The following is a 60,948-nucleotide window of genomic DNA, read 5'->3' as shown; positions in this document are numbered from 1 at the left end:
TCCTAAATTTCAAGATTGATTATGACTTCCTTTGTCTTGCTAATTTTGTTGGATCTTGTTAGGAAATGGATGTCAATCCTTCATGGAAGTTGAGTAAAACACAATGAAAACTCTTCTTTAAATGCTTATTCTTATTCTCACTGCCGGTCTTTAAAGTGCATACTCTCCAAGGGGATGTTTTCTATGGGAGGCAAATTGGAACAAGTCGCGGGGCAGGAAATCTACTAAACTGCTGAATTTGCATGTGAATCACATCAAAGAGTGAAATTTCTAACATGTATTTAGGATTTCAGTGATGTTCACTAACACAGTTAAAAAACAGTGGAGGAATGCTGTGCAAGAGAAACAGATTTTCAAGAATTTCTTCAATGGATTACTTTCCCAATTTGTCTATGTGGCTATGAGGTTTCTCCCTTTCTCACCACATTTTAATTGCTTAATATCCTCAACGAGGCTTGCTTTAGTTCGCTGTTCCCTAGAATTGGGGTAAATGAGTGACCCCAGGAAGGGATACACATGTTTGTCATTCAAAAAATGAATATGAGTTTGTTTTCTGGCACAGTAAAATATATTTTCTGGCACAGTAAAATATATTTCTATGGCATAGCCTATAAAATGCAAGGTAAAGAAAATAATGAAAAATACCAACACTTTCATTGCCTTCACATGAGCTTCAGGGTTGGTGTCTCTGAATCCTGTGGCATTGATTTGCATCTGTCTTTTATGTGTCCAAAGGGAGATGATTAACAAGAAACATGTAATTAAGGATAGTGTGAAGATGAAAAAGACGCCTCCTATATTTTGCAAAACCTGTTGAATAAAGTATTCATTTTTATGCATGTTGAATTGCCAGGTTGTGTTTCTATTCTTCATTTTATTATCATTAAAAAAGCCTTCTTGACTTGTGGAAGGGTAACTAACCATGAAATAAGCAAAGATCCCATCATAAGAGAAGGAATTCTACTGATTCTCATTTTCAACCAGAGGAATATGTAGTGGGAAAAGTTTGCTATCTCCAGGAAATAGAAGATGTTGAGGCTGGTGGCAAACCAGATAGTTGATTGATTGATAATTACCCACATGTAGCTAATATATTCAATTAGGTTATGAGAGTAACACCTATCTGGAGGGAATACCCATATAAAGCCATCTATTATTATTATCTATATCAGACAAATTCTAGAAATAGCTAAGCCTGTGAGAAGAAAGCCAAGCATAGAGAGTTTACTCAAGCATAGTTGATGCACTACACAAGTGCAATAAACCCATTCCCTAAAACTCCCAGGATTGACACAACAGCTGCAACAACAAAAAAGATGCCTTCCATTATGCTTAGCATATTGTTCAATCCTTAATTTAGATTCTGTTACATCTATTTTAGATTACCTGTTGCAGACTGGGCATATATTGGCTGCCTGATGGAAGAGTGCTTTCCTTCTCTTTCATTATATAAAACTTAAAAGTGCCCCAATAATGCCTGTGATAGAATTAGAAATATCTTCATGGACAACCCTCCAATTACATGTGTAAAACTTAGCTCATTTAGAAAACGTGTAGTCAGCCTCAAAGCTTACCTACAATTTGTTAAAATGCAAATGAAAGTTTCTGTTTCATATATTTTACATGTTCTCCTGAGACTATTTGCATTCATTATATCTAATTGTAGAGAATGAAAGTCAAACAAGTAACTTCAGGATACAAAACACAACAGGAATGAAAATTTGATGATCTTTTCAACATCAAATCATCCTCATATTGTTTGTAATCAAAGTTTAGATACATAAATACAAAGTGCTACATAGAAGAAATACATTAACTTAGCCATTATAGACTCTTTGATGCTTAATTTGATTTTTAATTATAATTTAAGTTCAACTCTGAGTATTTTAAGTTTCACAATTATCTCACAAAGTTAATGCTGGGGTTTTTATACTCAGAGTTATTGACCACCAGTGATATGAGGGGCTCTTAGACAATTTTACTTTGATGGCAAAACTTTATTCCTTATTCAGTATTTATTAAATGTCTAAATATACCAATTTCTCTTCAGCTCACTGAGAAAATATAGTAGTAGACAGGGTATTATATTTTTTGTTATTTATGGAGTTTGTGTTCTAATGAAGGAGGCAGAAAACCATCAGGTAAAGGCTAAAGCATTATATTAATTCCAAATAAAAAGTGAAATCCAATCTTTAGTGATTCCTTATTATGTACCCAACACTATGTTAAGTACTTTATGGTCATTTTCTCATTTTAGCTTCACAAAAACACTTCAGACCTTTAAGATAGGGACTATATTTATCTTTTGTAAAAAATTAATAAGCTTATAGAAAAGCTTTTTCCCAGTTATGCTAGCATGAGTTCATGAAAGAAATCACACAATGAGTTCACAATGAAATGTCATCGAGCATAAGAACAGCCTGTGAATTATATTTAGCAAAATAAAACAGACAAACCAATGAAAAGCAAGAGGCAAACAGAGAATTCACATGGACTGCACATATTGGAACGACCAATGAGACTATATATAGATGTATTTACTATGTACATGCTGTTTAGAAAACAGGATGCAATTCAGAAAAGAGCAGAAACAAAAGACTATCAGAAAAAATGGGACTATATGGGGACAATTTTTGAAGAAATGAAGAATAAAATCGCATTAAACATAAATGGACTAAATACTTAAATTAAAAAGCTAGTATCAAACACAAAGATTTTAAAACTCCAACAATATACTGCCTACAAGAAATACAATTTAAATATAAAACATCAGAAGGCTTCAAATTATAATGATAGACTAATAGACAATGCCAACATTACTCAAAATAAATCTTGTATAGTTCTATTGATTTCTAGAAAGGAGGACTTTTAGTTAAAAATCAACACTAGGGAACAAATGGGGAGTGTGTTTTATGATTGTAAAAATGCTCAATTTAGCAAGAAGTCGTAACAGTTCTAAATTTTATGCAATAAATAATCTATAAAACATTTTGAGCACTAAGAGAAAAAAATCAGACAGTGAATTACTACACCCACCCTACAGAAAATATTTTTTTTTGTATAACAAGCTCATATGCAGCTTATCACAGTCAGACTTTCTGCTGAAACTTGTGACCACTGGAGAGATTATAGAAGCATTTTATGGAGGGCTCTTTTACTGTGGGCATTGCCTTAAGACCTTGCTAGAAAATACCTTGGTATGCAGGTCAATGAACTAGGCAATATTGTTTCAAGGTGACATCATTCTTGTCATGCAGTTGCCTATTATCCTACCCTCCACAACTCTATAGTATAGATAGCTGTTTTGGAGTTTTTTTTTGTGTGTAGATACATGAAAGAGAGTCTACCACATGCCTTACCACATATTTATGCACCATACTAGTTAGTACATAATCATTCACTTTTCTTGTTCCCATTGAACTAGCCACATAATTAGTCTTTTGAATATAGCCCAATTATCACTGCAAATGCCAGGTGCCAGGGTTCATGTGTGATTACTAACCAAGCAGCTCACAATTCACCTCACTGACTACTCTGATGTACATCTGTCTGTACCAGTGGTCCAAGTAGAGGGGTTTCCCTGCTGGAGCCATCTGTACACCAACCTTCATCTTGGATGGGTAACATTCATTCTCTTACTGGGTCAGACACTGGAGCAAAATGGGGTAGAGAGGTGTTCTTTGCATTTAATAAGTCTAATACAGCATGTAATTCTAAGCTTAAGGGATTCATTGCCAGAGCACTTTAATGTTGTAATTAATAATTAATAATTATAATGTTGTAATTATAATGTTGTAAATAGGTATGCCATTTATTCACTGTAGGTGTCTGGGCAGCAGAAGTGGGTCATTTGTATTTTCCTTCTATCCATCCTTTGATTGATAGACCCAGTCTCACAGTCACTAGAATGGTCTTTGTGAACAATTCCACCTGCCATACAGCACAATATATAGTATATTATTGGCACTTTCTGATAAATGTAGAGTATCTAGCTTTGTCTCCTCCTCATAATTATGACCAAAATCCTAAAGAAGGTGATTCACCATACTCTGTTTGCCTTAAGTGACACTCATACCCTTAGGAGTGGCAGTAATGTCAAAAGCATAGCAATGCTCTCTAAAGGGGTTCCTAGGTCTGATGCACTAGCACTTTTGCTCACTCAGAAACTTATTGCTGCAATGTGTCCCAGTCCCAATGTGCCCCTTTTCTAATAAGTCTATAGCGTGGTCTTAATCACTGGGCTAAAGGTGAGAAAAATAACTCTCTAATAACTGAAAAGACTAACAATACTTTGGATTTCTTTTACTGTTTTCAGAGTTGGAGAATGTTGGACTTTGTCAATTACTGTACCTGGTATCATAGTCTTACCTGATGCTAAGAACTCCACTACAGGCCCTAGGTGTTAAATCTTCTGGGAGTTGATTACCCATCCCCATTCACACTGATGAGCACACAGTACTATAAGACCTTTCTGCAACACATTAAAATCTTCAAAGGTTAACATAAACTTGTCCATATAATAAAATCTAGGAAGAGAAGATGAGAATGAGAACAAAGACACTTCTTATCCACTATTCCATGGCAAATCCTGGGGCTGTGAAGATGTCCCTGGGGCAACACTCAAAATGTCATTGGCGACCTCACCAGGTGAAAGCAACCTGGTCTTGTCATTGTTTGAAGACAGGAATGATGAAAAAGGCATCAGCCAAATCTAAGACAGCATGATGTGTTCCAAACATAGACTTTATGTGGTCAACTACCTGAGTAATACTGGGTCTGACAATAGTCTGCCTGCTCATCCTGGAAAAAGTGCCACACACCTAATGACTGAATATCATTAGGGTCAGCAGAAGATCAAGGGGAATACTTTGATGGTAATGCTATTCATCAAGGTAGGTACCATCCTTTCTAGGATGAGTTTGTGAACTTCATTGTCAGACCTTAGGGTGCTTGTCTATATTTTTCTCAGACTGTCTCTGCTTCCAATAATTCATGCCACATTTGCTACAACATTAACTCTTATTGCTTCCTTTCCTCATTTCCCTTCCTCTGTGGGTTTTCTATTGGCCCTTTTTAGCTTTTATGAGGTTACGAGGGGACTGGTTGCTCCCAAGTCTGCTATGGCCTCTCCCCCATCATATACATTCTTTTTCACCATAGGACTCAACAAAGATAGCAAAGGGCTGTGCCATTCTCTCTTTACCTCCTGTAGCAATTTATTTTTCATCTTAACGGTAAAAAATGCCTTTATTAGGTCCTGCAGACAGTTTTTAACTGCTTCATTCATTTAACTGAATGAAGCGTAGACAGTTTGCTTCATTCCTAATTCTTGGAGAAGCTGCAGGCCCTCTCCAATTGACTGTCAGGAGGTCTACCTCCTGGTAAATCTCATTTATTACGCCAAGCCTCTCTTATTGTTAGAATAATCCTATTCCCCACAATCATTCCTTGTGTTTGCCTTGTGTTATGAAGGTGTTGCTGCAGATCTGTGTGAGTGGTGATGCCACTGATTTTTCTCCTTCATCTTGAGCTAAAAAATACCCCATCACCCTCTGTGTCCCCACAGAGAACTAACCAAGCTGTCAGGGGTCCTCCAAGTAGTCATTTAAAGGCTTCTGCAATCTCTGAGAGTCAGCACAGTGCTATTCCCTGATAGTGAGTCTCCTGACTTCTTTGAACTCCATTTGTAGTACTTGTTAAGCTTTCCCTTTCCTTTGCATGAAGGGTGAGCTTGTCAGTGATCTCATTTGCCCTCCTTCTCTATGCCTTTTAGGTTTAAGAGTTTTTCGTTCCATAACATCCCCAGGAATTCTGGGTTTTCATATCCCAATTGAGCTTAGTTTGACTGATATTATTTTGGTTGTTTCCATTTTTTCCCTTGGGCAGACAATTCTACATGTTAATGTTTCAATTTTTGTTTGTCTTCAGTTGTTTCCATGAAGTTAGATGCAAGGCGAAAAGTGAAAAGGCACAGGTGTTTTACTAGTTGAATTTCTTCCTCTGGCTGTTTAGTTTTTACTTCCGTTCCTAGTTGGGCCTTTGTTGCCAAAAACATGGCTCTCACAATTGGCCAACTCACTGCTGTGGTACGTGTGGCCCTCGGTCAGTTAAAAAACTGTCCTAGGCCAGCAGACATTTTCAGGGCACTTAACCACTCAACTCATGCAAAGGTTCAAAAGCATCTAACAAACATGCCACCCCACCCCATATGGACATTTCTGGTCATCCTGAGATTTCTTAAACTAGATGCTTCATTCCCTTTATGCACTTCTTGGTACTCCCTGCTTCCAGAGGGCTCATCAGATGTTCTACGGTGAGCAGGTGTATGCCCATCTATTGCAAAAGGCAGAGGGAGCTGAAGGACTGAACAAAGAGGCTGACAAACCCATTTTTTAGAAAGAAATATTTAATGGAGACTTATGAACAACAGCAATGTCTTGGGCTACTGGCCTTCAATATGGATCTTATGTATAGCAAGGTTTGAGGATAAAATTTGTGCAGCTGATCATGCCTCAGATTTTCTTGGTGAATCTATGACCACTGTTGAGTGTAGGTAAGTGTCTTTTCCAGGGGTTATCTAGGTTACAGGCAGCAAACATTGGTCATGGTGGTGATTTTGGGTCAAAATGGCATGACTCTTGCCAAGGAATGAGCTCTTTTCTCTCATTGACACATGCTAATTTATGTATTTATGTGATACTTGTCATGTTTCCATACATACAATGTTTAGTGATCAGACCAGAATAATTATCATATCCATCAGTCTAAACTTTTATCATTTCATTGTGTTGTGAACCTTCATATCCTATGTCTAGACATTGGAAGTGGTACATTCTTGTTAACTATAGTCATCCTACAATGGTAAGACATTAGAAATTATTCCTCCTATCTAGAACTCATTTTGTATCCTTTAACAAACTTCTCTCCATTCCTGCCTTTGTTCTACCCTTTCCAGTCTTTAGCATCCTCTGGTCTATTTATACTTTTATGAGATCAACTATTTTTAGCTTCTGTGTATGAGTGAGAGGATGTGGTGTTTTAACTGCACATTAGAAGCTCATTTCACTTAACATAATGCCCTGTAGTTCTGTACGTGTTTCTGTGAATGGCAAAATCTATTTTTTTTATTTTTATTTGTAGGTAGCAATAGTGTTTGTATATCCTACCCATTTTTAAACAAGTGATTTAGTTTTAAATGATCATGTATAGGTAGGAAAGATATCTGGCTTAGGCCTCTCCAAAGCTAGAAGTGACATTTGATACCATCAATAAACCCATACCCCTAAAAGGTAATCCATTAATGAGAAGACAAGAAAATAATATATATACAGCCAAAGGTTACAAGTAGAAGTACTTACTTCTCAACCACAACACTGAATGAAAGAGGAAATTAAAGACCTGTCATTCCGAGAATTTCTAATAATATCTTTTCAAACATATGTATTTGGGACCAGAACTTGTGCTCTGTGTAGCTTAAGAAATTAAGCTCTGTATTATAGCTCAAGAAATTACCAACTGAAAACTTTAGCTTAAAGGAGTTCAAGGCTGGTAGTGACCCCAGTCAGCCTTTGCAAGCAAAGTCAAATCGTTCTGGCTGAGTACACTGTAAACCTGACATCAAAGAACAATCACAGATAAACGTTTAATGAAACAGAGTCCAATATAGATTCACAAAATACAGGCAGATTGAGCCAGCACAATCAAAATCAGTACAAACACCAAAGTAAATAATCAGACCTGCAAAAACAGCAGACATCAGAGTTGGTACTTGCTTAGTTCACAGAAACACTAGGGAAGATTCTTTCTCTCATTTCTTAAGGAAAGTTAACCAAACAGATACTATTTTTTTTTTATCATTTCTTGTCTTTATTTAATTTTATATCTGTGATTACATAAGTTATTACATAGAAAATTACAGAAGACTAAAAGGAAATAAAAATTATCTTATTCCTGGCTTGGCACCTGTGGCTCAAGCAGGTAAGGCACCAGCCACATACACCTGAGCTGGCAGGTTCGAATCCAGCCCGAGCCCGCCAAACAACAATGACGGCTGCAACTAAAAAAAATAGCCGGGCATTGTGGTGGGCGCCTGTAGTCCCAGCTACTTGAGAGGCGGAGGCAGGAGAATCACTTGAGCCCAGGAGTTGGAGGTTGCTGTGAGCTGTGATGCCACAGCACTCTACCCAGGGCGACAGCTTGAGGCTCTGTCTCAAAAAAAAAAAAAAAAATTATCTTATTCCTACTGCCCACAGATATATCCATTCATCCAGTTTATAAATAAATCAAATTAAAACAGACTTCTAAGCAAAAAATGTAATATCCGTTTATCTATCTTAAAATCTTTCTTAAAATCTATATTGAGACATATTGACAATGATTAGTTGAGTACAGCAAAAGTGCATAATCAATATCTCTTTCATGTATTTTGCTGTTTTCTAATTTTAGTTTCAATAAAATTGTATTATTTATGAAATTCCATAATTTTAGAGTGAAAATTGGAGCAAGTTCTAAATGTTTCAGTATAACTACATGAATATTGGCAAAAACAGTGGTAGATGAAAACAAACATTAAAACACAAGTCTACTTAAGTTTATATAAATTAGAAACCTATTTCCTGAAACACCACTATGAAAGAGCAAATTAAGAAAAAATTATAATGCATAATATGTGGGGAAGTCTTAATATATAAAGTAATCTCTAAGTTTGTAAGAACAACCACCACACAATTAAAGATGAGAAGCATACAAATGAAAAATCCCCCCAACGCATATGGTATTGGATAACAACCCTCTAAAAATGTTTAACCTCCCTAGTAGTCAAACATATAAGAATTACAGAGATGTTTTTGAAATTAAACTATTATCATTGGAAATAACAGCTTGCTTCATTTTGTTGCTGGAATAAAATATTTTATTTTTATATTATTTTAAAATAAAAAATTATTAAATTTTCAGTTTTCTATTTCTAAAGGGAAATGTATCAGTTCTGCAAAAAAATTGATCAGATTCCTTCCCATTGGAATTTCCCTTAACAATGTGTCTTAATACTGCTCTCTCCATATACTAGTCACACCGGATCTTCAGCTCCTTTAATGCTCTAACCCCTTGTTGCCTGAAGACCTCTTTACACACACTTCTTTACTACCCTGAATCCCTCCTGCTCTGCCCACCTTATTCCTACTAATTATTCAGATTTTGAACTACAGCATCTTAACCCCTGTGACATCTTCTTTACTCTTAGGACCAAGTCAAAAGTCATTTGTTTAACATTCTGTAATTTTCCTCCCCTAATACTATAAAAAAATAGTTTAGGTGATTTTTTGCTACTTATTTGTTTTGCTAAAATATGTTATCAATTAAATTGGTGCCTTGTTCAGTACTATATTCTCACCATCTAGCAGAGTTAGCTTTGAAAAAAATGTATCTTAAATTAATGAATGGCATTTATGCTCTACATCCTTATTTGTATCAGTGCAAAACTGAAGACAACAGAAATACAAACAATATGACAAAGATTAAGGGTACTATTAATATTATAGATAAGAAAGATTATGCATCCTGAAAAATGGTGATTACAAATAAAGTTTTCAAATGTGGGAAATGAATAAATTCTAATTAAATCTACAGAGAGAACATAATAGTTTATACTATATAATTTCAAATAAACCAATTATGTAAATTTGGCTGAAATTGGGTAATTCCATTAGTTATTTTTTTTGATTATTTCTTAAATATCTGTTCATTCTAAACTTTTTAGTTTAAAAATATATAAATATTGATTTGGGAACCTCACATAGAGAATGGATTAAGCTTTTATATTCAGAAATATTACAGCCATCATCAGTAAGTATAGGATCAGGGCATTTTTCAAAGTTGCCAAAATGTCACTTAGTTCATATCCTGGGTTGGATATAAAAATTCACTTTAAAAATCTGTGTCGGAAATATGACTCTGAGTATAAGTTTGTGTATGTGAATGTCTGTGTGAGAGAGTGTGTGTGTTGTATGAAACTCTAGAAGAAATTTTATATTTCACACCATTTGTATCAGCCTTATGTCTCTTGTTCAAGCATTATGTTGAGTCCTTTGCATCAGTACTTCTAGTAGAATCTTTACTCAACTCTAATTGAGTAAAGAGTAAGACGCGTTCATAATTTTGCTTCCTCTCAAAGCATTGTATCTGAAGAGTATCAAGATTCATTGCATTAGTGCTCTGATCCTATCTTCCATGAATATTCTCTGTTTACCTAGATGTTAGATATTAAACAGGGCAAATAAAAGCAACTTTTTAAAAGAATAAAAATAGTGCACCCAGTGGAAGCACCCATCTGTCCTCTTCCATGTTCTAAATGTCAAGATTGCTCATAACTTTCTAACCTTAGTTTCTTTTTCATTGGAATTCTTGGGGAATGGATGTCAATCTTTAAGAGAAGTCAGAAAAAGCCAATGAAAAGTCTTATTTAAGATGCTTATTGTCACCATCATAATCTTTACAATGAATAGTCTCCAAGAGAATGTTCTTTCTCTGGGAGGTGCTTGGAAAGAAGTTGCAGAGAATAAAATATACTAAACCATGGAATTTGCTTGTGAGATTAAAATCTCATCAAAGAGTGAAATTTCTTAAAATGTACTCATATAATTATGGAGGATTTCAGTGACATTCAATAACACAGTTAAAAACCAGAGGAAGAATGCTGTGCAAGTGAAACAGATCGTCAAGGATTTTTTCACTGGATTATTCTGCCAATCTGTCTATGTAGCTCTGAGATTTTCTCCTTTTTCACAACACTTTAATTTCTGCAGTACCCTCAAAGAGGCCTGCTTTAGATTGCTGTTTCCTAGAATTAGGATAAATAAGTGACCCTAGGGATAGATGGCTGTGGTTGTCGTTCCAGAAACGAACAGCAGTTTGTTTTCTGGGACAGTATAATATGATATTTTTATAGCATAGCCTATAAAATGCAAGATAAAGAGAATGATGAAAGATAGCAGCACTTTCATTGCCTTCATGAGCTTCAGTGCTGGGGTCTCTGAATCCTGTGGCATTGAATTGCATCTTCCCGTTGTGTCTCCAAAGTGAAACGATTAACAAGAAACATGAAACTAATGTAGGACCTTCACATGAAAGCTATAACCCAGTTACAACCTAAGAATAGGGAGAAGGGGGAAAGGGAGGGGAGGGAGGGGGGAAGTTGGTGGAGGGAGGGGGATTAATGGGATTACACCTGTGGTGCATCTTACAAGGGTATATGTGAATCTTAGTAAATGTGGAATGTAAAGGTCTTAGCAAAATAACTAAGAAAATGCCAGGAAAGCTATGTTAACTAGTGTGATGAAAATGTGTCAAACGGTCTATGAACCAAGTGTATGGTGCCCCATGATTATACTAATGTACACAGCTATGATTTAATTAAAAAAAAAAAAGAAAGAAAGGACACTTACAAATAAGTACCCACAGGGCATCTGCAGAAACATATTTGTTATAAAAAAAAAAAAAAAAGGATGGTGTAAAGAAGAAAATGATTCCCAGATTTTTTGCAATGTGTTAAACAAAGAAGTCACTTTTTTGCATGTTGAGTTGCCAGGTTATGTTTCTAGTCTTCATTTTCTGATCATTAATATTCTCTGCAAGTTGTGGAATAGTAATTAACCATGAAATAAGCAAAGATCCCTTTAGAAGAGGAAGGATTCTACTGATTTTACTTTTCAACCAAAGAAATATGTAGTGAGAAAAATTTGCTATCTTCAGGAAATAGAAGATGTTGAGGCTGGTGGCAAAACAGATACTTGAATGATTCAAAATTACCCACATGTAACTTAAATATTCAATTAAGTTACTAAGGTAATACATATCTTGAGAGAATATATGTATCCATCCATCTACTATTATTACCCAAAACAGAGAAATTCTAGAAATTGCTAAGCCAGTGAGAATAAAGCCAAACATAGAGAGCTTCTTCTTGACACAGTCGACGCAGTACACAAGTGCAATAAACCCGTTCCCTAAAACTCCCAGGATGGATTCAATAATTGCAACAACAATAAAGATGCCTTGCACTATGCTTAGCATATCTGCTGATCCTTAGTTTAGATTCTGTTACATCTATTTTAGATTACCTGCTCCAGACTAGGCATATATTGGCTGCTTGATGGAACAATGATTTTCTTCTTTTTCATTATATAAAGACTTAAAAGAACCCAGGAATGCATTGTGATACGATCATAAATATCTTCTTGGACACCCCTCCACTTACATCTACAAAAATTAGCTGGTAAGAAAATGTGTGTTCAGACTGAACACCTGCTTATAATTTGTTAAGATGCAAATAAAAGTATCTCTTTCATGGATTTTACTTGTCTTCCTGAAACTATTTTGCATTCGTTAAATTGAATCATAGAGAATGAATATCAAACAGGTACTTACAGTATGCAAAACACAATGAATGTAAATATTTGACTTCATGTTTTTCAATATGAAATCATTCTCACTTGCTTTGTAATCAGAGTTTATATATACAAATGCTATATAGAAGTATTAAGCAAACTTAGCCATTGTAGCCACTTATTCTGAATGCTTAATTTTATTTTTCATGAGAATTTAAGCTTCAATTATGGGTCTGCTAAGTTTCACAAATATTATCTCACAAAATTGTTCCTGGAGTTTTGATACCCATAATTATTACACCATGAATAAAGAAGATTATATTGACCATTATAGACATGAAAGGCTCTTGGGAATAGTCTGTTCATTTAACATATTCTACTCTGATGGCACCCATCTATTCATTAATTTTCTAAATGTCTAAATACACCAAACTCTTCTAATCCTATTGATAAAATACATTAGTAGATAGGATCTTATGTCTTTTATAATTTATGGAGTTTACATTATAATGGAAGAGGCAGGAAACAATCAGGTAAAGGCAAAAGCATTATATTGATCTCAAAATTAAAAGTGAAATCTAACATATATTGATCCTTCATTATGTTCCCAGCACTATGTTAAGTACTTTATTGTCATTTTCTTACTTTAAAAATTATAAAAAGACTTTAAGCCTTTAAGTAGGGACTATATGTATCTTTATTTTAAAAATGAATAAGCTAATAGAAGAGCTATTTCTTATTTATGCTGCAGTGAGACTCATAAATAAAATTGCACAATGGGTTCACAATGAAATATCATCAAGCAGAGGAACAGACTATGAACTACAGGTAGCAAGACAAAATGAACAAACCAATAAAAAGCAAGCAGCAAACTGAGAATTCACATAGACCACATATATTTGAATGAATAGATAGGAGAATGTGTATGTATATATCAATGTAATTGCTATGTACATACAGTTTAAGAAATAGGATGCAATTTCAGAAAAGAGCAGCAATAAGAGACTATCAGGAAAAAAATGGAACATTTGGGGACATTTCTAGAAATGAAAAATAAAATTGTATTAAATGTAAATGGACCAAACACTTTAAGTAAAAAAACTATTAGTGACAGCAAAGATTTAAAAATCTGACAATATACTGCTTACAGAAATTAAATTTAGGGCGGCACCTGTGGCTCAGTCGGTAAGGCGCCGGCCCCATATACCGAGGGTGGCAGGTTCAAACCCGGCCCCAGCCAAACTGCAACCAAAAAATAGCCGGGCGTTGTGGCAGGCCCCTGTAGTCCCAGCTACTCGGGAGACTGAGGCAAGAGAATCGCTTAAGCCCAGGAGTTGGAGGTTGCTGTGAGCTGTGTGAGGCCACGGCACTCTACCGAGGGCCATAAAGTGAGACTCTGTCTCTACAAAAAAAAAAAGAAATTAAATTTAAATTTTAAAAAAGGAAAGCTTAAAATTAAAATGATGAAAAAATAGATAATATAAACATTACCTAATAGAAATCTGGCATAGTTATAATGATACCATGTAAAATAGACTTTTGGATAAAAATGAATATTATAGAACAAAGGAGAGTATATTTTATAATGATAAAAATGCTCAATATAGCAGGAAGACAGAAGAGTCCTAACATTTACAAATGAAATAAGCTAGAAAACTTTTATATTAGTAAAAGTAAAAAAAAAAACAACCAAAAAGTCAGTGGATCACCTCACCTACCCTAAAGAAACATTCTTTACATATAGTAAGCTTTTAGGGAAAACATGTACAGCTTGTCACAGACTATCTGATGAAACTCATGACTACTTAAATAAGCATTTTATGGTGGACTATTTATGCTATGAGCACTTTTTAATGGCCTTGCTAGAGAAGATCTTGGTATGCATAGTTTTGTTTCAAGATGGCATCACTTCTGTGATGGCTGTTATCCTACACTCCACAACTCATTAGGGTGGACAGACATTTTTTAGGGTTTGTGTGTGTGTGTGTGTGTGTGGTCACATAAAATAGGGTTAAATCACCTGCAGGGTGTTGCCTCTTCATCCATATGTCCTGCCACATATTTATGCCCCATACTAGTTTGTCCATAATCACTGACTATTCTTCCCACTGGGCTAGCCACATAATTAGGCCTTTGAATATAGCCCAGTTAGTGCAAAGTATCAGGGGCCAGGACTCACGTGTGATCACTAATTAAGCAGCTCACAACTCAGCCCACTGACCACTCTGCTGTATAGCTGCGTCAGTGGTCCCAGTGAAGGGGTGTCCCATGCTGGAACCATCTGTACACCAAGAATCATCAGGGATGAGCAAACCTGTTTTTCTTACTGCGTCAGGCACTGGAGGAAAAGGGAGTAGAGAGGCGTTCTTTGGTTCCTCAGAGGTAACAGGATCAAAAACAGCATGCAATTTGTGTTTCAAGGACTCACTGCCAGAACACTTCATTATTATAAATAGGCATACCATTTAATAAAGGTAGATGTGTGGGCTACAGCAGAGGTTTGTTATTTGAACAATCCTTCTATCCATTCCTTGATTGGTAGACCCATTCTCACAGAAACAAGAAAGTTCTTAGTGAACAATTCTATCTGCTGTAAGAATAAAGTACTGTTAGCAGTTGATCAATGGTAGAGTATCTGGCTTTGGCTCCTTTCCATAATTATGACCAAAATCCTAAAGGAGTTGATTGTACCATATTGTGGGTGCCCAAAGATGCAGTTAGTAACCTCACAGGCATGGCAATGCCCTCTAAATGTTATCTAAGACTGATGTCTGTTATACTAGCACTCTAGCCTGTTTAAAAGTTTCTTTCTGAGTTATGACTCAGTCCCAATGTGTCCTTTTTCCTCTAAGTTTATTGAGTGGTCTCAAAAATTGAGTCAAAGGGGGAATAAATGTTCCCTAATAATGAAAAAGGTAGAAGAATATTTGGATTCTTTTACGGTTTTCAGAGTTGGAGATTGTTCAACTTTGTCAATTACGGTACCTGGTAGCAAGGGAGTCTTATCTGACTCTATAAACGGTTCTAAAGGTCCTGGGCCTGAATTTGCTGAGAGTTGATTGCTCATCCCCATTCCTATAGGTCAGCACATAATGCTGTAAGAATTTTATGTAAAATTTACAGAGGTTAACATAACATTGTCCTTGTAATGAAATTTGGGTAGAGAAGATGAAAATGAAGACAAGGACACTAGTTACAAATCCATGAAATCCTAGGACTGGGAAAATGTCCATGGGGCAACACTTGAAAAGTCCACTGGTGACCTCACCAGGTGAAAGCAAACTGGTCTTGTGACTGTTTGGTGAGAGGAATGTTAAAAGAGGTTTCAGCCAAATCTCAAACAGCATGATATGACCCCCAATGCAGACACTTGTGGTCAACTACCTGAATAGTATCAGGAACTACAGCATGTATGACTAGGGTTTCCTTGTTCAAGCCCCAGTAAACCACAGTCAGCCACCAGGTGCTGCCTGGTTTGTGTACAGACAAGAGGGAGCAGTTAAAGGGACATTTTACTGGGTGGATAATGCCCACACCTTTGCCAGTTCCTCAATAGTTGCATTTTATTTCAGCATGCTGTCCCCCAGTCAATTGGTAGTATCTAATTTTAAAGCCCACTCAGGGGTAAGAATTTACAGGAGTCCCCATTTTGTATCTTACTTGAGAACAGTCTTCACCAAGTGCACCTTCAATCTGAATTCTCCCACTGAAGTTTGCAGAGTCTTTCCTAAAAGAATATCTGTGCCTAAAATATTTTCAGGAAAAGGTGAAATAAATAAGATATGTGGGGCAGGTGGAGCTTTTCTAGTACATAAATGCAGGAAGTCCTTTCATCTGGATCTTTGGTTCCCCATAACCATCAGTGGAAACCATTGACAAGACTGTCTTTTCATATTTCCACAGATTAATGAACATTGCACTCCAGAATCTACTAAGGCAATAGTCTTTTCATTTTGGGAGGAATAGTAAATGGTGAGCCCAATTTGGGGTTTCTGGTTGGCCTCTATTACTTGAACATGGAGTCAACCTGGGTGCCACTACTAATCTCAGGTTTGGGATGGGAACCAGTTCTGATTGACCAGGGCAGTAGAAAGATCAACAGGTGACTCATCTTCCTCGTCTACCAGAAGAAGGAAGTGAACGGACAAAACTTCTGCTCAGGCTGTGGTTCCCTCTGTAAGGCTGCTACTACAGTATTAGGTTGCTTGTCTACATTTTCTTTGGGTGTTGCTGCTCCCAATAATTCATGCCACATTTTCTTCAGCATGACTTTTGTGTTCCCTTTGCTTGTTTCTCCTTCTGTGTATTATCTTTTCCCCCTTCCTCAGCTTTTGTGAGGTCACAAGTGGACCCTGTTCCTGGCTTTCCGGGACATCATGTATTCCATTTTTCACTATGGGACATATGGAAGATAGCAAATGGCTGTACCTTTATTATGGCTAATTTATTTTCCATCCTGTAGAAATTTCTTCTCCATCCCTATAGTAAAAATTGCTTTATCAGGTCCCACAGAAACCTCAATGTAGATGGTTGGCCTTGTTCTAATTCTTGAAAGTCTCTGGAACTCTTCATTGACTTCCAGGACATTGTCCCTCCTGATAATTCTCCGTCCTTGGGCTGAGCCTCTCTCATTGCTAGAATAATCCTGTCAATAAGTGCTTTGTGTTTTGAGGGTTTTATACAGGGCTGCATGGATGATGGTGTTGCTCATTTTATCTGCTTATTTCAAGCAAAATAAAATATGTCAGCCTTTGTGTGCCCCAATAGGACCATCCAAGCAGTGGGGGGCAACCCAGGTAGTGGTTTAAAGGCCTCTGCAGTCTCTAAGAGTCAGCTGCAGTGCACTCCCTGACAGTGAGTCTCCTGAATCGCTGGACCCCATTTGCTGCAGATGTTAAGCTCTCTCTTTCCTTTGAAGAGGAGTGAGCTCACTGATGATCCCACTTGCCCTCCTCCTCTATGCCTTCTAGGTTGTCAAAGAGTCTTTCTCTCTTAACATCCCCTAAAGATGCCAGGTTTTCACATCTCAGTTGGGCTTACTAGTGATAGCTCTGAGTTTTGGTCATTTTCATGTCTTTCCCTTTGGGCAGATTATGCTCCATGATAACATTTTAATTTTTGTCTGGATCTTCAATTTTGTCCATGATGTTAGATATATGAAGAAGAAAGGAAAGACGCATATTCTTTTCTAGCTTCAGTTTCTCCTCTGACTGTTTAGTTTTGCTTCTGCTCCTGGTTGGGCCTTTGTTGGAAAAGGAACAGTTCACAGAAGAGGCCAATCACTGCTGTGGCCGTCTGTGGGCCTGCTTTACCACAGGGAACTCCGCAGCAGTCGGTTAATAATTTCTCAGAGCCAACTGACATTTTCAGGGCATCCCTGCACTCACAGCAAATCCACAAGCATATAACACTCGAGCTACACCACTGTACACAGGCGTGTCTGGCCATCCGTGATTTCCCCCAGACGCTTCATTCCCTGTACCCACTCTTGGTCTCTTGGCTTCTGGATAACTCATCAGATGTTCTAAAGTGAGCAGGTGTGTGCAGATCACCAAGGATGGCGGGAGCTGGGAGACCAAAGCAAGAGGCTGACAAATCCAGTTTCTCAGAAAGAAATATTCAGTAGGTGCTTATGAACAGAAGCAGTGTCTCGAGCAACTGCCCTTCAAAAATATCCTTTATATAGCAAGCTTTTAGGATAAAGACACATGTAGTACATGTCTCAGACTTCCTTGCTGAAACTCATGACTAATGGGGAGGTTAGACAACCTGATTTTGAGGGATTTTCCAGGTTACAGGCATTGTCTGAAGACCTTGCTGCAGAACACCCTGGTATGCGGGAGTCAAACATTCATCTTCATGGAAATTTTGTTTCAAGGTGGCTTCACTCTTGTCAAGCAATGGACTGTTTTCTTACTTTGAAACATAGTATGGGGTACATAATGATGTTTCTATACTGGACATTTAGTAATCAGATCAGAGTAATTAACATACCCTCATCTTAAACTTTTATCATTTTTTTGTTGCTGGAAGCATTCAACGTTCTCCTTCTAGCCATTTGAAAATGTATAAAATATTACTGTTAAGTATAATCGCTCTCTAGTGGTATAGAACACTAGAACTTACTCCTCCTAACTAGCTGTAATTTTATATCCTTTAACATATTTCTTCCTATCCCTGCTTTTACTCTACTCTTTCCAGCCTTTAGTATCCTCTGTTCTATTTTATACTTCCGTGAGATCAGGTTATTTTAGTTTCTATATATGAGTGAGAAGGTGTGGTGCTTAACTTTCTGTTCCTGGCTCATTGCATTTAAAATAACATCTTCCACTTCTGTTCATGTTGCTGCAAATGAGAGGATTTCATTCATTTTTTGATTGTTATACTGACTCCTATTCCATAGTGTGTTTATCTGTTTGTTACTGAGTGTTTCTGTTTTAAGGGACCATGTGCATGTAGGAGAAGATACATGGCTTGGGCCACTCCAAAGCTGGAAGTGAGATTTGACACTATTGTCACAATAAACCCAGACCCTTGGTTTCTGGGAAAATGAGAAAATAACGCATGTCCCAGGAGAATGTTACAAGTGGGAGTAACTGTAATGCTGAATGGAAAGAGGAATGTAAAGATCTCTCATTCTGAGAATTTCTAATAATGTCCTTGCTGCATATGTATTTTGGGACCAAAATTTCTGCTCTGTATAGCCTAAGAAATCATAAGCTGAAAATTTTAGCTTAAAGAAGTTTAAGACTTAGTGACTCTAGTAAGCCTTTGCAAGTAAAGTCAAATGCTTTCTGGCAGAGTGCATTGTAAACCCACCTCAAAGAGCTCCCACAGATAAAATTCTAATGTAACAGAGTCCAATATAGAATCACAAAATACATGAGCACTGAGCCAACACAATCAAAATCAGTATAAACAATGAAGTAAATAATCGGAACTGCAAAGGCAGCAGACATCAGAGTTAGTGCTTACACAGCTCATGTAAGCCCTGGGGAAGATTCTTTTTCTTGTTTTTCAAGGAAAGTTAATCAAACAATATTCTTCACATTTCTAGTCTTTATTTAATTTCATATCTCTGATTACACAAATCATTGCATAGAAAATTACAAGAAAACTAAAAGGTAATAAAAATTATCTCACTATTCACAGATAACTCATTAATCCAGCATATATACATAAATCAAATCAAATAGATTATAAGCATCATACCTATTATCTTTCTACCTTGAACTCTTTCTTTTTTTTAGAGACAGAGTCTCACTGTACCGCCCTTGGTAGAGTGCCGTGGCGTCACACAGCTCACAGCAACCTCTAACTCTTGGGCTTACGCGATTCTCTTGCCTCAGTCTCCCGAGTAGCTGGGACTACAGGCGCCCGCCACAACGCCCGGCTATTTTTTTTGTTGTTGTTGTTACAGTTTGGCCGGGGCTGGGTTTGAACCCGCCACCCTCGGCATATGGGGCCGGCGCCCTACTCACTGAGCCACAGGCGCCGCCCTCCTTGAACTCTTTCTTAAAAATCCGTGTAAAAACATACGCATGCATATTAACATTAGTTGAGTAGTGCAAGTGTCATAATCAGTTTCTCTTCCATACATGTCTGTGTTTTCTAACTATGTAGGTAAAATTGTTATTTTATAGTAAAAAATGGAGTTACTGATAAATAGGGATCAACAAAGCTGAGCTAATATTAGCAAAAGTAGCAGCAGAAAAAAAATAAATAAAAATGTTAATCTATTTGGGCTCACATAAATTTCACATGTATTTTCCCAAACATTATGAAGTTGTTTACAAAAACATATTAAGAAAAATTAATTTTGCGCTTATGGCCCAGTATTAATGTAGTATGTGGTCACAAAATTGGTTAGAAAAACCACCAGACATAAAAAGATAAGAAAGAAAAAAAAAGGAACAATTTCCCCAAAGCATATTCTATTGGTCAATAATATTCTAAAAATGCTTAACCACACTAGTAATCAAATATGTGAAAATTAAAGAGATGGTTTTGCAATTAAGGTAACAGCACTAAAAATAGCAATCATGCTTGATTTTACAATTGGACCAAGATTTTTTTTTTTTTTTTTTAACTATTAAAGTGTTGTTTCCTTGTGTCTGAAGGGAAATACATTAATTTTGCAAACAACTGATCAAATCCTCCTTAGTGGAATTTCCCTTAAAATATCATTTAAACAGTGTTCTATGTATTAGTCATACTGGATTGTCAGTTGCTTCCATGCCCTGGACCCCTTCTTGCCTCAGCTCTGCACATGTAGCTTTCCCACCCCGAATACCCCCGGCTCTGCCACCGTACTCCTGTGCAGAGTTCAGATTTCACACTACACCATCTTCACCTCAGAGACACCCTCTCTACTCCCAGGATCATGTTAAGTCATTTGGTTAGCATCCTTTAATTTATACTCCCCCACTATAGAAAATATAATTAGACTTTTTTGTAATTATATAAAATTATTATATAGCTATTTTTTTACTATTTATTTGTTTTTCTACTAGAATATATTATAGATTATATTGAGACATTGTTCAGCACTATATCCTCAGCATCTACAGAGTTCACCTTGAAAAATGTTTCTTGAATAAATGAATAATATTCATGCTCTATAATACTCATATTATGCTTATTGATATCATTGGGAATATGAAGACAACAGAAATATAAACAATATGATAAATATTAAGTATATTATTATATATCTGTAGAAATGATGATTACAAATAATTTTTTAAAACATGGAAAGATGAATTCTAATGTAATCTATGTAATAGAGAGCATAATTGTTTATATGATACAATTTTAAATAAACTATTCTTGTAAATTTGGTTGAAACTGGGTAGTATTGTTGTTTTTTTTTCCTATTACCTCTGGACTATCTAATATTCCAAACTTATTTTGTTTAAAAATTTAACATATTGAGTTGGAAATCTCACAGAAAAAAATGGATTAAGCCTTTATATTTAGAAATATTCTAGCAATAGGCATTAAGTACAAGCCTGTGGCTCAGTGAGTAGGGTGCCGGCCTCATATGCCGAGGGTGGCAGGTTCAAACCCAGCCCCAGCCAAACTGCAACAAAAAAAATAGCCAGGCGTTGTGGCGGGCGCCTGTAGTCCCAGCTGCTCTGGAGGCTGAGGCAAGAGAATCGCGTAAGCCCAAGAGTTAGAGGTTGCTGTGAGCCATGTGATGCCACAGCACTCTACCCGAGGGCAGTACAATGAGACTCTGTCTCTACAAAAAAAAAAAAAAAAAAAGATCTAGGAATTTCTGGAAGTTGTTACAATGTCACTCAGTTCATATTTTGGGTTGGCTATAAAAGTACACTTTAAAAATATCCATTTGAAATATGTCTGTGAGTATAAGTCTGTGTGTATGAATGTGTGTGTGTGCATGTGTGTGTGTGCGTGTGTGTGTATGTGAGAAACTCTAGAACAGAACATTTCGTATTTCACACAATGTTTATCCTGAGATCCATCTTGTGTTCTTGGTCAGGAATTATGCTGAGTGCTTTGCATTAGTATTTCTAGTAGAATCTTTACTCAGCTCTAATTGCTTCATGACCTTGCTTCATCTCAAATCACTGTATTTGAAGAGAATAAAGATTCCTTTCATCAGTCCTCTGATCCTATCACCTGTGAGTAGACTCTGCTTCTTTAGCTTTTTTTCACAGAATTACATCTACTACTATGATTACTGCTACAGCAAATAAAGACCAGTAAAAAGGGATGTTAGATTTTAAACAGTGCTAATAAAAGCAACTTTTTAAAGGAATTAAATTTGCACATTCAGAAGAAGCATCCCTCACTTTCATGTTCTAAATGTCAAGATTGATCATAGCTTTCTTTCACTGGTTTCTTTTTGTTTGTGTCTTCTTAGAGAATGGATATCAATCCTTCAGGGAAATCGGGGAAAAAGAGTCATAAGGCTTCTTTGTTCATAAGGCTCATTGACACCTTCATAATCTTTACTGTGAATTGTCTCCCGGTAGATGCTTTTCCTCGGGGAGGAGTTTGGGAAGAAATGCAGAACAGGAAATCTGACCAAACCACTGAATCAGCAAGTGAGACCCAAATCTCATCCAAGAGTGAGATTCCCTAAGATGCAGTCAAAACAATGATGAAAGATTTCAGTGATGTTCAATAGCACAGTTAAAAACCAGCATAATAATGTGGTACAAGAGAAACAGATCTTTAAGTATTTGTTCACAGGGTTATCCTCCAAAGCTTGTCTACGTGGCTCTGAAATTTCCCCCTTTCTCACAGTACCTCCATTGCTTCAGTACCCTCAAAGAGGTCTGCTTTAGTTTGCTGTTTCCTAGAATTAGGATAAATGAATGACCCCAGGGGTAAATGGCCGAAGTTGCTATTCCAAAAATTAACATAAGCTTGTTTCCTGGGACAGTATAATGTGATATTTCTATGGCATAGCCTATAAAATGCAAGATGAAGAGGATGATGAAAGATACCAGCACTTTCATTGCCTTCACATGAGCTTCAGTGCTGGGGTCTCTGAATCCTGTAGCATTCAATTGCATCTTCCTATTGTGTCTCCAAAGGGAAATGATTAACAGGAAACATGGAATTAAGGATATCATAAAGAAGAAGATGACTCCCAGATTTATTAAAATTTGTTGAATGAAGAAGTCCCTTTTTTGCGTGTTGAATTGCCAGGTTGTATTTCTGTTCTTCATTTTATAATAATTAAAAGTCTTCCCAACTTGCAGAATAGTAATTAACAATGAAATAAGCAAGAATCCCATCAGAAGAGGAAGAATTCTCCTGATTCTACTTTTTAACCAGAGGAATATATAGTGGGAAAAATTTGCTATCTTCAAGAAGTAGAAAATGTTTAGGCTGGTGGCAAACCAGATACTTGAAAGATTGGAAATTATCCGCATGTAACTTACATGTTCACTTAGGCTATTACAGTAACATGTATCTAAAGAGAATAATTGTATAAATCCATCTATTATTATTAGCCATATCAGACAAATTCTAGAAATTGCTAAGCCAGTGAGAATAAAGCCAAGCATAGAGAGCTTATTCTTGACACAATCGATGCCATACACAAGCGCAATAAATCCATTCCCTAAAACTCCCAGAATGGACTCAATAATTGCAACAAAAAAGAAAATGCCTTCCACTACACTTAGCATATTTGCTGATCCTTAATTTAGATTCTGTGACATTTGTTTTAGATTACCTGTGGTAGACTAGGCATATACTGGTTGCTTGATCAAGAGTGATTTTCTTCTCTTTCATAATATAAAGATTTAAAAGTGCCCTAGGAATGCCTTGTGATGGAATCAGAAATCTCTCTTGGACACCCCTCCTCTTGTATCTGCAAAACTTGGCTAGTAAGGAAATGTGTGTTCAGAGTGAATGCCTGCGGACAATTCGTTGAAATGCAAATGAAAGTTTCTGTTTCATGTATTTTACATGTTCTTCTAAGACTATTTTGCATTCATTATATTGAATTGTAGAGCGTGAAAGTCAAACAAGTACCTGCAGGATACAAAACACAACAGAATTAAAAATTTGACCTCATATTTTTCGAACTCAAATCATCCTCATGTATATTGTTTATAATCAGAGTTTGTGCCTGTAAATGGAAGGGGTCATATAGAAGTAATAAATATTCTTAGCCATTATAAACACTTACTCTGAATGCATAATTTAATTTTTCATTAAAATTTAAGTGCAACTCTGTGTATTGTAAGTTTCTCAAATATTATCTCATAATATTGTTGCTGGCCATTTTTACTCTGAGTTGTTGCATCCATAAATGTGGAAGAATATACCGACCACTATTGACATCAAAGACTCTTAGGAATAGTCTTCTAACATATTTACTTGAATGGTACCCATTTACTCATTTATTTGATAAGAATTTACTACATGTCTAAATATACCAAAATCTCATCAGCTCATCGAGAAAATATAGTAGTAGATAGGTTAGCAAATCCTTTGTAATTTCCAAATGAGGAGACGGAAAACAATGAGGTAAATCAATATATTGATTCTCAGATCAGAAGGGAAATGTAACAATTAGTGATCTTTGGCTATGTTCCTAGCACTGTGTTAAGTACTTTAGGGTCATTTTTGCACTGTATTTTATGGTCATTTCCTCATTTTACTTCATAAAAGACTGCAAGCCTTTAAGATACATACTATATTTACCTTTATTAAAATAAGGTAGCCTTTATAAGTAGCCTAAAATAAGTAGCCTTTGTAGAAGAGCTTCTTCCCATTTAGGCTGGCATGACTCCCATCAATAAAATTAGAATGAATGAATTCACTAGGAAATATTATCAAGCATAGGAACAGACTATGAATTATAGTCAGCAAAACAAAACAAACACACCAATTAAAAGCAAGCAGCAAACTTAGAATTCACATAGACTGCACATGAATGAACAGGAAAAAATATGTATCAATGGTTTAATTATGTATACATCGTTTTAAAAAAATCAGGATTCAATTTCAGAAAACAGCAGCAACAAGAGACTTTCAGAACAAAATGGGAACACACGGGTACAAACTTTCTAGAAATGAAGAATAAAATTATATTAAGTGAAAATGGAATAAATGCATCAAGTAAAGAACTAATATTGACAGCCAAGATTTTAAAACTCCAACAATACACTCCTTACATGAAATACAACTCAATATATACCCTTCATGAGAAGCTTGAAAGGAAAATGATTCAAACTGCGGAAACACAGTTACTATAAAATAGTGAACTATTTTGAATTGTACATAAATGTTATGGCCACCCTGTATTATCCAAAAGAAATCAGGTATTGTTATAATAATATTATGTAAAGTAGCCTTTAAAATAAAAATCAATATTGTAGAACAAATGGGGAGTATATTTTACAATGATAAAAATGCTCAATTTAGCAGAGAGATAGAACAATTCTAAAATTTAAGCTTGAAGTAATGTAGAAAACTTTTACAGAACTGAAAGAAAAAAATTTGATAGTGGATCACCATATCTACCATACAGAAAACAGTTTGTATCTAGCAAGCTTCTATGGGAAATGAATACGGCTGGTCACACGATAGGCTTTCTGGTGAAACTCATGACCATTGGGAGGTTAGATAAGCTTCTTCATGGGGTGTTATTCATACTACGGACATGGTATTAACATTGTTGCAGAACATCTTGGCACGTTTGATAAGTCAACAGGGCAGTTTGGCTTAAAGGTGGTGTTACTCTTGCCTACTACTGACTGTTACTGTACACTCCACACCTCCAAAGTATGGACAATTTATTTTAGGGACTTTATTTATTTATTTATTTACTTTTGGGTGTGTGTGTGTGTGGCCACAAGAAATTCAGTTAACTCAGCTGAAGGGTGCTGCTGCTTCTCGCCCCTGTCTTGCCACATGTTCAAGTCCCATGTAAGTTTGTGCATACTCACTTTTCTTGTTTCCAGTTGGCTAGACATACTTAGGCCTCTGAATACAGCACAGTTACCAATACAAATACCAAGGCCCAGGGCTCATGTGTGATTACTAATCAAGCAATTAACAACTCAGTTCACTGACTACTCTGCTGTCTATGTCAGGGGTCCAAGTACAGGGCGTTTGGGTGCTCAAGTCACCAGTCATGAACCAGATGGGTAAAACTGCTTCTCTTACTGGGTCAGGCACAGGAGTAGAACAGGGTAGACAAGTGTTCTTTGATTGCTCATAGGTACCCAAACATAACATAACATGCAATTCTGGGCTTAAGGGACTCACCGCCAGAACACTTCCTTGTTGTAACTAGGCATGCCCTTTATCCAGAGTAGGTGTTTGGGCTTCAATGGAAGTGGGTTGTTTGAATTTTTCTTCTATTCATCCCTTAACTGTTAGACCCTTTCACATAGTCAGAGAGGGTCTTTGTTAATGGTTTCACTGGAGGTAAAATATAATATATCATCAGCACTTGTTGATCATGGGAGAGAATTAAGCTCTAGAAAGGACACAGGAAAGGGGCTTCAAAGGGGATGGGAAGAAAGTCTGGCCTTCTGGACAAGGAAGGCTGGAGGGTCCATAGAATGTGGGTGTGAGGTAACCTAGGTAACCAATGACCGATACAAAGAGATGATAATCAATGACCAATAAAAAAGAGTAATAATTCCTGGAGGTGCAGAGAGGCCAATGAAAGAGTTGCAACCAATTTCAGACTGAGTGGAAGGGGGAATTATCGCTTTGCACTGCCTTTGAGTCCTGTCTCTCTCACCTCTTCATCATGCGAGGGACCCACTTACGACTCTCTTTGAAAGTGCTCTAAATTTTTCTTTGTTCTTCTTAAATAAAATTCCTCTTTGTTACACTGACCTTGTGCAGGTTACTTTTGCTATCTCTTCATGATGCTTGTTCTGCTCCAGATTTGCTCTCGGTGTCGATTCATTTTTGCTTTTAGACACGGCTGTGCCTCATTGAATTCCAGCTCAGCTGAGTGATTGAACTAGGTCAACTGGGCTCAAGAAAATGGGAACCCCTAGTTCCCAAAAGCTCCTTTCCATAATTATGACCAAAATCCTGAAGGGGGTGATTTACTGTACCCTGGTTTCCCTGAGATCTGCCTCGTACTCTGAGGTTTAGTAGCCACGTCCAATGGTATAGTGATGCCCTCTAAAGGAGTTCGGAAGGCTGGTGTCTGCTGTACTAGCTCTTTAGTCTATTCAAAAGCTTCTTGCTGATATATCCCTGTCCCAATGGACCCCTTTTCTAATAAGTATAGGGAGTATGTGCAATCCTTGAGCTAAAAGTGGGATAAATGTTCTCCAAGAACTTAAACAATCCACAAATGTTTGGATTTTTTTTTACTGTTATCAGAATTGAAAATTATGGGATATTCTCATTTACTGTACCCGGTATAAAGGAGTTTTACCTGACCCTAAAACTACACTACAGGCCCTGGGTCCTGAATCTTCTGAGAGTTGGTTGCCTATCCTCTTCCCATAGATGAGCACACAGTAAGTACTGTTAGAATTTCTGTAACACAATAAATTGGTAGGGATTAACATAACATCACCATGTAAAGAAATTTGAGCAGTGAATATGAGAATGAGAACAAAGACACTTCTCCAGCCACCAGTCCATGATAAATCCTAGAAATGAGAAGATAGTCCTGGAGCAAAACTTGAAGGTCTGCTGGTGACCTTGCCAGGTAAAACGAAACTGGTCTTGTGATTGTTTGGAGAGAGGAATGCTGACAAAGACCTTAGTACAGAATATAACACAGGGTTATAAGTTGATACCATCCCTGGTCTTCTTGTTTTCTCCCAATTCTGCTGTGGCCTTTCTCACATCATATACACCTTTATTCACTACAGGATTTAGGAAAGATAGCAAAATGCTATGCCATTCTTTCTGTTCATCTTGTAGCAATTTATTTTCCTTTCTGACAGTAAAAATTGTTTATCAGGTCTTGTTAAAACCTGAGCAGAGCTAGCTTGCCTCATTCCTAATTTTTGGAGCAGCCTCTGGACCTCTTCGATTGGTTGTCAGAAGACCATCCCTCTTGATAAATCTTAATTCTCTCAAGTCTCCTTCGTAGTTACAATAATCCTATCCCCAAGATCATTCCTCGTGTTTGTATTGTGTTATGAATGTGTTGCTGCAGGGGTGCATGGGTATTGATGTTACTCATTTTGTCTACTTTCTTTCATGCTAAAAGCTACCCACCACACTCCATGCCCTTTATGTGACCATCCAAGCAATCAAGGATCCCCTAGACAGTTGTTTAAGGCCTCTGCAATTTCTAAGAGTCAGCTGCAGGGTATTCCCTGATAGTGAATTGCTCCTGAATTGCTTGAATTCATTTGCTGCAGTTGTTAAACTTTCCCTTTCCTTTGCATGAGGGGTTGTCCCATTTGCCCACCTGCTGTATGCCTTTTAGGTCTCTGTATAACATCCCCAGGAATTCAAGGTTTTCACATTCCAGTTGGGTCTAGACATCTGTAGTTGTCTAGTTATGACACCTCTGATTTTTGGTTGTTTCCATTTCTTTTCCCTAGGGCAGAAAAATGTACATGATAATGTTTAAATTCTGGTCTCTTGATCTGCAGTTTTGTTACAAAGATGGACATAAGGAGGAGAGCAGAAAGGCACATGTCCCTTTCTAGTTGCAATCCCTTCTCTGCCTGTTTAGTTTTTGCTTCTGTTTCTAGTTGGGCCTTTGTTGCCAAATCAAAGGTCCACAGAAGATGCCACCCCATTGCTATGACTGTCTGTGGCCCTTCTTTACCTCAGCACCCTCTACAGCAGTCCCTTAATAACAGCTGTCAGCTGTGTAGGAGACATCCTTGCAATAAATGTTCATAAGTATAGGCATTTGGGGCATCCTTGCAGTAAATGTTCACAAGTATGTAACAGACGTGCTACCCCCATCCCCACACACTTGTACGCATCCCTGGCCATCTGGGATTTCTTCCAGATGTTTTATTCCCTTAACCCAATTCTTGGTTTCTTGGCTCCTGATGGCTCATCAAATGCTCTATGGTGTGCAGCTGTATGTAAATCTACCACCAAAGGCTGAGGGAGCTGAGAGATCAAAGAAAGAGGCTGACAAATCCAGTTTTTCAGGAAGAAATATGTAATAGGAACTTGTGAACAGAGCAAATTCCTGGCTGCTTCCTGCAAAAGTATTCTTTACAGAGGAAGCTTTTAGGATAAAGATGTGAGCAGCTGGTCATGTCTTAGACTTTCTTTCTGAAATTCATGACTGCTGGAGAGGTCAGAGTAGCATCTTTTTTGTGGTGTTAACTTTTTAACATCATGTTACAGGCATGATGTTAAAATCTTGCTGCAGAACATCTTAGTATGTGGGTGTCAAGCATGGGGGTTATCATGATGATTTTTCTTGAAAATGCTATCACTCTTGCCCAACAATGGGCTGTTTTTTCACATTTGACACATAGTAATTGTACATATGTATGGGGTACATAGTGATGTTTCCATACATGCACTACTCAGTAATCAAATCAGGGTCATTAGCATATTCATCATCTTAATCTTTTTCCTTTTGTTTGTGTTAGAAACATTCAGTCTCCCCCTTTAGCCATTTAAAATATGTATTGTTGGTAACTGTAGTCATCCTACACTGACTTAAAACAAGTGAATTTACAACTTTTGTCTAGCTGTCATGTTGTACCCTTTACTAAGTTTCTCCCTAGTCCTGCCTTAATTCTACCCTTCCAGTACTTAGGATCTTCTGTTCTGCTTACACTTTTATGAGATCAACCCTTTTTACCTTCTGTACGTGAGTAAGAGGAAATGCTATTTAACTGTATTGTTAAGGTATAATTCCCCCCTGTTCTGCCACCTTATCCAATGCAGGGTTCAGATTTCAAACTACGCCATCTATACCTCAGAGACACTTCTCTACTCCTAGGACCAAGTCTAGTCACCAGGTGAGCATCCATTAGTTTTTCCCTCCCAATACGACACATGTAACTGTTTGAGTGATTTTTTGCTTTTTATGTGTTTTTATAGTAGAATATATTATCCATTTCATTAGCGTCTTGTTCAGTACTATGACCTCAACATGTAGCAGAGTTAGCATAGAAAAAATATTTTTTGAATGAATGGTGTTCATGCCATACTGTACTCATATTATGCTTATTTGTATCAGTGGAAAATGAACACAACAGATATACAAAACTTGTGATAAATACTAAGTACATTATTATATATTACATTATAATATATATTATGACTGTAACATAAGCTATTATGCATCTTCAAAAGTGGTGCTATGAATAGCATTTCCAATCATGGAAAAGGAATAAATTCTAATGTAATCTATACAGAGGGCATTATTGTTTATATGATAATTATTATTATTTTTTTTTAAGAGACAGAGTCTCATTTTGTCATTCTCGGTAGAGAATGACATTCTCGGCATCACAGCTCTTGGGCTTAGGCGATTCTCTTGCCTCAGCCTCTCGAGTAGCTGGGATTATAGGCACCCACCACAACCCCCGGCTATTTTTTTGTTGCAATTTGGCCGGGGCTGGGTTTTAACCTGCCACCCTTGATATATGGGGCTGGCGCCCTACTCACTGAGCCACAGGTGCCGCCCTTATATAATAAGATTTTACATAGATCATCCTTGTAACCTTGTTGAAACTGGGCAGTGGCATTATTTTCCCCGTTATCTTAGCTATATGTATACTATGAACTTATTTTGTTTAAAAAATATAAAATATTGATTTGGAAACTTCATATAGCAAATGGATCAAGCCTCGGGTTGAAAAATAGTCTAGATATTAAGCTATAAGTATGAGAACAAGGAATTTCTGTAAGTTGCCAGAATGTTACTTGGTTTGTATCCTGGGTGGGACCAATAAATTCACTTTAAAATTTGGCATTTGAAATATGTCTGTGAATACAAGTCTGTGTATATGAATCTGTGTATGTGGAACTCTAGAGCTGAACAATTTCATACTTTGCCCAATTGTTTTCCTGAATTCAATTGTGTGTCCTTAGTCAAAGACTATGTTGAGTCCTTTGCATTCTTTGGTACCTCCAATAGAATCTCCACTCAACTCTAATTGGGTCATAACTTTGCTTCACCTCAAATCATTGTATTAGAAGAGTATAAAGATTCATTTCATCAGTGCTCTGATCCTGTCTCCTGTGAGTAGATTCTGTTTCTCTAGCTGTTTTTCACAGAACTCCATCTAATACTATGATTACTGGTACTACATCAAACATATACCAGGAGAAAAGGATGTTAGATTTTAAACAGTGAACATGAAAACAATGGTTTAAATAATTAAATCAGCACATTCAGAAGAAGCACCCTTGTTCATCCCTCACATTCATCTTCTAATGTCAGTATAGATCACAACTTTCTTTGTACTAATTTCTGCTTTTTTGGGTCTTCTTAGAGAATGGAGGCTGGTATCTTTCAGGGAAGTCAGGAGAAACACAATGAGACATCTTGTTGTAAATGCTTCTTGTCTCTGTCATAATCTGCACAGTGAATAGTCTACAAGTTGTTTTTCTTTGGGGAGCTGTGTAAGAAGTTGCAAGGTAAGAAATCTGACCAAAACACTAATTAGTAAGGAAGATTAAAATCTCATCAAGGAGTGAGATCCCCTAAGATGCAGAAAAAACAATTATGAAAGATTTTGGTGATGTTCAATAACAGAGTTAAAAACCAACATAAGACTGTGGTGGAAGTGAAACAGATCTTCAAAAATATTGTCACTGAATTATTCTCCTAGAACATCCATTTCTCTTTAAGATTTCCCCCTTTTCCACAACACTTGAATTGCTGCAGTACCTGTAAAGAGGTCTGCTTCAGTTTGTTGTTTCCTAGAATTAGGATAAATGAATGACCCCAGGGATAGATGGCTGAAGTTGTCATTCCCAATATTAACAGCAGTTTGTTTTCCAGCACAATAAAATATGATATTTCCAGGGCATAGCCTACAAAATACAAGATAAAGAGGATGATGAAAGATATCAGCACTTTCATTGCCTTCACATGAGCTTCTGTGCTGGGGTCTCTGAATCCTGTGGCATTCAATTGCATCTTCCTATTGTGTCTCCATAAGGAAATAATTAACAGAAAAGATGTAATTAAGGATAGTGTAAGGAAGAAGATGACTCCCAGATTTATCAAAAGTTCTTGATACAAGTATTCATTTTTATTTGTGTTGAATTGCCAGGTTGTGTTTCTGTTCTTCATTTTATTATCATTAAAAATCTTGATGACTTGCGGAAGAGTAACTACCAATGAAATAAGCAAGAATCCCTTCAGAAGAAGAAGAATTCTACTGATTCTCATTTTCCACCAGAGAAATATGTAGTGGGAAAAGTTTGCTATCTTCAGGAAATAGAAGATGTTGAGGCTGGTGGCAAAACAGATACTGGAATGATTGATAATTACCCACATGTAATTAATATATTCAATTTGGTTACTGGAGTAATAGGTATCTGGAGACAATATGTGCATTAATCCATCCATTATTATTAGCCATATCAGACAAATTCTAGAAATTGCTAATCCAATGAGAATAAAGCCAAGAATAGAGAGCTTATTCCTGACACAGTCGATGAAGAACACAAGTGCAATTAGCCCATTCCCTAAAACTCCCAGAATGGATTCAATAATTGCAACAGCAATAAAGATGCCTTCCACTACACTCAGCATATCTGCTGATCCTTAGTTTAGATTCTGTTACACCTATTTTAGATTACCTGCTGCAGACAAGGCATATATTGCTTGCTCAGTGGAAGAGTGATTTTCTTTTCTTTCATTACACGAAGACTTAAAAGTGCCCAGGCATGCCTTGTGATGGAGTCAGAAATCTCTTCATGTAGAGTTCATCACTTACGTCTACAAAATGTTGCAAGTTTAGAGAAGGCATGTTCAGACTGAATGCCTGTTGACAATTTGTTAAGATGCAAATGAAAGTATCTGTTTCATGCATTTTACTTGTCCTCCTGGGAATATTTTGCATTCAGGAAATTAAATTGTAGAGAATGGATGTCAAACAAGTAACTACAGTATACAAAATAGAACAGAGTTAAAAACTAGACTTCATAGCCTTCCAACTCAAATCACCCTCATTTGTGTTGTTTATAGAGTTTGCGTATACAAATGCAAAGGACCATATAGCAGTAATAAATACTTTTAGCCATTGTACAAACTTAATCTGAATGTATAATTTAACTTTTCTTTAAAATTTAAGGTCAACATTGGGTATGGTAAGTTTCACAAATATTATCCCACAATATTGTTGCTGGGTTTTTTTACTCAGAGTTATTGCATCCACCAATGCAGACCACTACTGACATGAAAGGCTCTTTGGAGTCATCTTTTCTTTTAACATATTTTACTTGAATGGCACCCATTCATTTATACATTCATTAAGTATTTACTACCTGTCTAAATATACCAAAATCTCATCAACTCGTTGAGAGAATATAGGGGTAGATAAGATATCAAATTTACTCTAATTTATGAAGTTTTCAGTATAATGGACAAAGCAGAAAACAACCAGGTAAATCAATATATTGCTCCAAAAATTAGAAGCAAAATTTAACATTTAGTGATCCTTGGTTATGTTCCTTGCTCTACGCTAAGTACTTTAGGGTCATTTTTGCACTGTAATTTATTTGTTGATTTATTTATTTTTCTTGATTTGCACTGTACTTTAATGGTCATTTCCTCAATTTAACTTCACAAAAGACGGAAAGCCTTACAGATACATACTTTATTTAAAAAATAAACAAGCTTTACAGAAGAGCTTCTTCCCATTTAGGCTGGAATGATTCCAATCAATAAAATCACAATGAGTGAGTTCACTAGGAAATATTATCATCCATAGGCACAGCAAAACAAAATAAACAACCAATCAAAGGCAGGCAGCAAACTTAGAGTTCACATACACTGCATAGGCTGGACTAGACAGGAAAAAATATGTATAAATTTTTTAATCATGTATATACTAGTTAAGAAATAGGATACAATTTCAGAAAAGAGCAGCGACAAGAGACTTTCAGAACAAAATGGGAACATTTGCGAACATAGCTTCTAGAAATGAAGAATAGAATTATATTAAATGAAAATGGACCAAATTCTGACAAAACTCATATTGACAGCCAAGATTTTAAAACTCCAACAATACACTACTTACATGAAATGCAATTCAAAATAAACACATGGAAAGCTTCAAGTGAAAATGATACAAAAATAGATGGGGGAAACATTGCCCCAAAGAAATCTGGTGTCATTATAATAATATCATGTAAAGTATGCTTTAAAATAAAAATCAATGTTGTAGAACAAAGGGGGAGTGTATTTTATAATGATAAAAATTCTCAATTTAGCAGGGAGATAGAGCAATTCTAAAATTTATCCACAAAGATCATGTAATTCTATAAATTAATGCAGAACTGGCTTTTGATAATATCAACCATCCTTTCATGATTAGAACACTTAAGAAAATAGGCTTAGATGGGACATTTCTAAAACTGATAGAGGCCATCTACAGCAAACCCACAGCCAGTATCATACTGAATGGAATAAAATTGAAAACATTTCCACTCAGATCTGGAACTAGACAAGGATGCTCATTGTCACCACTGTTATTCAACATAGTAATGGACGTCCTAGCCAAGAGAAGGGGATCAAGGGTATTCAAATGGGGACAGAGGAGGTCAATCTCTCACTCTTCACAGATGACATGATCTTATACCTGGAAAATTCCAGAGACTCAACTATAAAACTCCTAGAAGTGATCAAGGAATATAGAAGTGTCTCAAGATACAAAATCAATACCTACAAATAAGTAGCTTTTATATATACCAACAATAATTGTCAAACTGAAAATATAGTCAAGGACTCTATTCCTTTTAGAGTAGTGGCAAAGAAGATGAAATACCTGGGAATTTATCTAACTATGGACATGAAAGATCTCTATAAAGAGAACTATGAAACTCTGAGAAAAGAAATAGCAGAAGATATTAACAAATGGAAAAACATACCATGCTCATGGCTGGGAAGAATCAACCTTATTAAAATGTCCATACTACCCAAAGCAATCTACAAGTTTAATGCAATTCCCATCAAAGCACCAATGTCATACTTTAAAGAACTTGAAAAAAATAATATTTCATTTTATATGGAATCAGAGAAACCCTGAATAGCCAGTAAAATACTTAGAAATAAGAGCAAATGTGGAGGAATCACACTACCAGACTTTAGGTATTATACTATAGCATAATCTATATACTATATATTTATACTATCAAAACAGCATAGTACTGGGACAAAAATAGAGAAGTAGATATATGGATGAGAATAGAGAATATAGAGATGAATCCAGGCACATATTATCATTTGCTCTTTGATAAGTCTAGCAAAAATATTCATTGGTGAAAAGAATCCCTATTTAATAAATGGTGCTGGGAGAACTGGCCTGTAGAAGACTGAAATTGGACCCACACCTCTCACCACTAACAAAAATTGATTCTGATTGGATAAAAGATTTAAATTTAAGACATGAAACTATAGAAATACTAGAACAGAGGGCAGGGAAAACACTTGAAGATATTGGACTGTGTAAATATTTTATGAGGAAGACACCCCTAGCAATTGAAGCAACACCAAAAATAAATTTCTAGGATTTGATCAAGCTAAAAACCTGCACAGCTAAAAGCATTACAACTAAAGCAGACAGCCTTTGGAATGGGATATTTTTGCAGGTTATGATACCAACAAAGTTCTGATAACAAGCATCTACAGAGAACTCAAATTAATTAATAAGAAAAGAACAAACAACCCCATTTCTTACTGAGCAAGAGACTTGAACAGAAACTTCCCTGAAGATGACAGATGAATGGCCAACAAACACATGAAAAAATGCTCGTCATCTTTAATTATCAGAGAAATACAAATGAAAACCACTTTGAGATACCAGGTAACCCCAGTAAGAATATCCCACATCACAAAGTCCCAAAATTTCTGATGCTGGCATGGAAATGGAGAGAAGGGATCACTTATTTTTATTTTTATTTATTTTTTTATTGTTGGGGATTCATTGAGTGTTTAAAGAACCAGATTACACTGATTTCATTTGTTAGGTAAAGTCCCTCTTATAATTGTGTCCTGCCCTCAAAAGGTGTGTTACACACTGTGACCCTCCGTCTCCTCCCTGCCTCCCTCCCTATTTCTGCTCTTCCCTTACCTCACTCCCCCCAACATGTGATAGGTCATTAATTGTCCTCATATTAGAATTGAGTACATAGGATTCTTGCTTCTCCATTCTTGTGATCCTTTACAAAGAATAATGTTAGGAGAAAAGGGAACACTTCTACATTCCTGGTGGGATTGCAAACTAATACAACCTTTATGGAAAGAAGTATGGAGAATCCTTAAAGAATTAAAAGTTGACCTTCCACTTGATCCCATAATTTCATTACTAGATATTTACTTAGAAGAACAAAAGTCATCTTACCACAAAGACATATTTGCACCAGAATAGTTATTGTGGCCCAATTCATAATTGCCAATTTGTGGAAGCAGCCCAAATGCCCATTAATCCTTGAATGAATTAACAAATTTTGCTATATGTTTACCATGGAATATTATTCAGCCATTAAAAATGATGGTGTGTATGTGGGGGGGGGTGGAGCATGATTAGCAGACAGGATGGACATTTAGCTCAGCTCTCCTGGAACATCAGGTGAGAGTGAGTGGGCTAGATCTTTCCCAGAATGGAGTGTTGTTGTAGACAGGCAGCTCAGGGTGTGCAGTGAAGTTGTGGATTGCTGGACTTGAAGTGTAACCCAGAGCTGTGGAGTCTGCCAGAGAAATTTCTGTGCTGCTGCTGAAGAGGCATCTCAGCCAGAGACTGGAGACAGCAGCATCCAGACCCTCCCCCATGGAGGACTATAATTCATAGTTCATGGGGAACCTAGGTGTTGCATAGAAAGTTTGGTGAAATGTGAACTCCTGAGTAGAATTTGGTGACTTGAAAGGGGAGCTGTTTGGAGCGGCAGGGAGCTAGGCAGCCAGATAGAAAATTAAGGGGAAAGGATCCCACTTAGGAAACAGTTACATTTTGAAATTTCAGAAATGGTGACTGCCACAGGCACTTTTTCCCACGGGACAGCCATCCTGCACCCAAAACTGCTCCAAGATACCCTGCACTTTGTGGGAACTATTGCAGGGAGAGTCTGTGAAATCTGCCTGTGAAGATTTTTTGAGATCAGTGAAATCAACAATTGGGTCTAGGGTCAAGGAGGCAGAGCACAATGGCAAACGGGATAGACGTTTAGCTCAGGTCTCCCAGAACAGCAGGTGTGAATGAATGGGCTAGAATATTCCTGATGGGGAATATTGGTGTAGACTGGCAGTGCAGGGTATGCAGCAAACTGGCGGATTGCTGGATTTAAGGTGTAATCCAGAGCTGTGGAGACTGCTGGAAAAGTCTCCGTGCTGCTGCAGAAGCAGCTGACACAGTATCAACCAGCCCCTCCCCCACGGAAGATTATAATTCCCAGTTTGTGGGGAAACTAGGAGTTGAGTGGAAAAATTGGTGAAGCGTGGACTCCTGAGTAGAATTTGGTGGTCAGATAGGGGTGCTGTTTGGAGTGGCATAGACCAGGCTAGGCGGCCAGTCAGGAAGCAGACATATTTTGAAATTTCAGAAATGGCAACTGCCACAGTCACCTTCTCCCACAAGCCAAGTGCAGTGATTTGAGTCTCACCTGCAGGCAGCCATCCTGCACCCAAAGGTGGTCCAGAATACCCACACTTCACAGGAACTGTTGTAGGGAGAATTTGTGAAACCTGTGAAGATTCTTTTTGAAATCGGTGGAATCAACATCTCTGTGGGGTCTAAGCTCCAAGTGGGTAGCCAGGCAACCACCAAACAGTGTAAACTGTGAATCAGGTATAAGCCTGGGAACCAATCACAGTGCCTCCTGTGAGTGGTTCCCAGGCTCAATGTTACAATGTCCAGAAAGTATATTGCAACATAATATATTCCTACTAAAGTTGATCCTTATGGCATAAGTATAGTTGTATGTTTTTATATATGTATAAAAGAATAATATTTTTGGTGTTGGTGCCTTTTTTCCCCACTTTTTTCATCCTTTTCTTGTAGGAGTTACTGTTAATTTTTTTTATTAATACTATTTTTTTTTCTTTCTCTCTTCCTCTTCTTCCCTTTTTATGGTTGCTGAGAGTGCTTACATTAGAGTTTTTAAAAATTATTTTCTGATTATTATTATTTGTTGTTGTTATTGTTTGTCTGTTTGGTTGTTTTTTTGTTCCTGATTGTCTGTGCATCTGTGTGCTTGTGTGTCTGGTAGCTTTTTTGTCTGTTTATTTGCTCATTTGGTTTCAACATGTTTTGTGTTTTGCTAAATCCTCAGGTTGGCTATTTTCCCTAGCTCCAATTTTCACATTCAATAAGAACAAGGGGGAATGGGGGGTGATGGCTGACTGGAGCCAAGCTTCAACAGAAGCTCCAGAGGGAGAGATAACAGCCAGAAAGAACCCAACAGAGCTGAAGGGTGGGAGCCAAGCTGAGAGAAGGGATAGATAATTGTACATCTTCCCAGCTGAGGCTAGGTATGATTCCAAGGAAACAAATTTCAGGTACAGAACTCATCCCAAAGAGAATGTGTGTCCATCCCCTCCCCCAAGAAAGTTGCTTGCTTGCTGTGGGATCTCTACTAGTAAGTGGTGAACTGAGGTTCTCTTCCCTCACGCCACCAGAGTGGCTGGATTCCTTCTCCAGAGAGTTCCTGCTAGGGGACTCCAGTGAGCCTAGGAATTCCCCTGTCTGGTAGGAAGTTTGAACAAATATTTTCCCTGCCACCTTGAACTTCCTGTCTACCCTTCCTCCCTGGCCTGGTGGTCTAGAAGTCCAACCCTTGCAGAGATAAGAATGTCTGCACTTCTTGGCTAGGACTGGGCATTGCATAGATGGAGGCAGTGCAGCTATGCTATATCTGTGAATCTGGTAATAGTATAGAAAGACACAGAGGGAAAAGTGTCTGGCCTGGCTCTGAGAAAGTGTATCTCAGCAGCAGGCAGAGGCTTGAATTTCTGTGTGATGGGTGGAGACTCAGGAACTGCTGAGGTGTACAAACTCAAGTGGAGACAACTCCCACCCAACATCAGCATTAATAGAGCCATGCTGCTGGGGTCTAATTTTGGAGAGTCACCTCCCCAACTCTGTGATCTGCCAGAGGGAACTAGACCTTGTGCTCTAGGGATATCAGAGCTGCAGAACAGTGGCAACAAAGGTTCAGTGGCTGAGGGAGAAATGCTTTTGCTGTCTGGATATCCTCAAGTTTAGACTGAGCTCAGATGGAGCATTCTCCAGTTTCCATTGAGTACCTGAGGCAGGCAAGCTTCAGCTCCCCCTGCTGGCTGGTCGCAGAGGGTGGTAGCCGAGAGGAGGAGACATTGACTTTCCTTTGACTCTGGCAGGTGCAAAGCCCTGGGACACTTGCTTATTGGACAGAACTGGGACACAGAGAGTGGGTTAACAGAGACTAGCAATGGGGTTACCAGAGTCCAGTGGTGAAGGGTGAGCAAGGTGGGGAAAGAGACATCAGCTCCCTTGCTCCAAACTTTCTACTGGATGGGCTGTTCTGACTCCTCAGAGCACCAGAGTGAGCCACACTTGAGTTACAAGTAGACTCCTACTATCTAGTTGCTGGAGAACTTTTGAACTCTCCAGCTAAAGAGTGGGTGCTGATTGGGACAATTGGTTTGGAACTCTGAACTGGACGAATCAACTGAAGACCCTCCAAGGTGGTACCCTGGTTCTGTTGTAGTGGGAAGGTTTGATTTTCCTCTTCTGGGTGTTGCCTACGGCGGGGGGGGATGTCTTAGTTGCTAGTAGTTCTCCAAAGCTGAGACTTCAACTCACAGTCACTGATTCACTAGGATTGGACAGTGATCAGCCAAATATAAGACAGAGCCACTTAGCCCCACTACATCAAGCAGGCCTTCAGAGTCTCAGGCTGTAGTACTGTATGGGCCCTTTGCAAAGTTGTAGAGGAAAAGCTGCAGTCACCAGTGCTAGCTCTTTGGTGAAGGGCTGGTCAACCACAACCCCAGAAGCCTCCAATCCAATTTCACCTTACCTGCCCATCTAGCCAAGCAGTGAAAAACAATCATGGGGCAAAATCAGCCAAAGAACTCTGGCAACATGAATTATCAGAACAGTTCAACTCCCGCAAGGAATGACAAACCAGCCAAACCAGAGGATCCCATTCACAAACAAATGGCTGAGATGTCAGAAATCGAATTTAGAATTTGGATAGCAAATAAGATTAGCAGAATGGAAGTAAAGTTGGAATTAGAAATTCTAGGAATAATTCAAAAGTTGTCTTAAGAATTAAATGAATTCAAAGACAAAATCACCAAAGATTTAGACACACTGAGAAAAGAAGTTGCAGCCTTCCAAGATATGAAAAATACAGTAGAATCCCTCAGTAACAGAATGGAGCAGGCAGAAGAAAGGATTTTTGACATCGAAGACAAAGCTTTTGAATGCTCCCAAATGCTCAAAGAGGAAGAGAAGTGGAGAGCAAAAATGGATCATTCTCTCAGAGAGCTCTGTGATAATTTGAGGAAAACTAATATTCACATTATAGGAATTCCTGAAGGCGATAGGTTGCTTTGAAGGGCACAGAGGCTCTACTTCACGAGATATTGAAGAAGAACTTCCCAGACATGCCAAGAGATTCTGAAATTCAGATAGCAGTTTCAGAACCCCAGCACAATTCAGATAGCAGACAGTTTCAGAACATCAGCATGACTCAGTCTGAATAAGACATCTCTGAGGCACATTACAATTAACTTTGCCAAAGTTAATATGAAGAAGAAAATTCTACAAGCAGCCAGACATAAGAAAACTATAATCTACAAGGGGAAGAATATTAGTATGATTGTAGATCTCTTTGCTGAAACAGTTCAAGCTAGAAGAGGATGGTCATCTACTTTCAACCTCCCAAACCAAAACAATTTACAACCCAGGATCCTGTATCCAGCTAAACTGAGTTTCATTTATGATGGAGAAATTAAATACTTTAATGATATTCACATGCTGAAGAAATTTGCAATAACTAAACCAGCTCTCCAGGATAGTCTCAGACCCATCCTCAACAATAACCACCACAACACATTACCACCCAAGTAAACTCACCTAGAAAATTTTGATCAAATTCCACAGTGGTGAGAGGATTAAAAATGTCCACTAGATTTTCGAAAAATTCGACAACCAAATAATACCAGGCTTATCACTACTCTTAATTAATGTGAATGGCTTAAATTGCCCTATAAAGAGGCACAGGTTGGCTGATTGGATACAAACGCTCAGGCCAGATATCGGCTGCATACAAGAATCTCATTTTACCTTAAAAGATAAATATAGACTTGGGGTGAATGGATGGTCATATATAATTCAGGCAAATGGCAACCAGAAAAAAGCAAGTGTTACCATTTTATTCGCAGATACAACAGGCTTTAAACCAACAAAAGTAAGGAAAGGTAAGGATGGTCACTTCATATTTGTCAAGGGAAACAGCCAACATGATGAGATTTTAATTATTAATATTTATGCACCCAACCAAAATGTGCCTCAATTTATAACAGAGACTCTAACTGAAATGAGCAACTTGATTACCTCCAGCACTAATTGCCGGAGATTTTAATACCTCTTTGGCTGTGTTGGATAGATCCTTCAATAAGAAATTAAGCCAAGAAATTTTAGACTTAAAATTAACCATCCAACAATTGGATTTAACAGACATATACAGAACATTTCATCCTAACAAAACTGAATACACATTCTTCTCATCAGCCCACAGAACATACTCCAAAATCAATCACATCTTAGGTCACAAGGCCAACCTCAGTAAATTTTAAAAAATAGAAATTATTCCTTGTATCTTCTTGAAACATCATGGAATAAAAGTTGAACTCAGTAACAACAGGAATCTCCAAACTCACACAAAGACATGGAAACTAAATAATCTTATGCTAAATGATTGCTGGGTCATTGATGATATTAAGAAAGAAATTACCAAATTTTTGGAACAAAATAATAATGAAGACATGAACTACTAGAACCTCCAGTATACTACAAAGGCAGTCCGAAGAGGGAAATTTATAGCATTGCAAGCCTTCCTCAAGAGAATGGAAAGAGAGGAAATCAACAACTTAATGGGACAGTTCAAGCAACTGGAAAAGGAAGAACATTCCAACCCCAAACCCAGAAGAAGAAAGAAAAAACAAATTAGAGCAGAACTAAATGAAATTGAAAACAAAAGGATCATATAACAGATCAATGAATCAAATGTTGGTTTTTTGAAAAGGTCAATAAAATAGATAGTCCTTTGGCTAACCTAACCAGAAATAAAAGAGTAAAATATCTAATTTCATCAATCAGAATGGCAGAGATGAGATAACCACAGACTTTGCAGAAATTCAAAAATACTTAATGAATATTACAAAAAAAACTCTATTCTCAGAAATATGAAAATCTGAAGGAAATTGACCGATACTTGGAATCATGCCATCTTCCTAGACTTAGCCAGAATGAAGTGGAAATGTTGAACAGACCTATATCAAGTTCTGAAATAGTATCAAGTATACAAAGTCTCCCTAAAAAGAAAAGCCCAGGGCCAGATGGCTTTTCAGAATTCTACCAAAACTTTAAAGAAGCACTAGTTACCTATATTACTCAACCTGTTCCAAAATATAGAAAAAGAAGGAATACTACCCAACACATTCTATGAAGCAAACATCACCTTGATCCCCAAACCAGGAAAAGACCCAACAAGAAAAGAAAATTATAGACCAATATCACTAATGGATATCGATGCCAAAATATTCAACAAGATCCTAACAAACAGAATCCAGCAACACATCAAACAAATTTTATACCATGATCAAGTGTATAATTTTGTCTCAAGGCTGGTTCAATATACATAAATATATAAATATAATACATACATAAACAAATTAAAAAACAAAGACCACATGATCCTCTCAGTTGATGCAGAAAAAGCTTTTGACAATATCCAGCATTCTTTTATGATCAGAACACTTAAGAAATTAGTATAGAAGGGACATTTCTTAAGCTGATAGAGGCTACCTACAGAAAACCTAAAGCCAATATTATATTGAATGGAGTAAAATTGAAAACATTTCAGTTCAGGAACCAGGAAAGGTTGCCCCCTATCTCCACTGCTTGTTAACATTGTAATGGAAGTCTTAGCTATTGCAATTAGGCAAGAGATGGCAATCAAGGGTATCCATACAGGGTTAGAAGAGATCAAACTTTCACTTTTCACAGATGATATGACCATATACCTGGAAAACCCCAGGGAGTCAATCACAAACTCTTAAAAGTGATCAAGGAATACAGCAGTGTCTCAGGCTACAAAATCAATACTCACAAATCAGTAGCATTCATACATACCAACAACAATCAAGCTGAAAAAACAGTCATGGACTCTATTCCCTTTACTGTAGTGCCAAAGAAAATGAAATATTTGGGAGTGTACTAACAAAGGATGTGAAAGATCTCTATAAAGAGAACTATGAAACTTTGAGAAAATAAATAGCTGAAGATGTCAACAAATGGAAAAACATACCATGGTCATGGCTGGAAAGAATCAACATTGTTAAAATGTTCATACTACCCAAGCAATCTACAGATTTAATGCAATCCCCATTAAAGCACCTCTGTCATACTTTAAAGATCTGGAAAAACTAGTACTTTGTTTTATATGGAAACAGAAAAAACCTCAAACAGCCAAGAAATTACTCAGAAATAAAAACAAATCAGGTGGAATCATGCTACCAGACTTCAGACTATACTATAAATCTATAGTGATCAAAACAGCATGGTACTGGCACAAAAATAGAGAGGTAGATGTATGGAACAGAATTGAGAACCCAGAGATGAATTCAGGCACTTATTGTCATTTGATCTTTGATAAGCCTATCAAAAACTTAAATTGGGGGAGGGTAATGAGTGGGGCCACACCTACAGTGCATCTTAGAATGGGTACAGGTTAAACTTACTGAAGGCAGAATACAAATGTCTACATATAATAACTAAGAAAATGCCATGAAGGCTACATTGAACAGTTTGATGAGAATATTTCAGATTGTATATGAAACCAGCACATTGTACCCCTTGATTGCACTAATGTACACAGCTATGATTTAACAATAAAAAAAGAAAAAAAACTTAAATTGGGGGAAAGACTCCCTGTTTAACAAATGGTGCTGGGAGCATTGGTTGGCAACTTGTAGAAAACTGAAACTGGACTCACACCTTTCACCTGTAACAAAAATTGACTCTCACTGGATAAAAGACTTAAACCTAAGACATGAAACCATAAAGATTCTTGGAAAGAGTGCAGGAGAAACACTTGAAATTGGCCTGGGAGAAAACTTTATGAAGAAGACTCCTAGGGCAATTGAAGCAATGCCAAAAATACATTAGTGGGATCTGATCAAACTAAAAATCTTCTTCACTGCCAAGAACACAGTAAGTAAAGTGAGTAGACTGCCCTCAGAATGGGAGAGGATATTTTCAGGTTATGTTTCCGACAAAGGTCTGATAACCAGAATCCACAGAGAACTCAAACTTATTAATAAGAAAAGAACAAGTGATCCCTTTTCACTATAGGCAAGAGACTCAAATAGAAGCTTCTCCTAAGAAGACATGTGCATGGTATACAGACACATGAAAAAGTGCTTGTCTTCTTTAATCATCAGAGAAATGTAAATCAAAACCACTTTGAGATACTGTCTAACTCCAATAAGAGTAGCTCACATATCAAAATTCCCAAGCTATAGAGTTGGCATGGATGTGGAGGGAACACTTCTGCACTGCTGGTGGAAATGCAAGCTAATATGTTCCATCTGGAAAGAAGTTTGGAGAACACTCAGAGATCTAAAAATTGACCTGCCAGTGGATCCTGCAATTCCTCTTCTAGGAGTATATCCAAAAGACCAAAAATAACTTTGCATACATATACAATTTATTAAGCCATTCATGGGTCAATGAGCACTTGGGCTCTTTTTTGCAAAGTTATGAAACCAATATATGAACACTTATTCAATAAGTGTTGAATTCAATTGAACACTTGTTCAATATATGAACACTTATTCATTCATACAAATGATAAAACACAAATATAGTCTACCAAGAGGGAGGGGAGAGGAGGGAGAGGAAAATGGAAGGAGGAGTGTGATTGGTGGAAGGAGGGAGGACATTTAGTGGGATTTCACCTAATGTGCACAATGCAAAGGTACACTTCTAAATAACTAAGAGTAAATTATAAATGTTTTATCACAAAAAATAAGCAAGTGAGGTGATGGTATGTTAATCAGTTTGATTTAAGTATTCCATATTGTAAATCAAATCATCATCTTGTACCTCATAAATGTATAGTTATGATTTAATAAAAAATTGAGTTAAAAAATACAAAAAATTTATACATGAATTAATCTAGAAGACATTTACAGAACTAAAGGGAAAAAATGATAGTAGATCTCCACACACACCATATAGAAAATACTTTTTATGCAGCAAATTTTAAGGGAAACATATATAGCTGGTCATATCTTAGGCTTTCTGGTGAAACTCATGACCACTGGGAAGGTTAGATAAGAATCTTTACAGGGTGTTATTTATGCTATAGACATTATCCTAACCTGGCTGCAGAATATCTTGGTAGTGTGAGAAAAGTCAACATGGCAGTTTTGCTTCAAGTAATTTGCTCATGCATATTAGTGACTGTTCCTGTACACTTCTCCCCTCTAAAGTATGGACAATTTGTTTTAGGTTTGTTTTGGTATGTGTGTGTATATGGCCACAAGAAATTGAGTTAAACCAGCTTCAGGGTGTTTCAGCTTCTCCTCTGGGTCTTGTCACGTGTTCAGGTCTGAAACAAGTTTGTGCATACTCCCTTTTCTTGTTCTCAGTGGACTAGACACATAACTAGAACTTTGAATACAGCACAGTTATCAGTACAAATGCTGGAGGTCAGGGGTCATGTGTAATTACTAACCAAGCAGCTGACAACTCTGCCCACTGACTACCCTGATGTGTGTTTGTCTGTGTCACTGGTCCATGTACAGGGGTTTCCCCAGGCTGGGGCCATTGGTACACCATTCATCATTCCAGATGAGTAAAACTGCTTCTCTTACTGGGTCACACACCAGGGTGGAGCAGGGTAGAGAGGTGGTCTTTGGTTGCTCATAGATAGCTGGACCTAAAGTAGCATGCAATTCTGGGGTAAGGGGCTCATTCCCAGAACACTTTTTTATTGTAACTAGGCATCCCACTTATCCAGGGTAGGTGTTTGAATTTTGTCTTTATTCATCCCTTATGTGTTAGACCCATTCTCACAGTCAGAGAAAGTCTCTGTTAATGGTTTCGCTGGAGGTGAAGCATAATATACCACCAGCATTTGTTGATCATGGGAGAGTATTTAGCTCTAGAAGGGACACAAAGAAAGAGGCTTCATGGGGAATGGGAAGAAAGCCTAGCCTTCTGGACAGAGAAGGCTGCAGGGCCCACGAGTTTGTGAGTATGAGGTAACCTAGGTAACCAATGATCTATACAAAGGGATAACCATCAATGATAATAGAAAAAGGCAAAAATTCCTGGATGCACAGAAAGGCCAATGAAAGAGTTGCAACCAGACTGAGAAGAGGTAATTATATCCCTGCACTGCCTTTAAGTGTTTCTCTCTCACCACTTCATCATGAGAGAGACCAACTTCCTACTATCTTTGGTAGTGCTCTAAATTTCTCTTTGTTCTTGCATAAAATTTCTCTTTTGTTACACTAACCTTGTGCAGGTTATTTTTGCTGTCTATTCACTGCAGCCTGTGCTGCTCTGGCTTTACTCTCAGTTTCCACTTCTTTTTGCTTTCAGTTACAACTGTGCCTCATTGAACTTTCAAGCTCAGCTGACTAATCAAACCAGGTCAGATTGGTTCCAGGAAATAAGACCCCCAGTCCCCAGAAACTCCTTTCCACAATTATGACCAAAATCCTGAAAGGAATGACTTACCATAGTCTGGTTTCCCTGAGATCTGCCTTATACTCTCAAGTGTAGCAGCAACATTGAAAGGCACAGTGATGTCCTCTAAAGGATGCTGAAGGCTGGAATCTGCTGTACTAGCACTTTAGTCTCTTCAAATGCTTCTTGCTGATGTGTGCCTCAGTCCCAACATGCCCCTTTTCTAATAAATCTGTAGCATATTCTAAATCATTGGGATAAAAGTGAAATAAACACTCTCCAGTAACTTAAAATATCAATGATGTTTGTATTTCTCTTCTGTTGTCAAAGTTGGAAGTTATGTGACATTGTCATTTACTTGTACCTGGTATCAAGGAATCTTACCTGATCCTAAAACTATGCTACAGGCCATGGGTCATGAACCTTCTGAGAGTTGGTTGCCCATCCCCTTCCCATATTTCAGCATACAGTATAGTAAGACTTTCTGTAACACATTAAATCTACAGGAATTAAAATAACATCACCATGTAAGGAAATCTGAGGAAAAAAAGATGAGAATGAGAACAGAGACACTTCTCCAGCCATCGTTCCAAGACAAATCCGAGGAATTACTCAGGTAGTCAGCCACAAAGTGTGCGCACTGTGGACACATCATGCTGTCTTAGATTTGGCTAATGGCTTTGTCAGCATTCCTCTCTCCAAACAATCACAAAACCAGTTTGCTTTTACCTGGCAAGGTTACCAGTGGACCTTCAAGGTTTGCTCCAGGACTGATTTCTGGTCCGATAATTAAGTACTACATACCTCATTGAGGAATATCAGTAAGGTCAAAAGAAAGCCAAGGGGAGTACTTGGAAGAAAATGATATTCACCAATGAGGCATGTACCATCCTTTCTAGGATGAGTTTTGAACTTCACTGTGAGAATTTATATCAGAACTTGTAGCAGGTATGGCTGGGATTACCTTCCTCAGTCTCCAGAAATCCATAGTCATCTGCCAGGTCCTGCCTTGTTTGTATACAGACCAGAGGGAACAGTCAAAGGGACCTTTTTGCTGAGTGGATATGCCCTTTACCAGTTCCTTAATAGTTGCATTCATTGCAGCATGTTGTCCCCCAGCCAATCTGAATTATTTAACTTTAACAACCCATCAAGGGATAGAGAGTTTTAAAGGTTCCCAGTTTGCCCCTTCCTGGAAACAACCTGTCCATGTAAATTCTCTTCCATCTGAATTTTCACTGAAGTTTGAAAAGTCTTGCCCAACAATACCTATGGCTAAATGTTTTCTAGAACAGTGGAAATATACACCATAAATGGGGCAGGCACAGCTTTTCCAGTATCTAGGTCTATTCAATTTCTTTTAACTGGATCATTTGTGTTCTGTAATTATCAATGGCAAAACATTGACAAGGGCGTCTTGCTGTATTTCCATGGAGTAAAGTATATTGCACCTTAATGTCTCCTAAGGTGTTTTGTTTTACTTTGGGAGGACTATTAAATGGTGAGTTCAATACAAGGCTTGGGGCTCCCTAATGCTCAAATATGTGTTCAACCGTGGTCTGACTCTTGTTATCAGTCTTTCAATAGGATCAATCCCAATTGCTTCAACATGACTCTTATTGATCCCTTACCTAGTTTCTCCTTCTTCTGTGGGGTTTTCTGTTTGTCCTTTATTGGCTTTTACCAGGTTGTAAGTTGACCATGGTTTCTTCATGGTTTCTTCCAAGTTTGCTATGGCATTTCTCACATCATATAAACCTTTATGTACTACAGAACTCAATAAAGATAGCAAAAGGTTATGCCATTCTTTCTTTTCATCATGTAGCAGTTTATTTTCCATCCTAGGAGTAAACATTGTTTTATCAAGTCACATTAAAACCTTAGCAGAGACGGTTTGCCTCATTCTTAATTTTTGGAGCAAGCCCTGGACCTCTTCAATTGGCTGTCAGAGACTGTCCTTCCTGATAAATCTTCTCAATTCTTTCAAGCCTCCCTCATAACTACAATAATCCTGTCCCTAGGATCATTCCTGGTGTGTGTTCTGTTATGAATATGTTGCTGCAGGGCTGTGTGGGCATTGATATTACTCATTTTGTCTATTTCCTTTCAAGCTAACAACTACCTGCCACACTCTGTGTCCCTCACATGACCATCCAAACAATCAAGGGTCCCCTAGACAGTTGTTTAAGGCCTCTGCAATCAGTAAGAGTCTGCTACAGGGTATTCCCTGATAGTGAGTCTCCCGAATTGCTTGTTAAACTTTCCTTTGCATGAGGGGTGAATTTGCCAGTGATCCATTTGCCATGCTATTCTATGACTTCTAGGTTTTCGGAATCTTTTTCTCTCCATGACATCCACAAAGATTCCAGGTTTTCACATCCCAATTGAATTTAGACACTGAGTGTTGTCTAGTTATGATACCTCTGATTTTTGGTTGTTTCCATTTCTTTTCCTCACAGGCAGACAAATCTACATGATAACATTGCAATTTTCATCCCTTTGTCTTCAATTTTATCCATGAAGTTAGATATAAGAAGAGCAGAAAGGCGCACGTCCCTTTCTAGTTGCAATTCCTCTTCTGGCTGTTTAGTTTTTGCTTCTGTTTCTAGTTGGGCCTTTGTTGCCAAATGAAGGGCCCACAGAAGAGGCCAACCTATTGCTGTGACTATCTGTGGCACTTCCTTGCCTCATAGCCCTCTACAGCAGTCCCTTAATAACTTGCTCTAGGCCGATAGGCATTTGGGGGCATCCTTGTAGTTAACATTCACAGTTATCTGACAGACATGCCACCCTCATGCCCACACACATGTAGGCATTCCTGGCCATCTGTGATTTCTCCCAGATGTTTCATTCCCGTAACCCAATTCATGGTTTTTTGGCTCCTGATGGCTCATGAATGCTCTACAATGAGCAGTTGTATGCAAATCTACCACCAAAGGCTGAGGGAGCTGAGAGATCAAAGAAAGAGGCTGACAAATCCAGTTTTTCAGAAAGAAATATATAATAGGAACTTGTGAACAGAAACAATATTCTCGGGTGGACATGAGTAGCTGGTCATGTCTTAGACGTTCTTACTAAATTCATGACCACTAGAGAGGGTAGATAAGCATCTTTTCTTGATTTTTTTCTTTTTTTTTTAGATAGTCTCACCATGATGCCCTTGGTGAGTGCTGTGGTGTCACAGCTCACAGCAAGTTCAAACTCTTGGGCTCAAGCGAGCCTTAGCCTCCAGAGTAGCCAGGACTACACGTGCCCACCACAATGCCTGGCTATTTTTAGAGATAAGGTCTGTCTCTGTCTCAGCCTGTTCTCAAACTTGTGAGCTCAGGCAATCCACCTGCTTTGGCCTCCCAGAGTGTCTTTACCATTGGTAAACCAGTCCTTAAGGGACCATGTGCATGTAGGTTAGGATATCTAGCTTGGGACTTTCCAAAACTGAAAGTGAAATTTGATACTATCAAGTAGCCCAGATCCTGAAAGTCAATATGTAATGAGAAGATAAGAAAATAATATATTTCAAAGCAAAAGATTACAAGTAGAAGTACTTACCTGTGAAATGTAACACTGAATAAAACTAGACTGTAAAGCTCTGTGATTATGAGAGTTTCTTTCTTTTTCTTTATTCTGAAAATACTTTAAAAAAAATTTTTCCCCCTTTTATTATGTCATGTATACACAGATCATGAATACATTTATGCCTGTGTGAGATTCCATGTGTTGATTTTTTTGTACAAATTGGAGTGGTTACATCCAACTAATTATTATAGTTTTTGCCTCATTTACTTAATCACTGTGTTAAGACATTTGTGTTCTATACTTGATAGATTTGACTTGTACCCTTGCAATATGCTCCATGGGTGTGGTCCCACTGTTTACCCTCCCTCTATCAAACCACTTCCCTCCCCTCTCATCCTCCTCCCCTTCTCTCCTTCATCCTGGGCTATAGTTGTGATTCATTTTTCATATGAAAGTGTGAGCGATTATAAATTGGTTTCATAATAGTACTGAGTACATTGGATATTTTTTTTCCATTCCTGAGATACTTTACTAAGAAGAATATTTTCCAGCTCCATCCATGTAAACATGAAAGAGGTACAAAAACAGTACCAGTACCTTTCTTTAAAGCTGTATAATATTCCATTTATACATATACCACAATTTATTAATCCATTCATGGGTCAATGGGCATTGGGCTTCTTCCATGACTTGGCAATTTGTCTTTTGGATATAAACCTAGTAGAGGAATTGCAGGATAAAATGGCAGGTCTACATTTAGATTCCTGAGTGTTCTCCAAACTTCTTTCCAAAAGGAATATACTAGCTTGCATTCCCACCAGCAATGCAGAAGTGTTCCCTTTTCTTCACATCCATGCCAACATCTGTAGTTTTGGGATTTCTTGATGTGGGCTACTCTTACTGGAGTTAGATGATATCTCAAAGTGGCTTTGGTTTGCGTTTCTCTGATTAAAGATGATGAGCATTTTTTTCATGTGTCTGTAGACCATGTGCCTGTCTTCTTCAAAGAAGCTTCTGTTCTGAGAATTTCTAATGAGATTGAATGCATCTATATTGGAGACCAGAGTTTGTATTCTGTATGGCCTAAGAATTTATAAATGCAAAAATTTAGCTTAAATAAATTCAATACTGATAGTGACCCTTTGCAATCAAAGTCAGATCCTTTCTGGGAGTACACTTAAACCTGATCCCAAAGAACTCCCATAGATAAAGTTCTGATGAAATAGAGTCCAATATAAAATTGCAAAATACATAAGGACCAAGCCAACAGAATCAAAATCATTATAAATAACACAGTAAATAATCAGACCTGCAAAGGCAGCAGACCTCAGAGTTAGTACTTACACAGTTCATTGAATTGTTGAGGAAGATTCTTTCTCTTATTTCTCAAGGAAAGTTAACCAGACATTTTTTCATATACCTTGTCTTTTATTTACTTTCATATCTCTTATTACATAAATTATTTCACAGAAGACTAAAAGGAAAAAAATTATCTCTAAATGTACTATCCATGCATATCTCATTTATCCAATTTATGTATAAATCAAATCAGAAGAGACTTCAAGGCAATGTGGCTATTATCTATTTATCCTCTACATAAAATATATGTAGAAACATATTAACAATGAATGGTTGATTAGTGAAAATGTTCATAATCAGTTTCTCTTTTATACATTTCGGTGCTTTCTAACATCATGTGCAATGAAACAACAAAGAAAAAATGCAGCTATTGATAATGGAATGGGTGTCAATAAACCCAAGTTCATACTGAGAAAAATAGCAGTAGAATAAAACATAAAGAAAACATAAATTGATTAAAGTTCATAGACATTGCAGACCTATATCCCACAATCACAAATTAAGTTGTTTATTACTGATAAAAATAAGAAAAAAAAAATAATGCACACATGAGAAAGAGTCAATATATGAAGTACTCACAAAGGCTTTTAGAAAAACAATCAGCAATCACAAGATAAAAAGAAAACAAATGAACAATTCCCCCAAAGTATATGCTGTTGGTTAAAAATCCTCTAAAACCTCCTTATACACAAGTAATCAAATATATGAGAATTCAAGATATTTTTGCAATTAAAGTAACAACATTAAGTATAGTAACCTTGCTTAATTTTATGATTGAAATATTGGGTTATTTTTTCACCATTAAAGTGTTAGTTTACTATTTCCTCAAAGATATGCATCAATTCTGCAAAAAATTGATCAATTTTTAGTGGAGTTTCACTTAAAATACAATTTAAATGCAGTTCTCTGTATGTATTCAGTTGCTTCCATGCCCTGGCCCCTTTCTTGCCTCAGGGTTTGCACATGCAGCTTTCCCTCTGTATGTATCCTCCCTGCTCTGCCACCTTACTCCTATGCAGAGTTCAGATTTCACACAACACCATCTTCACCTCTACTCCTAGGGACCAAGTCAAGTCACTGATGAGCATCTACTAGTTTTTCTCTCCCACTATGACACATGTAATAGTTTGGGTGATTTTTTGCTTATTATTTGTGTTTCTACTAGAATATATTATCCATTACATGGTGCATTGTTCAGTATTATATCCTCAAAATCTAGCAGAATTAGTATAGAAAAAAATTACTTGAATGAATAAATAGTATTCTCGCTCTACCATACTCATGTTTGCTTATTTTTTAGTAGCAAAGCAATATAAATATAATCAATATGATGAATATTAAGTATGTATGTATATACCTGAAACATAGCTATTATACAGCTTCAAAATGGAAAAAGCCCAAGTGCCCGTAGATCCATGAATGGATTAATAAATTATAGTATAAGTACACCATGGAATATTATGCAGATTTAAAGAAAGATGGAAACTTTACCTCTTTCATGTTTACATGGATGGAGCTGGAACATATTCTTCTTAGTAAAGTATCTCAAGAATGGAAGAAAAGGTATCCAATGTACTCAGCCCTACTATGAAACTAATTTATGGCTTTCACATGAAAGCTATAACCCAGTTATAACCTAAGAATATGGGGAAGGGAGAGAGGGAGGGGATGGAGAAGGGAGGATGGGCGGAGGGAGGGTGATTGGTGGGATTACACCCACGGTGCATCTTACAAGGGTACATGTGAAACTTACTAAATGTAGAATATAAATGTCTTAACATAAAACAAAATGGAGACACAGTGTTTCCAATCATAGAAAAAGAAGTAAAAATCTAATGTAATCTATACAGAGAGCATTATTGTTTATGATGCAATTTTAAATAAACCACCCTTGTAAATTTGGTTGAAATTGGGTAGTAGCATTAGTTTTTCTTTTTTTCCATTATCCCTTTACTATATGTATATTACAGACTTATTTTGTTTAAAAAATATAAAATATTAATTTGGAAACCTCACATAGAAAATGTATTAAGCCTTAGATTGAAAAATATTCTAGACATGGAGCCATAAAAATGAGAATAAGGCATTTCTCTGAGTTGACTAAATGTCACTCTGTTCATATTCTGGGCAGGACCTAAAAATTCACTTTAAATTCAGCATTTGAAATATGTCTGTGACTATGAGTTTGTGTATATGAATATATGTGAGTGTGTGTGTGTGTGAGTGTGTGTGTGTGTGAGAGAGAGAGAGAGAGAGAGAGGGACAAACTCTAGAGCAGAACATTTCATACTTTGCACAACTTTTATCCTGAGTTCAATTTTTTCTCCTTGGTCAGAGACTATGTTAAGTCCTTTACATTTGTATTTCTAGTGAAATCTCTACCCACCACTAATTGGGTCATAAGTTTGCTTCATCTCAAATCACTGCATTTGAAGTGCATAGAGTCATTGCATCAGTGCTGTGATCCTATCTCCTGTGAGTAGACTCTGTTTCTCTAGCTGGTTTTCATAGGACTCCGTCGAATACTATGATTACAACTACTACATCAAACACACATTGGGAGAAAAGGATGTTAGATTTTAAACAGTGAATATCAAATCATTCATTTAAAGAAGTAAAATAGCACATTGAGAAGAAGCACCCCGTTTGTTCCTCAATTTCATGTTCTAATGTTAAGATTGATCAAAAATTTATTTATTTTTTTTTAGAGACAGAGTCTCACTTTGTTGCCCTCGGTAGAGTACCATGGTGGTATCATAGCTCACAGCAACCTCCTGCTCTTGGGCTTAGATGATTCTCTTTCCTCAGCCTCCCAAGTAGCTGGGACTACAGGTGCCCACCACAGCGCCCAGCTATTTTTCTGTTGCAGTTTGACCTGGGCCATGTTCGAACCAGCCACTCACAGTATATGGGGCTGGCACCCCTACTCACTGAGCCACAGGCAGTGGCTGATCACAAATTTCTTTGTACTGATTTCTGCTTCTTTGGATCTTCTTAGAAATGGCTGCTAATCCTTCAGGGAAGTCAGGAGAAAGACAATGGAACATCTTGTTGTAGATGCTTATTGTCACTGCCATAATCTTTACAGTGAATAGTCTCCAACTAGATTTTTCCTCGGGGAGCTGTGTGGGAAGAAATTACAAGGCAGGAAATCTGACCAAAACACTAATTAGTAAGTGCGATTAAACTCTCACCAGGAGGCGAGATTCCTTAAGATGTAGTCAAAACAAATAGGGAAGATGTAGGTGATATTCAATAACACAATTAAAAACCAACGTAAGAAAAAATATATATAAATAAATAAACTGTCCTTTGGACCACAAACAAACAAACAAACAAAAGAACAATGTAAGACTGTGGTGCAAGTGAAACAGATCTTCAAAACTATCTTCACTGGATTATTCTCCTAGAACACGCATTTCTCTTCAAGCCTCTGGTTCTGAGATTTCCTCCTCTCTTACACTTTAACTGCTGCAGTATCTGCAAAGAGGCCTGCTTTAGTTTGCTATTTCCTAGAATTAGGATGAATGAGTGACTCCAGAGATAGATGGCAGAGATTGTCATCCCCAAAATTAACAGTTTGTTTTCTGGCAGAGTAGAATATGATATTTCTATGGCAAAGCCTATAAAATACAAGATGAAGAGAATGATGAAAGATATCAGCACTTTCATTGCCTTCACATGAGCGTCGGTGTTGGGGTCTCTGAATCCTGTGCCATTCAGTTGCATCTTCCTATTGTGTCTCCAAAGGGAAATGATTAACAGGAAACATGTAATTAAGGATAGTGTAAAGAAGAAGATGATTACCAGATTTAGTGAAAACTGTTGAATAAAGAATTCATTTTTATTCATGTTGAATCGCCAGGTTGTGTTTCTGTTCTTCATTTTATTATCATTAAAAGCTTTCATGACTTGTGGAATAGTAGCTAACCATGAAATAAATAAAGATCCCATCAGAAGAGGAAGAATTCTCCCAATTCTCATTTTCAACCAGAGGAATATGTAGTGGGAAAAATTTGCTATCTTCAGAAAATAGAAGATATTGAGGCTGGTGGCAAACCAGACAGTTGATTGATTGGTAAGTACCCACATGTAGCAAATATATTCCTTTAGCTTTTCAGAGTAATATGTATCTGGAGGGAATACCCATATTAATCCATCTATTATTATTATCCATATCAGACAAATTCTAGAAATTGCTAATCCAGTGAGAATAAACCCAAGCAGAGAGAATTTATTCTTAATACAGTCTATGCAATACACAAGTACAATAAACCCGTTCCCTAAAACTCCCAGGATGGACTCAATAATTGCAACAAAAAGGAAGATGCCTTCCACTATACTTAGCATATCTGCTAATCCTTAGTTTAGATTCTGTTACATCTATTTTAGATTACCTGCTTCAGACAAGGAATACATTGCTTGTTCAATGGAAGAGTGATTTTCTTTTCTTCTGTTATATGAAGTCTTAAAAGTGCCTAGGCATGCCTTGTGATAGAATCAGAAAATTCTTCTTGGACACCCCTCCACTTACATCTACAAAATATAGCAAGTTTAGAAAATGTGAATGCCTGAATGCCTGCTGACAATTTGTTAAGATGCAAATGAAAGTATCTGTTTCATGAATTTTACTTGTCTTCCTGAGAATGTTTTACATTCATTTATACTGAATGGATGTCAAACAAGTTCGAACAGGATACAAAACACCACAGAAATAAAAACTAGACTTCATATTTTTCAAACTCAACTCATCTTCATATATATTGTTTACAATCAGAGTTTGCATACATAAATGCAAAGGACCAGATAGCAGTAGTAAATAATCTTAGCCATTGTACAACCCTACTGGGAATATATAATTTAATTTTTCTTTAAAATTTAAGTGCAACTCTGGGTATGGTAAGTTTCACAAATATTATCCCATAATATTGTTACTGGGGTCTTATACTCAAAGTTATTGCATCCACAAATATAGAAGTTTATATTGACCCCTATTGACATGAAAGGCTCTTAGGAATAGTCTTTTTTTTTTTTTTACATATTTTACTTGAATGACACCCATTCATTTATGCATCTTGAAGTATTTACTACCTGTCTACACGTACCAAGATCTCATCAACTCATTGAGAGAATATAGTACTAGATAAAATATCAAATCTACTCTAATTTATGGGGTTTACAGAGTAAAGGAGGAAGCAGGAAACAACCAGGTAAACCGTATATTGATCCAAAAATCCAAAGGGAAATCTAACATTTAGTGATCCTTGATTATGTTCCTCGCATTATGTTACATACTTTAGGGTCATTTTTACACTGTATTTTATGGTCATTTCTCCCATTTTAACTTCACAAAAGACTGAAAGCCTTTAAGATATGTACTTTATTTAAAAAAAAAAAAAAGTTACCTGATGACTCCATACTGAACCTCAGAGTCAAAGCTTTCTATGATAGACATACTTTTATCTGACAACGTGAATGTTAATTTTTTTGAATTATTATTATTGCTCAATATTTCATTGCAACAATTATCTGATTTCTTTTCCCAATGTATTTATCTTCATTCGTTCTTTATGAGGTTTTTTGTTTCCAGTCTTTATTTTAAACATTGTTATTGTTATTAAATTTAAGCCTCTTTAATTTTGTGAAGGCAAAAAGTGGAAACCAAATAGACACATGTACATGTATAGAGAAAATTAAAAAAAAGAAAGAAAGAAAACAAATGCTGTAATATATGTACTGGTCTCATGCAGGAAATGTAATGCTGCTCAAATGTTAGTCTCTGCCTATATAAGTGAAACCTTGACTTCTCCATTTTGGAAGGCTCACCCCATTCATTTGGAATTGGTACTTTTTGGCTGGCCATTCTCAAGCTTTGTGCTCAAATAAACTCTCTATATTTAATCATAAAAAATTAAATAAATAAGCTTTATAAAAGAGCTTCTTCCCATTTAGGCTGAAATGACTCCCATCAAAAAAAAAATTACAATGAGTGAGATCACTGGGAAATATTATCAAGCATGGGCACAGACTGAATTATAGTCAGCAAAACAAAACAAACACACCAAAGAAAGACAAGCAGCAAATTCAGAATTCAAATAGTCTGTACATACTGGTATAAACAGGAAAAAAATCCATAGATGTTTTAATTATGTATATGATGTTTATTTATTTATTTTATTTATTTTTTATTATTAAATCATAGCTGTGTACATTAATGCAATCATGGGGCACCATACACTGGTTTTATAGACCATTTGACATATTTTCATCACACTGGTTAATATAGCCTCCCTGGCATTTTCTTAGTTATTGTGTTAAGACGTTTATATTCTACATTTAGTAAGTTGCACATGTACCCTTGTAAGAAGCACCATGGGTATAATCCCACCAATTACCCTCCCTCCGCACATCCTCCCCTCTCCATGCTCTCCCTCTCCCCCTTCCCCATATTCTTAGGTTATAACTGGGTTATAGCTTTCATATGAAAGCCATAAATTATTTTCATAGTAGGGCTGAGTACATTGGATACTTTTTCTTCCATTCTTGAGATACTTTACTAAGAAGAATGTGTTCCAGCTCCATCCATGTGAACATGAAAGAGGTAAGGTCTCCATCTTTCTTTAAGGCTGCATAATATTCCATGGTGTACTTATACCACAATTTATTAATATATTTGTGGATCGATGGGCACTTGGGCTTTTTCCATGACTTAGCAATTATGAATTGGGCTGCAATAAACATTCTGGTACAAATATCTTTGTTATAATGTGATTTTTGGTCTTCTGGGTATATACTAGTAGAGAAATTATAGGATTGAATGGCAGGTCTATTTTTAGATCTCTAAGTGTATATGATGTTTAAAAAATCAGGATTCAATATCAGAAAAGAGCAGCAACAGGAGACTTTCAGAAAAAAAGTGGAATCATTTGGGGACAAACTTTCTAGAAATCAAGAATAGAATTATATTAAATAGAAATGGACAAATTACTTCAGGTAGAAAACTAATATTGACAGCCAAGATTTTAAAACTCCAACAATATACTATTTACGTGAAATACAGCTCAATATAAACACATGGAAAGCTTAAAATTAACATGATACAAAAATAGATGGTGGAAACATTATCTGAAAGTAATCAAGTATGGTTATAATAATACTATGTAAAGTAGGCTTTAAAATAAAAATCAATATTGTAGATCAAAGGGGGATTTTGCTTAATAATGATAAAATGCTCAATTTAGCAAGGAGATTGAATAATTCTAAAATTTATGCATGACGTAATCTAGAAAACATTTACAGAACTAAAAGAAAAAGAACTTGATAGTGGATCACCAAGCGCACCATATAGAAAGTAATTTTTTTCTAGCAAGCTTTTAGGGGAAATGAATGTACCTGGTCACATCTTAGGCTTTCTGGTGAAACTCACACCACTGGGCAGGTTAGATAAGCATCATTATGGGGTGTTATTCATACTGTGGACATTACCTTAACCTGGCTACAAAACATCTTAGTATGTGACATAAGTCAAGAATGGTAGTTTTGCTTCAAGATGTGTTCCTCTTGCCGTAATACTGACTGTTACTGTATACTCCCCTCCAAAGTATAAACATTGTGTGTGTGTGTGTCCACAAGAAATTCAGCTAAATCACCTGCAGGGTGTTACCTTCTCCTCTGAGTCTTGTCACAAGTTCAAGTCTCATCTGAGTTTGTGCATACTCACAATTCTTGTTCCCAGTGGGCTAGACACATAATTAAGCCTCTAAGAACAGCCCAGTTATCAGTACAAATACCAGGGGCCAGGGCTCATGCATAATTACTAACCGAGCAGCTGACAACTCTGTCCATTGACTACCCAGCTGACAACCCTATGTCAGCAGTCCAAGTACAGGGTTTCTGGTGCTGGCACCATTAGTACACCAGTCATCATCCTGCATGATTAAAACTGCTTCTCCTACTGGGTCAGGCACTATATTAGAACAGAGTAGCCAGGTGTTCTTTTGTTGCTCATAGGTTCAACAAAACCTTGGACCTAACAAAGCATGAAATTCTGGGCTTCAGGGACTCATTGCCAGAACACTTCCTCTTGTAACTAGGTGTGGCATTTAATTAGGGTAGATGTTTGGTCTACAGTGGAAGTGAGTTGTTTGAATTTCCTTTTAATCATCCCTTAACTGTCAGACCCATTCTCATAGTTGAAGAGATTTTTTGTTAATGGTTTCCCTGGAGGTAAAGCATAACATATCACCAGCACTTGTGAGAGAATTAATCTCTAGAAGGAACACAAAGAAAAGAGCTTCAAGGTGGGATGGGAGGAAAGCCTGGCCTGCAGGACAAGGAAGGCTGGGAGCACATAAGAAAGTTAGTATGAGGTAACCTTGGTAATCAATGACCAATACAAAAAGATAATAATCAATGACCCATGAAAAAGGGCAATCATCCCTGGAGGCACACAGAGGCTAATGAAAGAGTTGCAACCAATTTCAAACTGAGAGGAAGCGGTAATTATAACTCTGCAGTGCCTTTCCATCAAGTCTCTCTGACCTCTTCATCATGAAAGAGGACCACTTCCAACTCTCTTCGGAAGTGCTCTAAATTTCTCTTTGTTCTTCTAAAATGAAATTTCTCTTTGTTACACTGACCTTGTGCAGGTTACTCTTGCTGTCTGTTCATACTGCCTGTACTGCTCCAGTTTTATTCTTAGTTTCCACTCCTTTTCACTTTCAATTACAACTGTGCTCCATTGAATTTTCTACCTTGAATGACTGATCCAACCAGGTCAAATGGGTTCAGGAAAATGGGACCACTGACCCTCCTCAACCTCCTTTCTACATTTATGACCAAAATCCTGAATGGAGTGAGTTACCATACTCAGGTGGGCCTAAGATCTACCTCATTGAAAGACATAGCAACATTGAAAAGACATAGTGATGCCCTTAAAATTTTTGTTGAAGGCTGGTGTCTGCTGCATTAGCTCTTTAGTTTCTTCAAAACCTTCTTGCTGATGTATGTCTCAGTTGCAATGTGCCCCTTTTCTGATAAGTCTATGGAGTGGTCTCAATCATTGGGTGAAAAGTGAGATAAACACTCTCCAATAACTTAAATGACCAAAAATTATTCGGATTTCTCTTACCATTGCCAGA

The 60,948-nt window shown here is 37.1% G+C and overlaps 2 protein-coding genes and 3 pseudogenes across 2 annotated transcripts; all 5 read right to left on the bottom strand.

The window, feature by feature from the left end:
- Positions 1-390: 390 nt before the first annotated feature.
- LOC128561941 (taste receptor type 2 member 10-like) lies at positions 391-3,611 on the bottom strand (annotated as a pseudogene).
- A 7,140-nt stretch (positions 3,612-10,751) lies between these two features.
- Positions 10,752-12,069, bottom strand: LOC128560740 (taste receptor type 2 member 10-like; annotated as a pseudogene).
- A 10,529-nt stretch (positions 12,070-22,598) lies between these two features.
- Positions 22,599-23,551, bottom strand: LOC128561940 (taste receptor type 2 member 10-like; annotated as a pseudogene).
- An 8,072-nt stretch (positions 23,552-31,623) lies between these two features.
- LOC128561939 (taste receptor type 2 member 10-like) lies at positions 31,624-32,559 on the bottom strand. Its single transcript, XM_053556596.1, has one exon. It carries the CDS (start codon positions 32,557-32,559, stop codon positions 31,624-31,626), a length of 936 nt encoding a protein of 311 aa, XP_053412571.1.
- A 22,639-nt stretch (positions 32,560-55,198) lies between these two features.
- LOC128561938 (taste receptor type 2 member 10-like) lies at positions 55,199-56,158 on the bottom strand. The gene has a single exon (XM_053556594.1). The coding sequence runs from the start codon at positions 56,156-56,158 to the stop codon at positions 55,199-55,201; it is 960 nt and encodes a 319-aa protein (XP_053412569.1).
- Positions 56,159-60,948: the final 4,790 nt, after the last annotated feature.

Source organism: Nycticebus coucang, chromosome 12, assembly GCF_027406575.1.
Source record: "Nycticebus coucang isolate mNycCou1 chromosome 12, mNycCou1.pri, whole genome shotgun sequence".
NCBI classification, from domain to species: Eukaryota; Metazoa; Chordata; class Mammalia; order Primates; family Lorisidae; genus Nycticebus; species Nycticebus coucang.
This window is presented reverse-complemented; position numbering and strand designations above follow the sequence as displayed.

Bases quoted from the DNA above. Each gene is read 5' to 3' on its own strand.
- LOC128561939 (XM_053556596.1), bottom strand. From the start codon at position 32,559: ATGCTGAGTGTAGTGGAAGGCATCTTTATTGCTGTTGCAATTATTGAA.
- LOC128561938 (XM_053556594.1), bottom strand. From the start codon at position 56,158: ATGCTAAGTATAGTGGAAGGCATCTTCCTTTTTGTTGCAATTATTGAG.